The 72,089-nt window shown below is 39.2% G+C and overlaps 1 pseudogene; it reads right to left on the reverse strand.

The window, feature by feature from the left end:
* Nucleotides 1-16,557: 16,557 nt before the first annotated feature.
* Nucleotides 16,558-46,751, reverse strand: LOC143386134 (E3 ubiquitin-protein ligase RNF213-like; annotated as a pseudogene).
* Nucleotides 46,752-72,089: the final 25,338 nt, after the last annotated feature.

A 72,089-nucleotide genomic window follows, 5' to 3' on the forward strand; every position in this document is an offset into this window, starting at 1 on the left:
TATTATTAAAAAAATGGAATTCTTTTCACAAATGTTGAGTAAATTATTCAATACCGTCAGAAAATAAAATACAGTTGACTATATATATATATATATATATATATATATATATATATATATGTAAATCTCATGCATTTTTCTCAATTAAAATTTTTTATATATGCATAACATATATTAAGCAATTATTTTATTATAAGACTCTTGTTTTGCTCAAAGCTACCTCAGAAATATTAATGACTGTTTTTCATGGTATGGTTTAAACCTTCTCCAAATATAATATCCTGTTATCAACAAAATGTATACTCTTATCAAGAGAAAATAAGTAATAATATATTGAGAATATTTTCTCTGAGATTTTGTTAATCAAAAATGTTAGAAAAATATTTCTTCCTTTGACCAGAAATGGTAGAAAATAGTAGACTTTACAGAGTGAATTTCAATAGTAGTGGTCTAAATGAGAATCAAGAATGTGCATAACCTGTCATCAACATCTCCTATAAATACAAAATTCAAAAGATGAATTGAACTCCTTTGAATTATGACAACCACGGACTGACTCTTGAGAATTAAATGATTTTCCAAAGAGATAGAAAATAAAGTTAAGAAGAATGAGCCATCCTGAAGCAATAATGAGAAACTCCTCCATCAAGTGTTCTTAGAGTGGGTAAACATGAGAAAGATAAAAGGAGCAGAATCAGTGTGCCTGTCTGGGCATACGTGTGTGGAAGGGATGCAGAAGTGAGAAGGGGCATGGAAACCCATTTATTTTATTTGTCAGTGGAAGTGCAGAAAAGACAAATATCAAAATTAATTTCTATTGTACAACAATAGGAAATTTTTCTAATACGTCAGTTTTTCACATAATGTACACTAATCTTTATTTACTTAAACCACTTTAAAATTTACTTTAAGAAAAACTTTTAGAACTAACTTTAGAACAATACTGTGAATATAAACTGAATATGTTTTAACATATAAAAAATGTCGTACTTCCAATAAACACATTGGAATTTTATTTTAAATATTAAATTGGGTATTGCTGCCTGCCAAGATTCTGAAACTGAAAATGTGCTTTTTGGTATAGCACCAACATACAATAATATAATTTATCTGGGACTAGTTTATATTAGATCTAGTAAGGAGAGTAGATAGAGTGAAATAGGAAAGAATAATAGCTTGGTAAGTTTTCCATTGTGGTAAGTGATACTAATCTTCATTACAATAGCCACTAGCATCAGTTGATGAACAATGATTCTCCAAGGCAGAGAAAGTTAAGAAGAAAGAGAAAAGGTGTAAACTATATAGTAATAAAATATAGCAGGAAACCAGGAATTCCAGTTTTGGAGTTAAGAAAGAGGCTTGCCTATCAAGAAAAATACTGAACTTGAAAGAAACACATAGGTTGTAATTAAATAAAATATGTGAATCTACTACTTGTATAACATTATTTGTGCAGGAACATGTTAAAACAAATGTATATAAATCTTTAAATAATGTTTAAAAATTATATGTCATATCTTGTGGAAGAAATAAGTAATACCTCATTATGATTCTGTTTTAAATTTCCCTAATGATTAGTGATACTGGGTACTTTTTGTATACTATTAGTCATTTATTAGTTATTTTATTAGTTCCTGGGGGAAACTTTAGAATATTCCAAGTGTGGAAAGCAGGATGTCTGTTACCAGGAGTTTGCTCACCAGAGAAACACTGTCTTGAACATTTCCCCAGCCAGAATTCTTGCAGTCATTTGCAAGTCTTCTTTGGATAAATGTCTATTCAGATCTTTGCCCATTTTAAATTGAATTATTTTATCTTCTGCTGCTGAATTCTATGAGTTTCTTACATATTCTGTATATTAATCCCTTGTTTGATGGTTAGTTAACAAATATTTTCTCTTACTCTATACATTATAGTTTCTTCACACTATTGCTTGTTGCCTTTTCTCTTTACTTTGATATAATCCTATTTGTCTGATTTCCCCTTGTTTCCTGTGCATTTACCCAAAACAAAAAGATTTTTGTATATAACAATTTCATGAAGTGTTTCCCCCCATTTTCTTCTAGTGATTTTTAAAGTTGTGGGTTTTATATATCTGTCTTAGATTAAGTCTGATTTGATATTTGTAAATAGTGGGAGATACAGGTCAGTTTGTTATTCTGTATAAAAATATCCAGTCTACCCAGAAATCTCACTAGTACTGTTTATGTGTTCAAAGGAAAGGACATCAACATATTGAAGAAATAGATGTCTGTAGTCTCATGTTTATTGCAGAACTATTCACAATAGCCAAGTGTCCATCAATATATGAACAGAAAAAAAAATGTGACTATGTATGCAACAGAATTTTAAGCAGTCATAAAACAAATAGAATCACATAATTTTTGGAAACATAGATGAGCCTTAAATACATTATATTAAGTGAAAAAGCCAAAAATAAGCACATAAAGATTACTACCAAATGTTCTCATCCATTTGTGAAAGCTAAATAAATTGATCTTCTACAAGTACAAAGCACTTGTGATTACCAGAGTGATTACCAGAGAGGTGGAAGGGTGTTAGGAAAAGGGAGATAAAAGTTGTTGAATGAATATACAAATACACTTTAATACAGAACAATAGAGTGACTATAGTTATATTGATGAGTGTGACTATATCCACATATGTGTATATAATGTTCCTGTATATGAAGTTTTTTTTGGGGGGGGTGGGTGGGTATTAGGATCAAAGCCAGATCATTCTCTCTCTGACCTATACCCCTAACCCATTTATTTTTCCATATAGGGTCTGCCTAAGTTGTCCAGGTGGCCCTCTAATTTATGTTCCTCCTCCCTCAGCTTCCTGAGCAGCTGTGATTACAGGCATGCACCATAATGCCTGGCAAGAATATTTTATCATATATTCTGAAATAAATTGAAAAAATTAATTTTCAATGTTCCCAAACAGATTATTAATGTTTGCCTTAAATTGATCATTAAATATTTTATGTACCTCTATTAAAATGTCATACTGTATTCCAAAAATATGTACATATACTGTCAACCAAAATAATTGTAAATAAAACAAATGGTAAGTTGAATATATTTAGATGAGTGGAACTAAATGAAAATATAACTTTAGTAAATATAAAATATGTTTTTATTCATTTTTAATTGCATAGTGAATTTACTGTATTCAACACCCTAGTGCAGAAATACAATACAATTACCAAAACAACTTTATGTTCATGCTCCATCTCCAGTCACTAAAACTTTCCCAAATATGAACACAACTTTCCTCATGATACTATGCATTAGTTGTTATACTTTTTAAAACTTATATAAATTGCATTATAAATTATACAATAGTTTGTCTCTTGATGCAAATATCTTAAGAAAAATAATCAGGGATTCTTTATAAAAATACACAATAGGAGGAACCCTTACAGTAAGAGACACTTAAGTACATAATTCTTACATTAAAATCTTTGAAAGCAAATTATCACTAAAGAACCTGTCCCATTCTGCTGGGCAAATGTTAAGTAAAGAGTACAAACACAGTAGATGATTTAGGTCTCATTGTAGGCTCATATCTTCCTTATTCAAATGATACTTGAGACCCAACTCATTGTCTAGTCATGGTATGAAAGAAGTCATTTGCTTTACATTCTTTCATAAATTGTCTGAAAATGTCTTTCATTTGGATAAGCGCTGTTTACCATGGATGCTTCTTTCCTTTGTTTTATCTATTTTAGCTTATCTTTCCTTTATTAATTGTGCACATTTGTATGAATTTCTAACCTTAAAATAATAATAATGAAAGTAACAACAAGTTCACATTGCATGTTCTCCAAGATAATTTCTAGAATGAAATCATCTACCTTTACTCATTAGAGGTATGAGTTGATAGTTTTACAACTATAGAAATGTTATATTGATATTATGAATTTTTGCTCATTTACCTGAGAAAACCCATTTTCTGTGAATCATAGAATTTTACTGAATTTAGATAGTCAGCAAAATTCTTTTTTAAAGTATTTTTTAGTTGTTGATAGATTCTTTATTTTATTTATTTATATGTGGTGCTAAGAATCGAACCCATTGTTTCACACATGCCAGACAAGTGCTCTACCACTACCCCAGCCCTCAGCAAAGTTCTGATGAGCTGAATTAATTTCCATTAATCTCTATTTATGCGCAGCTTTGCCTCAATTTTTGAATAGAATTCACTTAGATAATGTCTCATGTATTTATAAATAGAATAGAAATTATATATATATATAATTTCTATTATATATATAATATATACATATATATATAATTTAAGAAGTTCAAAATATGTCTAATTTTGAACTTAGAATCTTAAAAAACTAGCCCCTAGCCATTTTTTCTATGACATTGAAATTACCAATATTTAATTTAATTTTTGGACTATATTACACATTAGCCAAATGTGTGTGTATGTGTATATATATTTCTGAGGCACAATAAAATGGTATTTATATCTACAGCAATTTGTTTTTCTTTCATTTCTGAAAATTGAAACGATTTACTTACATATCCTTTTTAAGATAAGTTAATATTGGAGATAAACACACAGAATTAGTGACTAGAAGCTAGTACTAAATTTTTTGAACTATTATTCCAAAATTGACTTTTTTACTTCATTGTGAAAACTTAAAATGTGACCTCTAATATTTAATTGACACACAATGCTCCATCAAATCCTATTTATGATTTTCACATTTATGTAATTGAGTATAGGGTACAAGGAGACAAACAAGGACAATTTCTAAATTTTTAATTTCATTGGAGGCTGTCATCCAGTAATATTCAAAATTTATGTCCTCAGTGAATAAGTCAACTAGATCATGTATAAGAATATCAAGTTCCAAAAACCCCAACATTTTTAAAATACAATTTTTTAAAGAAGCCATCCTCATTTCCCCCAATGTCTGCTCTTCAAGACTATTCTTAGAAGCCAGACACTCTTGCCTCACCAGTCTTCCCCAGAAAATGCATTCTGGTCTAAGTGGGAAAATTAATAGGTTCAATTACTCTGGCCTAAAGAGTGCAGAGTCTATTAGTGGGCAATTGCAGTCACTTATTTCCAAAGGAAACCTGCCCATTGCTGCTGAGAATAATAGCTAACAAAGCTTTTCAATTATGGGTTGGAGTTTAAAATGAAGGAAAATAGGTCAGTACAAGGGATGAAATGAGAAAGGGAGAGTCCAGTGGTAGTAGGAAACTTGGGGAGTGTCGAGTTGGTAACAGCAGAGCCAAAGAGGGAAAGAGAGACCAGAAAGAGAAAGAAGATGCATTGAAAAACCTCATTATATAAATTACACTAACTCTGTGCCTTACTCATTTTGCAGCCTCAATTCCTGCTGCTGAAACAGAAAATTTGTATTGATTCCAGGCCATGTAAATATAGTTAATCTTTAGAATGATTAATGAGATTGAAACCCACCATGCTTCCGATTACAGTTCTAAGCAACAAAGATTTGCTAAGAAAAATCAAGATTTTCATGTTCTCTTTTTCTTTTCTTTTTTTTTTTTGAGAAATACTTTGTATAATATTATTCAGAATTGGAATACATACTTTATATTATAGAGACCCCAAAATAAAATTTTAAAATGTAATAAATCATGGATTTGAAAAATCAGCTGACTGATCCTGATCATGCATAGTTTATACAAATACTCATTCTTTTCATATTTTGTTACATTTATAGTGAAGAAAGACGATTTGGGGGAATAAAGAAATTTACACTGTTTGCTTTTGCCCACAAAGTCCTATTGTGTCAATAGTGATTGTGTTAAAGTTCCCAGTAAGCTATTCCCATTACTGTTCTAATTATGACTTACAAATTATGAAAACAAATATTCCTACCAAAATTATACAGGATGTCTTTTTATAAAAATTATAAGCATGCATTTCTCCACAGATCACACATTGTAAAAGCTAATAAACAGTATTAGCAATAAGAAGATTGGCTCATTTAATAAATTTGAAAAACAGAGAGCAACAACTGTTGATAACATGTCACATAGCAGATGAATTTTCAGTATTTAAGTATAATAATTTATTGAAAATGTATTAATTATTTACTAGAAACAAGGACCCAAATTCTGTATGAATCATGGAAGTTATAAAGATGAAAAGATTGCCATCTTCAATTATAGGATTAATCATTATATTAAGCTTTAATAATGTTTTTTAATGTTTAATTTATTTGTCTTATCAAATGAGTGACTCAGAATTTTTAAAATTATTATTTTGCATATTTTCTCTTAGTTTATGCAACAAGATACACATGAGTTAAATTTCCACTTAAGTACTTGTCAAACATAAGAAATATCCCTTGTGAAAAGTACTTGTTTATAGTGAAAATATTTTCTCCCATATGTCTGAAACATATTTAAATATAAATAGTTAGGAGACAGCCATTTCTGAATAGTGTTTCTGAAGTATAAGTCTTTGAAAAACATCAAAGTGGTGTTCCAGAAAGAGCAACTACATTTAGATCCCAAGGTAGAGAGAAATTTAGTTGGATAAACTTCCTTCAGGATTGAAGCAAACAGAAATAATTGAAAAACATAAATCCCCACTGGATGTGGTGACACATGCCTATAATCCCAGCAAATAAGGAGACTGATGCATGAGGATTGTAAATTCAAGGCCAGCCACAAAAATTAGCATGACTATTACAAAATGGAAAAAAAAAGCTCTGGGAATGGCTATCAATGGTAAAACTCCTGGGGTTGAATTTCCAGTACAAAAAAAAAAAAAAAAAAAAGGAAAGGAAAAATCAGAAACAACAAGACAAAACTCAAAATTCCATAACAGGGTTTTAGCATCCACACAATAAGTTTTCTATATTATTTTAATGATGGAAAAGCTGCTATGGCATCCTGACTCAGTTTATAAACACATTCTTGTTTCACAATATATTGTTGGTTCTAATAAAAATTGTATTTTAATGACCACTCTTAACGTTTTAAAGATATATTATTAATTAAGAAAATTTTATAAAAAAATAGAACAGTATAAAGGTATCTTCTGAAGTACTTTATTTTTACACTTTAATTTTCTTGGGAAGATGACATCCAACTAAATTATTTAAATTCAGCAAAATCTGATGAAATGTAAGGTCTCTAGAGAATGATTAAAATCATTTAATCTTTGAAATTGAATTAGTGGTAGAGATTGTTGTTTACATGATGATTAAAAGTAGCCTAACTTCACTAATAAAAATAGAAATAGAGACATTTGAAGGAGATAAATATTGCCTCTTAGAAATATATTTCCCTTGATCGGTGATAAACACATTATGTTTATATAATTTAATTCACTTATTGCTCCCATAATCTGTTAAATTGTTGGAGAAGGTATGCTGGTCAATTATTTCATGGAGCTGAAATAATTCAAAGGTAAAGTAGAATGACTTGAGAAGCGAGAGGACTGAGGAGTGACAGCTCTTTTTTCATTTCCTTTTAGAGATGCATGTACTTATAATGACTGCAAATTCTCTCTTCCTTACTGGAAGGGCAGGTTCCCGTGGGAAAGGCCTCCATAGTATGGAATCTAACTCTATATTACTGTAAAAATGTTGAGGTAACAGCAAGCTTGAAAATGTTGCAAGCCCTAAGCAACATTAATAATCATAGCCAACAAAATCAAAAACAGAAAACTAAATAAAATGCACATTTGTCTTTAAATGTTGGAGTTGTGACTTGTTTTCTAAATATGTAATGAGACTCATAAAAGAACATAGTTAATATATCATTGCAAATCAACATAAACACGGGGAAAACAACTAGTTGAGAAAATATCTGTGAAGCTCATAAAAATAATGGTTTCTTTAAATTCAAGAATTGCTTCAAAATTGAGAAAGAAAAACACCTTTTTTCTTGAATTTCTAGTACTGGGGAAAGGGCAAAAATCAAATAAACAGGCATTTCACAGAAAAAACTCATACATAGGCACTCACAGAGAGACAACAAATAAATGTTCTATCATAGTCATTGGAAAATTAAAATAAGTCATTCAAATAATATAAATAAAGTTAAGATCAACTAACTCTCATATCTAACTCTTCATTACAATTTACTTGTCCCTCAAATCCTGATCCTAAATGAGAAGTACCAAAATAAAATAACATCTCAACAATTCTAATGAAAAAAATGACAATCAAAAAAATCTAAACTGGTGCCACAGAAAATAGGTTAAGTGAACAACACTTTATAAATAAACATATATTATATATTGGTATAACACAAGGGAGGTGTTACATCTTTTCTCCTTCTCTTAAGGAGAAAAATGTCTGGGCAGTAGTTGGTAAGAGAGAGTGGAGGAGAATCATTCTTCAGAAGATTTTTGCTCTTTTGCACTATTTCTTCACCATTCTTTTCTTCTTCTTTTTTTTTTTTTTTTGGATAATGGGATGTACCAAGTCTAATGAGTTGAGCACTGAGAATTACCCTAAATGAAAACTGCATTAAACTCCTTTGAAACTAGTAAACTTGGAAATGTGGAAATCAAGTATTGACATGGTTGACTAAGTACAGTAGAAGCTGCCACCTCTTCAGTCTCCTCTCTTGGTGAACACACTCACAGTAAAGTATTTAGGATTATTTGAACAGAGTGGTACACAATTCACGTTTTTATGTGACATTTTTAACTAGAAACTCTTAATTTGTAGCTATACCTTTTTCTGAACCCATGGTGTCCAAATATCACTATTTCTTATTTGGTGTATTTTGCGTACAAATATTGGAAATAAGAAAAAAAAAACCATTCTTGCAGAAACATATGAACTCTAAGTTTATTATTTATATTCATAAATATATACATATATACATATATATATATATATATATATATATATATACACACACTTATATATATTTACATATATATACACACACAGAATGGTCACAAATTACTTACCTAATTTTAAATCTGCTTGTCTTTTTCACAGCTCTAAAATTCTCAAAACTCCCATACAATTCCTACTTTTTTTTCCTAGAAAAATTCTGTTAATCCAACCAAATTTAGAATGTACTCTCTGAACATCCTTCCTCATCTCTGAAGGAGGTGAGAATTGATTCCCATATTTTCCTAGAATACTCCTGCTCCTCTAAGTAAATTTAGAATAGATTTCTCTCCTAAAATCCTTTCCATCTAAGAATGTGGCTAGATAAATTTCCTTCTGTCCCTACAGAGTCATATATATGAAATTATTTTAGACATTAACGTATTGTAGTCTTATTGTCCAGCCCTAGCCTTCCTCAATCCACACATGTATGCATGCATGCCTGTGCACAAAGTCTCTGAGCTCCTTGAGGGATGGATATGGCACATTTATGTATTACTGTGCTGCTTATAGGTTCTAAAGCAGAAGATGCTAAGGATTGATTAGTCTGAAGCAATTATCAAATGATAAAAAGGTATAATAATGGAAGTGGTAGAGCAGCCAGAGGTTTTTCATCATCATCATCATTATTATTATTACTATATATATTCTTTTGTGGTGTGTGTACTGATTTATTGGTTAGTTTTGTTGTTGTTTTCATATAGTCCAACATCTCAATAAATTTTCCAGCTCTTCTATGTACTTGCTGAATACCCATTAACTTACTAAGCCTATCTAATGATAATAAACACTCAGGTAATTAGAATAATTTAAAAATAAAAGAAAGTATATATATAGAATAAATAAATATTTATACTTATTTGTATGTTTACAAATATATAAAAGAAATATATATGTATGCATATGTGTAGATAGATATATAGTATATGTAAAATATTCTACTTACATCTTATTTCACCCTCACTTCCTTTTTCACATTTACCAAACCTCATGAAGTTATCTTACACCATGTGTTTTAATCCACCAAAAAGAAAACATTTCAGTATATACTACAGTATAAATATTCTCTGGTTTCTAATGCACAATTAAATTTTCCTTATTATATAATTACTCCTCTAAATCTTTTGATATTCTGAATCTCCAAAGAAAAGCAAAATTAAAATATTTACTGAAGTAGGTAAAAGACACTTTTCAACTTGAGTCAGTGTACACAACAGATTTCATTCCATGAATAAGAATTTTAAGTATGGCACTGTGAATCACCTTGACCCAAGGTAATGTTATGGACTATGATTTTTGGGTCAATGATATACTGATTTCAGAAATGACACAAGTCTAGTTTTATTACAACATCTTTTAACCTGTACCTTGTATGTAACAATGACACATTTTAAGTTTAAGGTGTACCTCCTGCTGTCAAGGCTGATCTTTCCAACAATAGCAAGTGAGGATTTCTCCTACCTTGGGGGGAAAAATGTGCTTTTTCAATTCACTGTATTGAAGAAAAATTTTTTCCCATGGATTTTCTCTCAATGTAGGTATACACACAGACACACACACACACATACATATATTCATATAATAGAGACATGTATGTTCAGATGTTATATATTTATGGATGGAATACATGATTGAAATAATATAATGAGTCATAATTAGTTTTAAGCATTTTTATTATCTACAGATTTTTAAGACTAAGTTTCTATTTTGATTTCAAAACAGCATTTTAAATGTAGTTAGGATTTTTGGAGTACCAGCATTTTCAGTTTCCATCACACATCATTCTTTATACCACATGAGGTATTTTTAGATTTAGCTAGGTAGTATGTCTGAATAAAAAAAAATGTGTAGATAACACTGACTGCAGACTCTGTGCATTAATCAGGCATGGTTTCTTCCCACCTTACACAGTACCTTTTGTCACATACTTTTCCCTCTCAGTAAAGCTAAAATTCAGGTTACATGGAAATATTTGCAATTTGTTCAAGACCTAGAACTTTGAGACAGAAGCAGAAATCCCTTTCATTTTTCCTCTTCAGCCATCTTGAATGTTGATTCTTGTACTCTTGAGTTCACCTCTCCACTTCTGTGCTTATCTATTTAACTGGTTGATCGATCATTGAGAAAAGGATAAGTATCAGAGTTTCCAGCTCTTGTTCCTTTCACAGAACTGTGGGACAAGAACTGACATCTAATTTTACCTTCTGCATGGATTATTGCCAACAGCCACATTCTTAAGATGGGGTATGTTATTATAAATCCCTTGGCTGCTTTCCTCTCTGAACCTATTTTCTCAATTTTATGTAGTATCTTCTTGTTAATTCACAGTGGCCCTTTGCCATTCCTCAATATACCTTACAAGGGACTTTCTATTTTTATTTCTCTGACCTGAAAATGCTCTCTCCAAACCTCCTATGAATCTCACCATCAAATACATTCACAAGATGCTAATTAAAAACAAACAAACAAAAATCAACTATAAACATCAGAAAGATAACAAGAGTAGAGGGAAGGAACAGGGGAGGGAGAAGGAAAGGAAAGCAGACTACTGGGGACTAAATTAGAGCAAATCATATTCAATGCTTTTTACAATTATGTCAAAATAAATTCTAACATTATGCATGACTAAAATAAACCAAGTAAAATGAATAAAAAAACTTTCCATGACTAACTCCATTATGTATTTCAGATCTTTACAAAAACAGCACATCTTCAAGTTGACTTTTTCTAATTGTCCTCTTCTTGTAGCAATCCTACCATAACATAGAATACAACCCCTAAACCAGAAGGTGGGATATGTAGGGAAGATTTAATGCTGCAGATTGAATCTAAAGGTCTTTAAAAAAGAGACTAATCTTTGGTAAGTTCATAAATACATTGTGTAAGGGACAATTCTATTCTGAGAAATTAAAAAAAATATAAGTTAAAATTTTTCATGAAAAATTTATTTTACTATCATTAAATTGAAGTTCTTTCAGTCATAATCACTGATATTATGTTACGTTTGTTGTGACAGCAGAATTTTTATTACAATAAATAGAATTATAATTAAGAGAAAATACTTTATATTCCAATTTTAATATTAATAATATCTGTACAACAATCATGTCATTTATCCCTCTCCTTTATCAGTTGTCGCATCTATTAATTGATTAGGTTAACTAGATTATTTAACATATTTCTTGAAGATCTAATATTAATGAGCTCTTTTATAAGCATAAAATTCTCTCTTAAATTTGCTTTCCTTTTTCTATAAAATGTGAATATGAATTATTGTCAATGTCCATCAGCCAAAGACCACCAGAAATACATTTAGCACAGTTAAACTTATTACTTCTTATAAGACTGCAATCTCAGGAAACCTTCAGTTTCTTCAAAAATAGGAACTTTTAGGGTACACTATTTATATGGTCAAAGCAAAGAACTGTATTAACAGAATAAATATGGAGAATTGAAACAGTAATTTATCATTAAATCTAATGAGTTCATTTGGTATTACTTTTAGATTCTTGTCTAAAAGTAAGTGAACTCATGAATTAAATTATGCTATCGGTTTGTGTGTTATGTATAGAGTAAGATACTCTTGGATATAATTCTATCAGTAGGATATGTTCTTTGTGCCTTACAGCTATAATGCAGATCTATTTGAAGTTTCCCTTTATAAAATCTCTACCATAAAAGACGCTTATTAATTTGTTTTTGTAAAACTTTATCTAGATTTGTATGAAATACTTAATGATAAAATAAGAGTTTGGCATATGGTCCAAATACAGCATTTGACCCACGGTGGCTACATCATAAATATCCATAAGAAACATAGGTATTAATAATTATGTAAAACATTGTCATAGAAACAAAATAGGATCACAGAGCTAAACTGGATTGTGATACTAAAATAGAATGGAAAATGTATTCTAAAACATAAAAAACTACTGGTACAGTATTATGAATTACAAAACTCTTATGTATGTTTTAGAGGTCCTTTTTCCATCTTTACATGAAAACATATAATAAATGTGGAGAGACATTCCTGAAATTCCAGGGACTTGGAAAGCTGAAGAGGAAGAATCACAAGTTTGAGCCCAGCCTGGAAAAGTTAATGAGATACTCTCTAAAAATAGAAAGAAAAGAAAAGAAAGAAAGAAAAGAAAAGAAAGAAAGAAAGAAAGAAAGAAGGAAATAATGAAAGAAGAAAAGAAAAGAAAAGAAAGAAAGAAAGAAAGAAAGGAGGGAGGGAGGGAGGGAGGGAGGAAGGAAGACTGAGAATGTAGCATTTTATGTATCTACTATAGAACATGAGAGGGTTTAAAACCCAGTACTGGAAAAAGAGAAAAAAATGAATAAATAACAACATGTAATTTGAAGAAACAAACATGATTTTTATTATTTAATTTTGTATAATGATATATTAGAATTAACATCATCAATATTGTATACCAATGTATATATTACTCTGCTTTATTCATTGATTTGAGTATGTATATGATTGCAAAGGACAAAAAATCAGTTTTAACCAGCACTAACCTAAAATCAATATATAGAGCCCAAATATGCAAAATCTGCTAGTTCCTGAGGGAATCAAAGGAAAGTTTAATAAAATGGGGGATCTGAGAGTTCAGGAGTCTTCTTTCTTAATATGCCAACTCTGTTTTTGTTCCTATTTACCCATTATTCTGTTATAGGCCTCAAGGATATATGCCTATGAGAAAAAGATGTTTTAGGATTGATTTCTCTTGAGGATCGGCCTGTGATAGACATACTGAAACTATTTCTCATTTCCCCATTACAAATATACTTAGCTATCTTTGAATTGGACATCTCTGTCTTCCTTTTACAAGATTATTTGCTAATTATAAACATAATACAAATTTATTGTATTGAAAAATTCATGAAATAATTCACATTTAAATTATTATCCCTAACTTTTAGGGATAATAATTTAAATGTTATTAGAATATTTGCCTATATTATTTATTTTTATGTAAATAAAGATATGTTTATAAAAAAAAACTGTTTTCTCTCTTTCACATTACTGAAATGTTGGTGTTTACATTTCAACCAACTTTCAATTCTCATACAATAAAACTTCTCTTACTCTAGAAATAAGATAATCAATTAATAACTACCTTATGGAAAATATTATAGAATTCATATCCATTTACATTACAAATGCTTTAAGGATGTTTTCATCTTTTCAAAATTGGGTCCCTGTATCTTGGCTCCATTCCTGGAATATAAGAAAAGCTTGATCACTGAATGCTTTTTAATGCATTATTTTAATTCAAAGTTATATTTATTTTAGAATACAGCATAATACATATTCAACTACCATATGATAGAAATATATAACTTCATTTTGTTCAGAATCAAATTCCTTACTTTTTGTGGTCTTGACTAAAGATTATTTTTAAAAAATAAACCTTGTGAATCTTGTAGTTTATGAGAACAACAGGCAAATATTAAGCAGTAATAATGAGTATAAAACAAGTTTATTTATTTTCTAGAAATACTAAGCATAGTTTGATAGTAATTTCAAATACTACAATCAAGTATTCCTTAATTATTTCATTGACTTTATAACTATAATACCTGATAATGATGTTAAATTATATGTGATCATCCTATAAAAATAATTTCCTCTTTTTAATCATAGACCATAGCCAAAATGCTCATTATATATGAAGATGAAAATGTGAGATCACAGATAAATTCTTTCTCAAAAATGACAATGCTCTTTAGCCCCCAAGTAAAACATCATTTTTACATAAAACTTAATATAAGGCAAAATATGATTTTGTTTAACTACAGTAAATTATAACTCTACATCCTTCAAAAATATATTTTTAAAGTGCATGTATAATTTTATTTAATGATACATATTGCAGGTGTTGCATATAATTAGGGTTATTAATTTTGGTTAACAGCTCCTTGCAATAAACAGGATAGTTACATTAAAAATCCATAGATAAATATTCTACAGTGGCTCTAATCCCCATTTATGGAGGTGATTATAACATAATAAGATGTTCCTTCTTTAAGAATACCCAATATTAATTGAATGAATTGGTTTAAATCTATGGTAATGCTCAATAAATTTAACAATCTCTTGACAATTGAATCTTGTTTGAATTAATTTTATTAAATTTACCTGAAATTTTAGTTTAGATCTGCAGTAGAGATTACTTAAGGGTCCAAATTAATAAGGTCTTCATAATCTGTATACACATAACTTCAGTGTTATTGATGGCCTATAGTTTTAATTGTTAAAGATATTATTAATTTCATCTATTATGTAAATGGTTTCCAGGGAAATGCTCTTAGTTCAAAAAATAATATATCTGTATTGAAATATTCAAGAATGATGCATACTTGAAGGCCATAAAATATACTATGTTTAACTAATTTTAAAAGATTTGAAAATTTACTTTTATATAGTAGGTGTTTCTACATTGAAGTTTATATGTTTTCTCTGATAGGTGGAAGCTAACCCACAATTAGGGGGTAGTAAAGGAAGAATAGGAGTGCAGTAGATTAGACAATGGGGAATTTTGTTATGGGAAGGGGAATAAGAGAAGTAAAGACATTGGAATTAATCTGACATAGGTTTCCACGTACATATATGAAAACAACACAGTGAATTTCACCACCAAATACCTAATAATGGAACTCTAATTAGACTATGATATACTCCATGCTTGTATAATTGTATCAAAATGGATTCTGCTGTCATATACAAGTGAAAAGAAACAATAAAAAATAAACCATAAAATTGGGAAGTTCTTTACTTACCATTTTATTAAAGAGGGTAACTTAAAAACATTTTCACTTATACCCCATGCCAACTGTGTCTCCTAGAATGGTGGGATTTAAGTAAGTATGCCTACCATCTAACACAGTTTGATATGTATCTTGGGTCTATGACTTGATATCAGAATTTCACAAGTGTTTTAAACAATCCTGTAATATGATCCCAACCTTTATCAGTCTGACCTTATCTCCCCATACTCCAGTATAAATCCAGACCTAAGTCAGCCCAACTTCCCAGAAGTCAGCTTTTTTCTCCTGTCCAAACTTTGGATTCATTCTCTTTATCTTGCACTTTTTCTCCAGCAATCCACTACCATCAAGGTATAATTAATCCTTTATCTCTTTTGTGAAATATCATTTAAATGCATTGCTCTCTTCTGCCTCTACATTCCTTATCTGGGTATTTTCTAGATCATTCATTGTGCCACTTTTGTGCATGTGTCCATTATTTTCCCTCTTTTAGAATGTCAGAAGTTTAAGAAAAAAAATGCATTACCTATGATTGATTTACATGATGATACTAAGTAGATGTTGAAATTAACTGAATTTTTTCATTGTTATGCACAAGCAGATAAGTGCATGATATTTGAAGTATATCAATTTTCTAATATTACTGTTTTACTCTCCCTTATGTTTTCATACCCTATTCATGATCTTAAAGTCTACTCATAAGTTTAATAAAATATCTAGTAATAGAGTGTTCCATGAAAAATAAATGGAACTGTCTTGAAAATTTTTAAAAATTGAAGTCACTGGTAAGTATTCACATATCAGGAGGCTGAGCAATGACCCTCTCATAGTAATCAGAGTTCCTTACTAGTGGTTACCACACTCTGGCATGCCACACTACATTCCCAGGGCAGGGGCCAAGGGTAATGGGCAGGTATGACACCTCACCAAACTTCCTTGAGGAATGAGTACTCAGTGTCAAACTGCTGCAGTGACAAGATCACAAGTTTCAGGGCCAAGCCCTTCACTTCTACCCATAGGGCCTAGCAGTCATGGCTCATCAGCAGTCTGGAGAAGGCCAGCCCAGGAGGTGTCTTTTAAAGAGAACCAACTATGATCCATGCCCCCACCTGGCTGCGCAGCTTTCACCTATGACACTAAGGGCATCTGAACATGGGCATGAAACATGGGAACACAAGTCATCAGCTGGAATTCAAGTAAGGGCACAGAGCACCAGGTCAGAACCAAGGGCCAGTGGGCACTCAGACAGGAAGAAGCCCAACCCAGAGCAGTTTTTATATACAAGGAGTGGCTGAGGCAAGCAGGACCTCCAGGGCTAATAGATGGCAGAAAGAAGACTTGCCCTGACTAAAAGAAGCCTTTATCTCCTTCTGAGATTCCAATGTCTCTCTTCCAGCTTTGGACCCTACCTGAGAGCCTTTTGACCCTTTAGGGCCCAGAACAATGCCATTACATCTTGTAATCTGACTTCATGCTATCAAATGGAGTTAGCCACTGACAACTCTCTTTCCCCTCAGTAGTTTTCCATTCTCTGCCATGGACCATATCCCATGGTGAAAACCCAGACATTCCCAGGCACATAGGATCTCAGCTATCCAGACCCCATTTTTTTGGTACCAGGGAACAATGCAGGGGTTAAACCACTGAGCAATAACCCAGCCCTTCCTTTTAATTTTTATTTTGAGACAGGGTCTTGCTAAGTTACTTAGGGCCTCCATAAGTTGTGAGGATGGATTTGAACTCTCAATCCTCTTGCATCAACCTCCTAATCCACTGGGATTACAGGTATGTGCCACTCTGCCTGGCTCCAGACCCCTTCTCTGGACCTGGCCTTACTGACAAGCTTGTCATTCCTACATCCAACCACACAGCAGACATCCAAACCTATCCAAAACAGATGTTACCACTGGCTCCCAAACACATTGCCACTTCTTGGGGTCTCCATGATGATTGCACAAAGCTGCAATGAGCTCAGGAAGGCTGTCCTCCACCTCCTGCCACCCCTCCATGGAATTGATGATTAGCCCAGCCACACTGCCTGCTAACCATTTGCAGTTTGCACCATGCCAGAAGCTTCCTGACATATCCCTCCTCTCAATGTCACTCTCTTACACCACTGTCTTTTCATCACCCAGCCATTAGGGCATGTCTACATACACTTTCCTTTATAGCTCCTCTCTGTGCAGTCAAGATCAAGCTCAAGGCTGTCCACAAGCCCCTCCACATGTCTCTCCACCTGTCCCATCTCCACAACCCGGCACTCACAGCCTGAATTTCAAGCTCTGTCAGCGGTCCCTTCCTAGACTCCTGCACAGATGCAGATTCAGACTCAACACCTGTGCATCAAGGAGGCCTCTGCCTCTGACATCTACCCAGCCAGCCCTCATGGCAAGCCCAGGAGATGTCTTTTAAGGAGAACCAACTATGATTTATTCCCCCACATGGCTGCACAGCTTTCACCTATGAGACTAAGGGCATCTGAATGGGAGGCATCCTCATCCTTTACTCTTAGGCTGTCCAAGGATGAGAAGCAGGCCAATCACTTATATCCCAGGTGGGCCCAGTATTCTGGGAACTGAACGTTGTGCTCTGTACTGCTCTCAGAATAGAGCTCTGCTCACAAACATGTGAGAGAGGCCAAAATGGACTTATCCTTATTGTGCCTAACATGGAGGGACATACGGGTTTCCCAAACTGAATAGTGCCTTAAACAGAGTTGAGACCTTCTGGCACTGGAGATAGAGGGCTCATGGGTGAAAGAGAAAAAGAAAAGGCTGTGGGGGTAGTCACCTCTGTGAAGATGGCATGGTTCTCCAGGTCCACATTGTGAAGATGGGCCTGGAGGAAATCTGCAAAAGAGTGGTGCTCTGCTTGTTCCAGTATTTGTGTTACAGCGCCTGCACCACAAATGAGCCCAGAGTGGAGATGCTAAGCTGCACCACAGCATCTGGTGTGGCACAATACAGTAGAATCAGCTTGGTCTCCTCAGACACCCTGTGGTACATCTCCTCCATCAGGTCCCCAGGGCCCTGCCTCTTCACAGCCTGCAGTACCATGGAGGCATAGGCGTCGGAATGGAAGCTGATAAAAACATCAGCAGGGCTGTACTTGTGCCCAGCAAGGAATTGATGGGCCTTCACATCAGCAAACTGCTCTGCCTACTGCATGAGTTCCTGCATGATGTTCTTTTGCCACCCCCTGCAGCACTGAGCTGAGGTCCAGGTAGTGCCGGTTCATGAGGGGCATGGGGAACTGATCGTACACCATATTTTTCTCCTCAATGACAAGCAGGTGGAAGTCAGGGTGGACCCGACACTTGACATGATGAGTGGCAAGCCCAAGGTCCACATACTTCTGATCCCCGAGGTAGATGTAGTACTGGTTGAGTGCATTGTACAGGCTCTCATAGAGGTGTTGCAGGTTCAGCAGCACCACCATCTTTCCTGTCTTCATGCAGATCTTCACCTGGTTGATGTTTCTTCAGATCTGGGTGTACTCCTGATCCCAGGAAAAACTGGAACCAAAGATGATCTCAGGCTACTGGTCCTCACTGAAGAATGACTGCTGCAGGATCTGCAGGGTCATGTAGTTTTGGGTCAGTATGAGCAAGTAGCGAGATTCAGCTTCTTCCAGTTCCCCAACTCTGCTTGATGAGTTCCAGGGTGCTGACTGACCTCTCCCACGCACACGGCCACAGGTAAATTGGCCATGAAGATGTCCAAAGCAGAGATGTCACCTTTGCCCCTGAAGTTCTGAAGGACTGCCTGTGCTATATCCTGTGGAGAAGGCTTCTTGTTAGATGCTCTGGCAGTGGAAAAGACCATCTTGATGAGGCTATAATAGTTGTGAAGCCTAAAAAAATTCCTTGTTATGCCTGCTGCACACTGTTTCATAGGCTTTGGCAAAAGGAGCAAAGTACCCTTGGACCCTGTCCTGCACCAGACTGTCTGAAGAGCAGATCCTTCTGGCACTCTCTATGAGCTCCTTCTCACTGGGGCTGCCGTGGGACACAAATTACCCTGGTTCATCTTGGCAGGGTCAAGGGCCCAGTTGGAAATACCTATGAAGCCAACTTTTTGGTGGGGGTTAGGGTCACCTTCAGTGCACCCATCTTCCAGCAATGGGTGCACAGCCTTCAGGGGCATTTTCGGGGAATCTTCTGCCAAGCCAACCTCATTCAACACCACCACAGACACATACTGCTGCAGGTCCTTCCCCTGCTGAAAGTGAGCACACTGCTTGAAGGTGTTCATGATGCCCTGTGGGGTGCAGTGGAGGGTACACTGGAATGACACCAGGTGGATCTGCTTCAGGCTGTGGAATAGAGTGGAGTGTGAGGCCTGGCCCTGTATGGTATCTGCCATGATGGTCTTGGCAAGAGATTTGGAGGTGCCAGGCTTTCCCACCAGGAAGAGGGGTATCTTTAGCTCAGTGCAGATGATAATCATGAAGAAGTTCTCCTTCAGAGCCAGGTTCCTGGCTATGGTTTTTCTCAGAGGCATCTCACTCAGGAAAAGACCCTGTGCATGCCTGATCTCATCCAGGATGACCCTTCTGTCATCATATGGTTGTGGAAAATACCTGCAAATGGCTCTGCAGTAGGATTCCTTCTCCTTTATGGATTCATGGTAACAGACCCCCACATCCAGCACCAGAGAAGAGAAGATGGGGTCTCTCCTGAAGTTATTTTTGCTGACACTGATCTCACAGATAAAGGTGTTCAGCTTCACCAATAGCATTTTGCTGCAGCCATGAAACCAAGTGAACACCTTCAAATAGCACTCCACATCCCAGAGGCTGACAAAACTGCACTTACTTTCAGTGTTGCTCATGAACCTCTGAGAGGCAGAGAGCACTTCTGTGATCACATGAGTCTCATCCTCACTGATCCTGATGTAGTCCAACAGTCTCTGCACCATCTGCTGGATGTAGAGCTTTTCAGCAGTGCTATTTAGCTGCCCAAAATTTCACACTAGAGGAATCAGCCTCAGGGGCAGGGTGTGAACATGGTACACCAGCTTTCTGAGGGGAATTGAGCACAGCCTGTCTGCTGTCTTCTCTGAACTGACCCTGTATCCCAAACCAACTGACTCCAAATGGCAGATGATCTATTGGGAGTGCTTCCTGTAAGAATTGCAGGCAGCTATGATGTATGTGCAAGCCTGAGTCCTCCTCCAGGGACTGGCCATCCACAGTATAGTCACACAAGACTTCCTTAATACAGCTTATGGCTTCTGTTGTGTTGGCTTTGTCAAAAAACAAGATGGTGTCTAACTGCTGTTGGTTCTTATTGGATAAGGAAGTTTTCTCAGCCTCTAAGTCTTTGGAGTGAATCAAAGCTGCAGTTGTTCCTCCATGGACCTTGACCGGTTTTATGGTCTTAGCCCAGGCATCAGCATGCTGCAGATCATTAAGGAGTTTAATGAGCCTGGTTTTCCCACAGCCGGTTTCTCCCATGATGATAACTGGGATCCCACACCAGAACCACATTTAAATGGCCAGAATCTTGAGCATGTTGTCCATTGTAAGATCATATGCTTCATCAGGGATAAGGGTCTGAGGAATTCCTAGTAGCTGGCAGGAGTCTCAAGAGTTTCTCATGTCTGAGTAGGTTATCAAAGTCAACATTGAAGGAAACCCCCTGAAGTAACAACCCCCTGTACAGTTCTTCTGTCATGGCATCTTTCCTGATTATCTCCCCATTGAGATGGTTGATGGCATCAATGTTGCCATTCTCATTTGCCCAGAGATGGTGCCTATGAATGTCATGGTCTCGTGGTCACCATTGAAGAACACCTATGGGTGAGGCTCTGACTCCCACCTCCTCCAGAGAGTGAATGGGGCAAGTTCTTCTTCATCAACCCCATCCATGGTGACTGTGTGCTTCCCTTGGCTTTGGTCAGAAGTATGAAGTGTTGGTGTAGCAAAGTCTCTTGCCATGACAATCATAAAGGTAACCACAAAGTTCTTGAAGCCCTGTAGTATATCTCCAGTAAAGTCTGCATTGCAGAACACAGAGGCCTCACAGTCCTTGAGCTGAGAGTTGAGGAACCAAACAAAGTTCTGGAGCTCAGACCACGAGGGGTTTATGACCCCACAATATATTAGAAGGTGCTGGATGCACTCCACTGAGTCTTCTTGATATTGAAATGTGTCTAGGTTTTGTTTTGATGGAATCTTTTTAAATATTGGAAAGGTCTTTGGGAAGTAGCACTGCAGAACTCTCTCTCATCTATTCCAGGCTCTATGAAGCTCCTCTCAGGGCTCAGCTCCATAGCTGTCACTTCTTTGGAGGTTTACAGGTGACTCTGGGGAAGATGTCAAAAAAACTGAACTGAGGGACATGTGGATTCTGCAAAGAAGAGACATAAATAGAAGTTAGAATTTGTTTTCCTGAAAGACGCCCATATGTGTTAACCCTCCATGTGGTCTCCTGTGGATAGGCCTTTATGAAAACAGTCACTTGAATACACGTGGCTTTCTGCAGCCTCTTGTTCACAGAGGCTGGCATCTGCATGTTAGAGCATTACAGAACCTCAACTATGGCAGCTGCATTATGAACCAGAAAGCTATTTCCCATCCTGTGGCTTCATCTCTCCACCATGCATGAACACATGTGCAACAAAAGGCACATTTTCACAGTTGAACTATTTTTTTCAAGTTTTCATGCAGTCTCAGCTAACAGATTTCCATAAATGAAGTCTCAATGCCATCTTCACTAGCAGTAAGGGAGACAGTGGCCATCAACAGAGGAATTTCCCACACTCAGAATGCCTGCGATTCAACCCAGACATAGGACCAATCTGACATATCCAGACAAATCCAAGATGCTATCAATCAACATGAGAGTATCATCATTATAGATATCATTAAGATTTAAGTCCAAGCATGCATTTTCCCTTACATGTACTCATAGCTCCCCTAAGGTGAAAGTGGAAAACAATCAAGATGTGTCAACCCAGGCTACAGGCCACAGAATCAAATGCCTTGTGTAAATACCAGCTTTGTAGACCTTTTTGGCAGTACTGAGTTTCCTTCTGGAATTTCAATGATATATAAATGGAATGGGTTCTGAAGCCACATTTTCCCACTTATATCCATTAGGTATTGCAAAATGAGGATTTTGAAAAGAAAGACCCAAGTTCCAGTCTGTTCCTAAAGACATAGAAGCACGGGTTTGAAAATACACAATTGCCAACCATTCTTCCCAAACCCCAGCACCCTCCTGTCTTCTTCTTTGAGAGAAGGGTACTTACTACAGGCAAGTGAAGAAGGAAAGGACTCTTCATACAAGGAGAAGCAGATGGGGCCCTGGGAATGTGAGACTTCTGATGTAGCCATTCAGTTGCAATGTGGACACTTACCAAAGCAGTCACATCAAAGTGGAATATCATGGGTGTTTTCCAATACTGAGCATCCCAGAAAGAAAGCAGGGAGCCCAGGACCTGGCCCTCATCCACCTGAGAGTCAGTCACTGAACAATCTTTAAAGGCACCTTTTCACTGATGAATTTCTTTTTCAGTTTTTCATGCAGTCTCTTCACATAGAGAGATTTCCGTGTAATGTTAAAACAAGGAAATTAGATCCTAAGCCTCTGGATCCAAGAAGAAGAGATTCAGATATATTAGAAGTTACTTCTCTGCCAAGAGCAGTGGCACATGCGTATAATCCCAGGAGCTTGGGATGCCAAGATAGGATCATTATAAGTTCAAGGCCAGCCTCAGTAACCTAGTAAGGCCCCAAACAACTTAGTGAGACCATATCTCAAAATATAAAATAAAAAAGGCTGGGGTAGGGCACCTCTGGGGTTAATCCCCAGTTAAAAAATTTTTTAAAAGTTACTTCTCTGTATAAAATTTAAAACTGATACAACAGAACATCATATTAGAGAACAACTCCACCATGAAGCCAGAGTCCCGAGCTGTCACCCACCCAGCATCCTCACATTCTCCATGATGACAGTGATGGAAGTGTAATAAAGTAAAAGCATAGGCATGTTCCTTGGGGGAGGAGAGATCAGGTTGTGTCTGGAAAGGGCTCAGTGATGCTCACAGGTTGAAGTCAACAGAATGGAAGTCACCACCTCTTTCCAAGGAAACATAACAGTGACTAAAGGGAAGGTACAAAGGCACTCTTCTCCTGGAGCCAGAGCAGCTGTGCCTCTTCTGCTCACATCAACACTGTTATGCTCGAATTCAGGACCCCCAAAAAACCACCAGAGACCAAGATCGATATAAACAGCAAAGAGGTGTTTATTGCGAGCTAGCTCGGTCCTCTGCATGTACACAGCAACTGGTGACACTGAAAGGCCCCAAGCCCAGGGTTTGCAGCAGTTTTATACATTCTTTGGAGAAGGCAGGAACCCCCACATACATCATAGCATCTCTTAGCAAATCATCACACACCGCGGGAAAATCAAATAACAACTCTAAAACATGATTAGCACATTCACTGGCGGAAACAAATTGGGTAGGGGTGATTGGTAACTACAAAAGGGGGATTCATTTGAACTGATTGGTTTAAGCCAAGAGGGGTGTTCATGCTGAATTTCATGGTTTCCCAACACCATAAACTACTGGGAGGGTCATCTGGCACCCCAGGTATTTCCCTGTTTCATGCTGATTGGTGGCTGCTAGGAGGTTACTATGGGTCTCCACCTGGAGGTTACTATGGGTCTCAGCCTGACTGACTCAGGTAAACCTGGCACAGAAGATCTCTCCTGTTATTTGTGGATAAACCACTTAGCAGGGTGGGAATGTGCCTAGGAGCGCTCTGTGGGTCTTTCCAAGGACAAAGGTCATGTCCCTTCCTTGGACAGGCTTTGCTCTGAGATAGAGGCTGGTTTTTCAACACAACCTGGAAAAGATCAAAGGAGGTTATGCAGGAAAAAAGTGTAGAGAAGTCCACACAAGGAGAGGAGCAGGGCTCCCAGGAATTGCAACCTGGGTGGAGAAAAAATCTAGGGGATGCACTGATTGCAGGGAGTCAGACCCTCCTGAGACTCACTTTCCCACCTGCAGAGGGGTGTTATCTGAGGTGCCCACTACTACAGAAGCAGGGGTCACTTGGAAGCCCTGAGAAACTGCCTGCCCACCCCAGGGCTCTCATTATTCCTTCTCTCTCCAAGGCCACAATCCCCACACACATCTGGTCTCTGAACACAGCTGCCACTAACAAAGTCTGTACTGGGACCTGGTAGTGATGTGCCAAGTAGGCCTGGATGGCACAGAAGGGTGCTTGGGGGATGAGGTGGACTTTGTGCTGGCTGAAAGCTGAGGGCAGGGAACAGCATTCCTGTGATGTCACATACCATCACCAGCTGGTAGTCCTCTAAGGGACACTGTGTGCACAGGCTATGGAATAGGGCCTTTGCCTGGCAGGCCACCTTGTAGCTCAACTAGTCTGTGAATAACAGGCTGCAGACCTTTTGCCCTCAGGAAACTGGAGCCAGGCCATGGTGCAAGAGCAGGGCCACCTGCTCAAACATGGTCCCTGGGGTACAGAGTAGTACCTCATTGAAGGTGGGGCAGGTAATGGACTGAGGCCTGCATGTAGATGGCCAGGGCAGCCAACAGCACCTCAGAGGGGCCACACATGACCAGGTTGGGCTGGCCAGCCTGAAGGCCCTCATGGAGAGACCGCTCCATGGGTCACCCATCCTGGCCAGGTGAGCCAGACAATAGCCCAGGGCCTCCAGGTCCAGGTAGCCAGGCAGAAAGACTCTCATGCTTTCCAGGAACTGTTCCATGATAGCCCTCAGCTTGGTCACCAGACTGATCTTAGAGGATTGCAATGGTGGTAATTCTTCCATCACTGTCCTTACACAGTGTCTGGTGGCCTCCTTGAACCCCTCAATGGCCCTTATGATGTCAGCTGGGGTGCAGTTGTCTTTGATGAAGGACAGAATCATGAGGGCAGCTTTGCTGGGACTCTGCTTCCTGAGCTCCGTGCTCAGGTGGACCAGGCGCTCAGCCATGTAGAAGTTGAGGTAGAATTGCTCCCTGTAATTCCTGCTCACCATCTCCTTCCAGTCATCCAGGAAGTGCTCCATCTGCCTACAGAGGGCTTCCAGCAGCTGGGTGACATCCCCACTCTCTGTCAGCTGGCTTATCAACTCCAAGTGGAAGTCCATGCAGATGGAGATGCCATTCCTGGGGCAACAGTAGACTTCGGCAGTCCAGATTTGGAACAGCAAGTTTCTCACAGAATATAGGTTCAGGAAGGCTTGCACAAGCCACTGCACATGGCAGAATAACTGGGGGAAACAGAGGCATGAGGCAGATGTCACAGTGAGCTACTGCAGGGGGACATACCAATCTAGACACACAGGAGTTCTACTTCAAGCGGCTTGGGTTCACTCCTCCCATAGGGTCACTGGGAAACATGATGAGCCTAGGGAGAGGGCAGCCACCTTCAGGAAGAGATCAGGTAGCAGATAAGAATGTAGACTGTGGGCTGGGCTATGCTCAGTGGTAGAGCACTTGCTTAGTATGTGCTAGGCCCTGGCTTTCTATCCAGCAATGGGGAAAAAAATGTCAATTGTAAAGTGCAAATAAACTGTAAGAAAAGAACCTTTACATGAGATAGAGACTATTATATAAATCAATAACCTGTGTCAACATTTACTTCAGTTTTTTTTGTACTGGAGATTGAATGGAAACATACCACTGAGCTATGTTTCCAGCCCTTTTTATTTTGAGACAAGATCTCACTAAGTTGCTGAGTCTGGCCTTTAACTTGCAATCCTCATGTGTCAACCTCCTGAGTTGCTGGAGTTACAGGAATGTGCCATCACACCTGGCTTGGTTACTTTAGTTTTGATGAAGAGTGCCCATTAGAATCTTGAGGTGTTTGATTTTACAAATTTACAGAGTAAATGAAGCCATTCATACTTCTTCTTAAGGAGTATCTACCTGATCACGTCCTGTTAAATGCAGTGGATTGACCAACAGTAGTGAGATCTTTCTGATGCTGTTAAGGAGTAGCTGATGCCTCCAGGGTCTGTCCCACCTCAGATGTGGCTCCAGGCAAGGTGCACCCTGCAGACCCATGAGCTACACTCTCTGGAGCCACCCTGTCCACCAGAGGCCAACCCCTGCCTGTTTCCTTTTGCAGGAAGTGGGGCAGTGAGCATGCCCAGCCTGAGGAAACAGGGGCACCTGCTTACCTCAGAAAACCTCTTCACTTCCATTCTCTTGTGGTCTTTCTTGCCAGACATCAGCATCAGCTTATTTAAAAAATCCTTCAGGTCTTCCAATGTATAGGAGTGATCTGGCTCCAGGCCACTGTGACCCCCAGGGAGGATCAGGTGCAGGATGGCATCTGGGGAGATCTAGGATGCAGAACATGTTTAGAAGCAATTTTCTGGTGGCTGAAACCCAGACTCTGCAACAGGCCAGTGCACGCCACCAACACCATACTTAGAATCTGGGAGGGCTCACCTTCTGGTTGCCTGTGGATGCCCTGATCTCATTGATGCCTCTTCTGTTGATTGCTGTGGCCAGGGACAGGGAAGAGAGCTTGATGGACCCATGGCTTTCCTTCACTGTCTTCAGCCAATCCAAGTTTCTGGCAGAATCTCACTGTTGGGACAAATGCAGAGAACATGGACCAAAGTTTGAATGACTGTCTTCCTTCCTGTCCTCCTCATGCCTCTGCTCTTGCTGGGCAAACTCCAGCCACCCTCTTCCAGGGCTCTAGGCATAACTTCTTGCCCATTTCCTGAGGTTGCCTCAGGTACCCCTTTCTGGTACCCCAGGACACTGACCACTCATTGTGGCTGCAATGGTGCCAGGTTCCTAGCTGACACTGGAGTGCACATGACCTGTACTTATGGATGATTGGTTAGATGACTACAGGCTGTGCCCTCTGGTGACAGGCCACCATCCTCCTGGGTTCCCAGAACAAAGACCCTCTGAGGAGAAATGCCTGACTGAACAGGATCCCTAAGTTCTTAATGTCCTGCCATGGTCCCTGAGTATGACCAAAAAAACTTAGAAAAATTTTAAGAGAATATGAGCTTCTAGCAGGCAAACTGCAAACTGCTCTCTCTGTCCATCTCCCTACCCTTCAACCACATGCAGGACCAGCTGTCTCAAGGCCAGTGCAGGTCTCTGGGCATCTTTGCTCATTGGGTGAGTTACGTAGTGAAGGTTAACTCAGATTCTGGTGTAGACAATTTACTTAAATGTTCATATTTTTCTGATAAAAAATTAGTCAATATCAATTGTTAAAAATACCCAAAAGTAATAAAATAAAAGACAATTACTACCATTCAGAGAACCACTGTAACCCTCTTTTAAACTTCCTATTGTGCTGTTTTCACACTTGTATTGTAGGGTGGAGACTGCTCTTGATATGCAGTTCCATAACTCTCTTCCAACCCAAGGCAAAGAAAGCATTTCCATTCATGAAGAAAAGCTGGTTTTCAACATCAGTTTAAATGGCTGCCTGTGTGGCCTCAAAGCACAGAAGTTCCCCAGGGTTGCAAGATCACCATGTCTTGGAACAAGGAACAAGACTCACCAGCTTACTGGGAAGGTGAGGATCATTTTGCAGAGCCTTCCAGAGTTCTTTCAGCAGTTTCATGAACTCGCCGAAGCTTGCCTTCTTGTCCAGCTTATACAGCAGGAACGCATAGCCCTGCACAGCATCATGAAAGCAGACCACCCAGTCCACATCAATGTCATTTTCTTCAGCCAAGATGAAGGCAAGGTCCACAAACACCTGGAGCTCAATGATGCCTGGGACAGAAAGGGGACTTGCAGAGGACCACTCCAGGATGTTGCACAACTCATACCTGGGGCATGATCCTTAGTGAGGCAAGGCCATCAATAGACACTAAGTAAACATCTAGGGCCTACTCCCACTTCCTTCCTTCAGTTAGGACTCCAGGATATCTTGTCTTTTGCAGGATATGATGACACCACTGATCAACATCTAACCTCTACCAAATAATTCCCAGGCACTGTACTAGGCTTGTGTGCACCTTATTTCCTTTAATTCACAAACATCATCACTTAAACAAAAACAGGTTCAGTTGGTAAATAATATGTGTATAATTAGTTATTTTTTAGAAATTGAGATAATTCTTCTGAGTTAATTACCAAAGATTATACATCAAAGCAGACTCAGGAGTACAAGCAGCACAGATCTGGATGAGAGCTGGAGCCAGCAGAGCCTCAGTGCTAGCAGGAGGTATCCTGCCAGGCCTCTGTGGTGCATCAGTGCTGCTCCTGCTCCATCTGTTTGGCCTTTCTTACCTCCCCTCCACCACCCTCTATCTAATCTACACAACCACATAGGCTGTCCAGCCCTGGACTGGGAGAGAAATGCACAGATTCTGCAAGCTTGCTGCAGCAACATTCCCCTGTGTGCAAGAGCTTGCCTTGTCCTCTAGCAGAATGAGTTGGAAGGCAGAAAAGGAGTCAAGATACTGAAGAAAATGATGCCAGCATCCAAAGATGGAGAGAGCAGCAAAGAAAAGAGTTTTAATCAGAACTCTGAAAAGCTGTCCTGAGGCAAACTACTGGAAGCAGACACTGCACTCCAACTAACACACACATGTGATTGAGGGGGGATGTCCTCAAGTTCAGGAGCAAAACTTGGCAAACACCTGAAGATTAGCTACCCCTGTACCTCCCAGAATCTCATGCAGTCAGCTGACCAGCTCCTTCTGCAGGGCCAGCTTCTCCAGACACTGGCAGTGGGGCTCACTGATGTCTTGTAGCAGCTTCTTGGCCTAGATGAGCTGCAAGCTGATCTGATCCAGTCTCTAATGGCAGGTGGCCTCAAAGTCATCAGTCTGCAAGATGAAGCTCTGCTGAGGGCTATTGTAGAGATTACCCATGCCTGCCTTCCCACAAGCCTGGACAAGAAGATGCTACAGCAAGAGTGTGACACACTCTTGCACCAAAAATAGTATGACCTCCATGGCCCTCTTTGATATGCTACGGAAGCTACTGTCCACAGTACCTAAGTGCCATGATGAAGCCTTCAAGGACTTTGAAACCTGTTCTGCACAGCAGCCCTGCCAGATTCGGGTTTCTCTGTTTATGAGAGTTACAGACTTGCTGAAAGTTTCAAGATTAGGTATGGACTATTCCACACTCTGCTAAATTTTAAGCACTATCGTGCCTGTCTCTACTAAACATAGGCCACACACATCTTAAAAATGTGAGGCTAAGAAACAGGAGGGAGAAACTCAGGCCTGACCTATGAAGGGAGCAATGTACCATTTGGTACTTCCGGTTGGAACTAGGAAAGGTACCTGGACAATTGACAAAATATTTCCTTCTGTGCTTTTATGACCTAGTGAAATAAGATTCCTCTGGAAAGAGGATGGTTTCTCTCTCCTGAATTTTTGGTTCTCATATCGACCCAAGAAAACTCACTAGTTAAGGAACAGTCACACTATCTCAAACAAAGGTAAAAATGCAGGCCATGGAATGTTCTAGCCTCAGTGCAGCCCAAACAGAGCCTTTCAAGGGGTTGCCACACTGCTGATCCCAGAATCCCTGGGGCTTCCAAGGAGTCTGAGGTTGGCCCCCACCTCAGAGGAGTCCCCAGCAAATAACTAAAAAAGCTTATTAAAGTGTAAAGAACACTGAAATCACCAGTCAAACCAAAATTCTTTTTGACCTTGCAGATAACCTTGGCGGAGCTGATTGCCTGGTGAATGCTATGGTACTCCTTGATCTGCTCAACATGCTCTGATATCTAGCCCCTCGGGGCCTGAGGGTGTACTTCACACATGATCTGGTGATCCAAAGTCAGGTCATTGTATTTATTTACAAAGTCTTTGAAGATGACATCAATTTCTGCCAAGGTGACATCTCTTAACTTCAGATCCTGATATAGTTTTATGAACCTTTGATAACAAGGTGAGTATAAGTACTCATTGGCCTCTGTAAGTGCAAGAGGTCACCTTTCACATTTCCTTTTGGGATCATTCAATGACTCTGCAGCTTCTTCCCAGAAGATCTGGAAGATGTGGCTGTCTGTCAGTGAGTCTATCCTTTCAGCCATTTCCTGGACCTCAGGGCCTAGGTTGTAATGTGTCATCTGTTTACAGGATGAGGACTCCAGCTGGCTCACACTCATGGTTTCATTCAGTCTTTTGCAATTCAGGTCTTCTAGGTGTCTTGCTTTAATCTCTGCAAAATCCACTTTGGAAACCACAAGGAAGCATGGAAGTTAAACTGCTAGTCATGATAGCTTCTTATTTTACTTTATAAGTACTTCTAATCACTGCCTTAAGGAAACTAAGTGAACACCATTGCTGGGATTTTTGTCACAGGAAGAATTCATTCCTTCTCCCCTCTACCCTGCTGTGGGCTCATTCATCAGTTTTCATGATAAATAACAGACTGTAAGCTCTTTTGTGAAAAGGACAGTTGGAAACACATATCCATCTCCTTTCCTCCCAAACCCAACTCCAGTGACAGATTAGAAATTGCTTTTTAAAAGATCATAACCAGCAGGAATGAGGAGAGTAGAAAAGGAGCCCAATAGGAACACACACTGGGAAGTGGAAAGATGACCACGCCAGTGGCAAGTGATACTCCAGGGGCCTAAAAACACAGACCCTGAGGCCACAGTACACATAAGCTCAGCCAGGCCAAGCACAAGCACCTGGTAATAAAGGACACTAGTTTCTAAGGTCACCCTAGACTGAGGGAGGCAGAAAGTGAACAGGAAGTGTGTTCAAAGTCTGTTAAAGAAGCAGTTGGTGAGAGTTCACTCCACCATGGAGGCTGCCCTCTGCCTTTCAAGGGACACGAAGGACCACCTGAAGGGCTCTCAGGCCTGGAGGCCACTTCTAGACATATACCTGTCTTGGGTAGTTACAAAGGACAGGGTGTATTCAATTTAAGGATGAAGAGGACCACACAGCCACCAGGGCAGGAAACTGGAGTAGAGGAGCTCACCCTCCTACTCACCCTCTTAGATCCAGAAACCTGGCAGCAGGCAGGGGGCTGCAAAAGTGACCAGCCTTAAAGAGAAGCCCTCGAGAGCCAGATCAATTCAAGGGTAGCCACAGAGCCTCAGGGGCCAGGGACCAGAAGCCCTTAGCCTATCAATCCATTTGTGGTGACTGTCTTTATACACACAAACAAAAATCTCCAACCAGAATAGAAAAAGCTTTAGCATGGGGAACATACCAAAAACCCAAAATAGGGCTTATGTAGCTCAGTGGTAGAATGTTTGCCTACCATGTGTGAGTCATGGGGTTTGATGCTCAGTGCATCATAAAAAAGGAAAAGCCTAGATTTCATCCTCAGTGTGCAGTAAAGAAAAGAAAGGAGGAAAAGCCAATGGAAAGAAGCAAATTGGATGAAGTGGAAAACTATGCAAGGAAAAGAAAAATCTTTAAAAATACCAATAATCCTCAAAATATAAGATACTTTACACATGATCCATGACAACAACATAGTATATAAATGGATCTTTAAAGCAAAATGGGAGGGGATGCAATTGTGGCTCAGTGGTAGAAAGCTCATCTAGCAAGTGAGGCACTTGATTTGAAGCTCAGAAATACATAAAGATAAATAAATAAAGGTATTGTGTTCATTTACAACTAAAAAAATAGAAAAAAGGTGCTGGTGTGGTGGCATATGCCTGTAATTCCAGTAGCTTGAGAGGCTGAGGCAGGAGAATCACAAGTATAAACTCAGCTTCAACAAAAGCGAGATGCTAAGCAACTCAGTGAGACTCTGTCTCTAAATAAAATACAAGGAGCAGATGACAGTGACTTCAGCCTTCCTGCCACACAGAAGGAGGTGGAGCAGACAATAGCGATTCCAGCCCACTCCACAGTAGGAAGAGAGTGACCATGCTATGGCCCCATCTACTGATGCATGGGGTGGCTTTCCCCTGGCTTCCATTTAGTGACAACAGGCAGGACCAACAAGACCATCTTCCAGGTTCCTACAGGCAAGGTATTGGTAATATGCAGGGTCACTACATGATTATAAGTTGGAAACTATAATACCTCAAATCCACACTGCCAGAGAGGAAGACACATGGATGACATGAAGAAACAAGGGAGGAAAGTGCTTGAAACACACCAAGCTGATACAATAATAGATTCCATTGACATTCCATTCCAAACGTACATAATTAAAATGATCTGCAGAACAAAGAATAAATTAAAAGAGCAAATACAGGCAACAATTGACTGTTCAACCAAAGAGATATGAGAGGAAATACAGGTAACAAAAGGTTACTTCAAGAAAAACATAGAGACTGTGAAAAAAAAAAAAAAAAACAAAACAGAAATCCTTAAAATGAAGGAAACAATAAACCAAATACAAAAATTAATAGAAATCACCAACAGTAGACTAGATACTTGGAAAACAGAACCTTAGGCAATAAAGACAAAATACATAATCTTGAAAATAAAGTTGACCACACAGTGAAGAGGGTGAGAAACTATAAACAGAACCTTCACGAATTATGGGAAAACATGAAAAGACCAAATATAAGAATTACTTGAATAGGGGAACACACTGAGATACAAACCAAATGAATGCACAATCTCTTCAATGAAGTAATAATAGGAAATCTCCCAAGCATGAAGAATGAATTGGAAAATTAAAAACAAAAGGCTTTTAGAAAAGCAAATATACAAAATTACAACAAATCCACAACAAAGCACATTATAATGAAAATGCCTAGCATATAGAAAAAGGATAGAATTTTTAAAACCACAAGATTAAATTTTCAGATTACATATAGGGATAGACCAATTTGGATCTTAGTAGATTTCTCAGCTGAGACCTTCAAAGCTAAGAGATCCTGGAACAACATATATCAAGCTCTGAAAGAAAATGGATGCCAACCAAGAATCTTGTACCCATCAAAATTAAGCCTCAGATTTGATGACAGAATAAAAATCTTCCATGATAAAAATTAAAAGAATTTACAATGAAAAAAATCTGCACCACAGAATATTCTTGACAAAATGTTACATGAGGAGGAAATAAAAATAACAATGAAAATCAGTAAAAGGAGGAACTACACTAAAGGAAAATCCACTCAAAGGAGAAACCAAGTCAAGTTAAAAACCAAAAATAAACCAAAATGACTGGGAATACAAACAATGTCTCAATAATAATCCTGAGTGTGAATGGTCTAAACTCATTATTCAAAAGATATAGATTTACAGATTGGATTTTTAAAAAATCCCCAAATATGCTGCTTTCAAGAGACTCATCTCATAGCAAGACATTCACATAGTGAAGGTGAAAGTGAAAGGATGGAGGAACAAACATACCACTCACATAGGCCATGTAAACAAGCAGGAGTTTCCATCTACTAATGGATAAAATGGACATCAAACCAAAGTTAGTAAGAAGACGTAAAGAAGGACATTTGATACAACTTAAGGGAACCATACATCAACAAAACATAACAATCATAAAATATGTATGCCCCAAACATTGGAGGTTCTATGTATATCAAAAAAACCCTTCTCAATTTCAAGAAGAAATTGATCACAACACAATCATACTGCATGACTTTAGCACACCTGTCTCACCAACAAAAACTAAACAAAGAAACTACAGAACTCATTAATATAATTAATGATTTATACGTAACAGACATATATCAAGTATTTCACCTATCATCAAGTAAATACATCTTCATTTCAGGAATACATGGATCCTTCTCTAAAATAGACGATATATTAGGCCACAAAGCAACTATCAGCAAATTCAAAAAAATAGAGATACTACCCTGTATTCTATCATAGCATAAGGAAATGAAAGTAGAAATCAATGATAAAATAAAAAATAAAAGCTTCTCCAATACCTGGAGACTAAATAATATGATATTAAAAGAGAAATGAGTAGCAGAAGACATCAAGGAGCATTTAAAAGAATTCTTAGAGGTAAATGAGAATATCAACACATCATATCAAAATCTCTGGGACACTATAAAGGCAGTGCTAAGAGGAAAGTTGATTGCAGTAAGCTCATTCGTTAAAAGAATAAAAAGTCAAATAAATGACCTCATATTACATCACAAGCCATTAAAAAGAAGAACAAATCAACACCAAAAGTAGTAGAAGACATGAAATAATTAAAATCAGATCAGAAAACAATAAAATTAAAACAAAAGAGACAATTCAGAAAGTTGACAAAATAAAATGTTGTTTTTTTGAAAATATAAATAAAATTTATAAACCATTAGCCAGGCTAACAAAAAGAAGGAGTGAGAAAATTCAAATTACTAAAATTCATGATGAAAAAGGAAATATCATGATGGATATTACTAAAATACAGAAGATTATTAGAAACTGTTTTGAAATTTATACTCCAATAAAATAGAAGATCTCGATGACATCAACAAATTTCTAGAAACATATGATCTATTCTATCTGAATCAGGAGGAGTTACACAATTTAAATCAATTTCAATCAAGGAAATAGAAGACATCATCAACAGCCTACCAACAAAGAAAAGCCCAGGACCAGATGAATTTTCAGTTGAGCTCTACAATACTTTCTAAGAAGAACTAATACTAGTACTCTTCAAATTATTCAGAAAGGGAGGAATCCCTTCCAAACTCATTCTAGGAGGCTATCATCACCCTAATACCAAAACCATACAAAGACACATTAAGGAAAGAAAACTTCAGACCAATATCTCTAATGAACAGACACAAAAATTCTCAATAAAATCCTGGCCAATCACATACAAAAACATATTAAAAAGAGTACACCATGATCAAATGGGGTTCACCCCAGGGATGTAAGGTTGTTTCAACATTATGGAATCAGTAAATGTAATACATCACATCAATAGACTTAAAGACAAGAATCATATGATCATCTCAATAGATGCAGAAAAATCATTTGACAAAATAGAGCACACCTTCATGTTCAAAACACTAGAAAAACTGGGAATATTAGGATCAGACCTCAACATTGTAAAAGCTATGTATGTTAATCTCAAGGCCAGCATCATTTTAAATGAAAAAAAATTCAAAGCATTACCTCTAAAAACTGGAACAGGACAGGGATGCCCTCTTTTACCACATCTATTCAACATAGTCCTCAAAATTCTAGCCAGAACAATCAGAAAAACAGGAAATTAAAGGGATATGCACAAGAAAAGAAGAACGTAAACTATCACTATTTGCTGACAACATGATTCTATATATAGAAGATACAAAAATTCCACCAGAAAACTTCTAGAGCTAATAAATTAATTCAGCAAAGTTTCAGAATATTAAATCAATACCCATAAATCAAATGCATTTCTATACATAAGTGATTAATCCACTTAAAAAGAAATTAGAAAAACTACCCCATTCAAAATAGCCTCAAAAATATAAAATACTTGGGAATTGACCTAACAAAAGAGGTGAAAGACCTGAAAACTACAGAACAATAAAGAAGGAAATTGTAAAAGACCTTAGAAGATGGATAGATCTCCCATGCTCTTGGATAGGTAGAGTTAATATAATCAAAAGGGCATACTACTCAAATTGTTACACAGTTTTAATGAACTTTCTATTAAAATCCCAATAAAATTCTTCATAGAACTAAAAAAATAATCATAAAATTCATTTGAAAAAATAAGAGACCCAGAATAGCCAAAGCAATCCTTAGCAAGAAAAGTGAAACAGGGGGCATCACTATACCAGACCTTAAACTATACTGCAGAACAATAATAACAAAACAGTTTAGTATTGGCACCAAAATAGATATGTACACCAATGGTACAGAATAGAAGATACAGAGACCAACCCACACAAATACAGGTTTTTCATACTAGACAAAGGTGCCAAACACATACACTGGAGAAAGGATAGCCTCTTCAACAAATGGTGCTGGGAATGCTGGAAATCCTCTGTAGCAAATGAAATTAAACTTCTATTTCTTACCATGCACAAAACTCAACTCATAGTGGATAAAGGACCTAGAAATTATACCAGAGACACTGTACCTAACAGAATAAAAATTAGGTCCAAATCTTCATCATGTCAGATTAGGCCCTGAATTTCTTAACAAGACCCTTAAGGTATGAGAAATGAAATCAAGAATCAATAAATGAAATGGATTCAAACTCAAAATCTTGTTCTCAGCAAAAGAAACAATCAGTGAGGTATGGGAGCAAAATTTTCCCACATATGTCAGATAAAGTGCTAATTTTCAGGATATAGAAAGAATTAAAAAAAACCTCAATACCAAAAAAAGAAAAAAAAACTAAACAACCCAGTCAATAAATGGGATAAGGAACTGAACAGACACTTCTCAGAAGAAGATATACAATAAATCAACAAATATATATATACTGTTCAACATCTTTAGTAATTAGAAAAATGCAAATCAAAACTACTCTAAGATTTCATCTTACCCCAATCAGAATGACAGTTATCAAGAATACAAGCAATAATGAGTATTGGTGAGGAGGTGGGGAAAAAGGTACACTCATACATTGCTGGTGGGACTGCAAATTGGTGTGTCAATTTTGGAAAGCAGTAAGGAGATTTCTTTGAAAATTTGGAATGTAACCACCATTTGACCCAGCTATTCTATTCCTCAATCTATACCAAAGGACTTAGAATCAGCATAGTATAGTGACGTAGCCACACAGATGTTTACAGCAGCTGAAGTCACAATAGCTAAACTGTGGAACCAACCTAGAGGTCCATCAAAAGATGAGTGAATAAAGAAGCTGTGGTATACATGTATACACAAACACACACATACAAACACACACATACACACACACACAATGAAATATTACTCAGCATTAAAAGAGAGTAAAATTGTAACATTTGTAGGTAAATGGATGGAGTTTAAGAATATAATGCTAAGCAAAGTAAGCCAATCCCAAAAAACTAAAGGTGAAATGTTTTCTCCCTTTAGGGGATTCTGATCTATGATGGGGGGAGGATGGGAAGAATGAAAGATCTTTGGATTGGGCAAGGGGAGGTTGGGTAGGGGTTATGAGGGTAGAAAAGATGGTGGAATGAGATGGACATCATTACCCTAGGTACATATATGATTGCACAAATGATGCGTCTCTACACAATGTACAACCAGAGAATTGAAATGTTGTGTTCCAGTTGTGTATGATAAATTGAAATAAATTCTGCTATCATGTACAACTAAGTACAATAAATAAAAAATAAATATAATAATAAAAAAGAAATTACTCAGTCCACCAAAAAAAGATATAATCCATGCTTATACAATTACATCAAAGTGAATTCTACTGCCATTTGTAACTAAAAAGAACCAACAAAATGCAATCTCAAAAAATTCAGCATACTACAGTGATTCAACCACATCAATGTTTATAGCAGCTCAATTCACAATAGATAAGCAATGGAGCCAACCTCAGTGCCCTTGGACAAAGGAATAAAGAAAATGTGGTAATTGTACAGAATGGACTGTTACAATTACTTTGTTATTATGAAAAATTATTTTATGGTTTTTTTTTTGGTTAATGGATGGAAATGGAGATTATCATAAGTTAAATAAGCCACAGCCCAAAAGTTAAAGGTTGAATATTATGTCTGACATGTGGATACTAATTCAAAATAAGGGGGGGGGGGCGGCATTAAAAATAATCAAAGTAAGATCAGAAGAGTAGATGAAAGTGAATGAATATAAGGGGGGGAGGAAAGGGATAGGAAAAGTCAGTGTAATGAATGCAACTTAACTTTCCTATATACCTGTGTGAATATACCATGAATGTACACACTGAATCTCATCATCCTGTATATCCACACAATACTAATTTTAAAAGACTCTTAAGTAAATAGCAAAATGATCAGTAGAGGGAAAGGAACAGGGAGTGGAAGGAAATTAAGGTAAAGAAAAATACTGGGGACTGAATTAGAACAAATTATTTTCCATGCTTTTATAATTATGCCAGCATATTCTATTTCTATGTATAACTAAAAAGAACCAATAAAAAAGAAATATTTTATTACTTTTATTTTTTATTTCTTTATTTCTAAATAAATAAAATATAAAATAGGGCTGGGGATGTGGCTCGGTGTTTCAGTGCACTTGAGTTCAGAGTTCAGAGGGTTTTGGTATCAATACTTGTTACAAAAAAGGAGAAGGAGAAGGAAAAGAAAAAAAAAAGAAAAAAGGAGTGCCTTCAAATTAACTATATGTGAGAGCTGATATGAAGAGTTCAATACCCAGGCTGCACAAGAAATTTGAGGAGAAGGCTCAGAAAGCATAGCCTAAACAGGAGAAATGTTATGAGAATCAGACAACCATTTCAGGAGGCCCAGCAGATGCTGATGTGAACCCAGCAAGAAGGAAACCACAATAAACCAATTCATGAGAACTCCCTAGAGCTCAAAGACTAGACCTCCAGCTGACAGAGATCTGCCATGCCCAGTCCTGGAGATGGAAAACAGATCAACAGTCAAGTACAGTTGAGAAGAATGGACCCATGAGCAGAGACCTTCCAGAGAACCCTGAGCCAGGGTGCCATGCAAACTTCTGGCACCTCTTCCTCAGGGATGTGGCCTGAAGGCCAGCCAGTCCTCTTCCCTTGGCAACTCTGTGCAGACAGCCACGTTCTCTACTCCTCTCCTCCACCACCACACAAACGAACCACCCCCTTTGGGGGCTCAAGGCCTCTGACCCTCCCTCAGCCACTCTTTGTACTCCAGAGGTATCTGCCAGGGACCACATGTAACACCAGTTCAGGCCCCTCTTTAGAGAGGCCTCTCCTGAGCTCCTGAGGGCTGCACAACTTGTGCTTTTACAGAACCCACAAAACCTGGGTCTGTCAATTCCTGCCCCCCTTGAGGCTCACAGAACCACCCTGGGGCCTCCATATGGGCAAACTGATGAGGTGACCAAGCAGATGCCATTCCTGCAGTAAGGAACCAACCAGAGTGGAAGACCCATTCAGACAGCAGGAAGAGCATGGTCATCAGCCACAGTAAGCGTCAAGATGAAGAAACACAAGGAGCTGGGGAGACATACCAACAACAAGGCTCCAGGCAGGGTAACTAGAACACAGGGCACAGGGGAGAGCAGGGCAGTAGAGCACTGAGGGGTCTCAAGAGAAACTGAAACAAAGGCCCTTGCACAATTTCATTGAACAGCACAGCACCTTTCAGGACAATCTGGATGCCTCAGCGGGGCATGCATTTCCCTTGTGCTAGGCCTCAGGCATTCCACCAACTCCAAAAGTGGCCCTAGTCCCATACTGACCCATCCTGGTGTCATCCAGGGCTGTACAGAGGTGGTCAATAAATGAACTGCAGGAACAACCCTGAGGCTGAATAAGCAGCAGGGCCCTGAACTGTGCTCTGATTCTCATGGCAGCCGCCCAGATGACCACCTGACCTGACAAGAGGCTCCCACATGCCCTAGCATATTTCTGTTTTGGTCAATTTTAGTACTGCAAATTTTGTTTTTATAGCCCAAGGAGAGAATTTGAGACCACAGATCTGGGACCCAAAACAACAAATGAGGACATTTCCTTCTGCAGAAAAGTAAATCCTAAATAATTGACAAACTTCCAAAGAACCATCTATTGGAAACTGGCACCAACCTGGGATGGATAAAATAGTACCACCTGAAGAAAGCAGACACCTTATCAACAATCATTCTTAGTGCCTATAATCCCAGTCGCTCAGAAGTCCAAGGCAGGAGGATCCTAAGTTCAAAGCCAGCCTCAGAAACTTAGTATGGCTCTAAGCAACTCAGTAAGACCTTGTCTCTAAATCAAATAAAAAAATGGCTGGGAATGTGGCCAATGGTTAAGCACCCCAGGGTTCAACCCTGGCATAAAAAAATAGAGTTTATGGGTGGTATTTTAAATAATAAAGGCTGAAAGGAATAAGGTGAAAACATAGACTTAACCATCTCTATTCCTATGTCACAGTTCTGAAGTGGAAAAATTTTAAAAAGAGAGTCACCCCAAGATGTCACTCTGCATCACCCAGAGCAGAAACTCAGTACCCACAGTGGAGAAGCTCCAGAGCAACATGGAGCTCTCCACTCAGCAGCAGGAATGCTGCCCTAGACACAGCTGAGAGAAATGAGTGTGAAGGCCAAGGGGAATGTATCTTCAGAGGCAGAAATCAAGTCAGGTTCCCTCTGGGGCACGAGGGTGAGGATGACTGCAGGCTGAGGGGCACAGGGACCTGAGCAGTGCAGCAGGACTCGGGCTCCGCTGCCATGTTGTGTTGCGACATGAAGAGAAAGGTTCTGGTGGGGAAGATGAGGCATAGATATGTGCTTTTTTAGGGGGAAACAGGCCCTAGTTTTCTGTGAACAATAGAATTAAGGACAAGGAATGGGTCATGTTTTTCATGAGGCTAAGAGTGAAGTGTGTAGTCTGCACAAAACAGAACCCAGCATCTAGGAGGTGCCAAATAAATACATGACAGCTGACTTGACCACTCTGTCTCATCCAGGCTTCCCCAAATACCCCAAGTTCCCTTCCAAATCAGGCTGCGTGGAATCTCAGACCTCTCCTGGGTATAACATTTGGTCCATAAATCCCACTCACCACTGGAGGTCTAAGTCCAACGATTCTGCAAATGAACTCAGAAGATGAGGCAGGGATCTCATAAAACCTCAGGTGTTTTGTGATCCTGCAGACAGCTTCATGGAACTTCAAGCCCACAGTCAAGAGGATTCTCATGAGGTCTTCTGAAGAATATTACCACCACCAGGAGTCCAGAGAGATCATTGAAGTCATTGGGAAATGAGAAAACAATACCAATTATCAATTACCAGTCCCTTCTCCTTTTTGAGATGTACAAGTATACCTCACAGCTCCTCAGGAGGCTGAGGCAGGAGAATGGCCCAATTCAAGTTTAGCCTCAGCAAATTAGAAAGACCTTATCTCAAAATAGGAAACAAAAAGGGCTGGAGTGTGGCTCAGTGGTGAGAGCCTCTGGTTCAATCCCCAGTACTGCAAATAAATTAATTATTTAAAATAAAGTAAATGAGCACAAGTAAGGCATTTACTTGATCTTCTCCAGGCTACCATTACAATGAGCCTTAAAGCTGTGACTGTGATAATAAGGGAACACAGTCATTTTGACTTAACTTAGCAGTTGAAACTCTATAAAAACCAAGTTAAAATATTTTCAAATACATTCCCTTCTTCCAAAAAATAGCAAAGAGTGACTCTTTCTAATAATTTAAACATAACTTAAGAAAAAAATCAGAGAGATATAGGAGAGAGGGAGGGAGGGTGCTAGAAGAAGAGTGTGCACTGTGTATGGAATTTTTTCCACCTGGTGTGAACGGGTATTACATTTACTAACTGACAGCCTGGTGATACAAGAAAAAACCCTGCAAAGTCCCAAAGACTTGTCATGCAGGGAGACCCTGTGCTGTTCCCCACGTCCAGACATCCCAGGGGCTCAGAGGAGGGAAACCAGCAGTGCTGAGGAGACTCCATAAACACCTGGGCCCCTGGTGAACATTCCTGTTCTGTGTTTCCTGTGCTGTTTCTCCAGGTGGCAAAGGTCATGCACAGGTGCGGGAGTAAATGATTCTGCAAGGCAACCTTTGATTTTTGTTTTAAACTCATGCAACTTACAAAAACCATAGAAGCAAACATTTTTAAAAAATGCAGGACACATACATTTTCATTCTGAAAATGATCATTTAAAAATAAAGAAAACACAAAGGCCAAAATGTTGGATGGGAATTAAGCAAAATCTCAGCACCCAAGAGCTATGATTGGCTTTTTTGTTTGTTTGTTTTTAGTCCTGGAGACTGCACCCAGGCCTTTCACATGCTAGGCAAGCGCTCAACCCCTGAGCTGCATCCAAAGCCCAATTCATTTTCTTTAAGAAAAAGAAGAAATTAAAACCTGGATGGCTGGATTTACAACTGCAGAGTACACTAGGGCACTTGCTGGTGTGCCACCTTTCCCCTTTGACAGGAGGTGGCTCACACAACATAGGAGCCTTGCAGCAATTGGCTGATCTACTTACATGACATTATAGATGTTCATGAGGTAAATGAGCATTTTGAAAACCTACCCAACATGCTAAGGCAAGAAAGAGAAAAGGAAATATGAAACTATCAACCAGAAAACTGGTGTTCATGCTTAGAAGAGAGTAGGGCATGGGGACTTGTCTTGTTCTTTCTGCACATTAAACTTCAAGGGCTCAAGAGCCAATCTTCATTTTCCACTGGTAAAATTTGTACCATTTTCATTTTTTTGGTTGGTGTTCTTTTTATTGTCTTTTGTTTGGGGGGGGCTGGAGATCAATCCCAGGGCTTTGCCACTGAGCTGCATCCCAGCCCTTATACCATTTTCTTTACCCCAAAAAGCATCAAGGGAAAAACAGCAACTATGACACATGTGATGTTCACAGAGCCTTCTAAGACTCATAATTAACAGGTGGCTATGTTCCTTTGTGCTCTGTATACTAGACCAGAATCAACTCTGGGAAGTCAATCTTTAACCCTAAGAAATAATGACTTCTTATTTCAGCAATTCTTAGCACTTCCCCCAATCTGCACTTCAGGACAGAAGACCCACAAGCATTCAATGTTCAGTGTGTTACCTGCTTTTGCTAAGCAAGGACCTGACAATCTACTTCCAACCACAAACCTCCAAGACATCTTCTGAATCTTAGAGATCTTCTGAAGCCATTGCAGCCTGTTGTGAGGCCCTAGAAAACAGTCCAGGACCCAAGCAGGCATAAGACTCAAGTATTATGTCTAGTTTTCCATATATGGAACGAGGCTTCCCAGAGATAGCAGACTTAACCAGGATCGAAAGACATACTCATCCACACACAGCAACTGCTTCCTGCTCTCTGTGAAGTCAAGAAACTGGTTCTTGAAGGAAGAAACTGGGACAGAGACCAGGGCAGCAGTGAGAGCACTGAACAGACTCAAGACAAGGAAAAGCAAGGCTGGGAAGGTCCAGAATTCTAAGATTTTAAAGTAGATATCAATGCATCATGGAAACAAACATATGGAGTGAATCAAATGAAAACTGAACAAAATAGCCAAATGCATGGCACACCTGTGATCCCAGCAACTCAGAAGGCTGAGACAGGGGGATCAAAAGTTCAAGGCCGCCCTCAGCAATTTAGTGAGGCCCTGTCTCAAAAAAAAAAAGACCTTAAAAATGGACTAAGGATGTGGCTCCATGTTTGAGCACCCCTGGTTTCAATCCCTGACACTAAAAAAATGAATTTAAAAAAAAAAACATTTCCATTTTGAAACCTTCATTTCAAAAGGTTCCAAAACTAGATGAGAGATGGGAACAATTGAGCTCACTACCTTTATCTCTAATGATGGCACTGAATCCCAGTGGATGGAGTGGGCAAGGGGACAGGTTATTCCACACATGAAAATTATCTGTGTGTGAATACAGTGATGTTTTCATGTTTAATTCAGGGTTATTTTAAGTTTTATACTTAAATTGAATTTTAAAAAGTTTTTTTATGGTGTTGGGGAGACAACCCAGGGCCTTGCCCATGCTAGGCAGACCTTTGTCACTGAGCACAGCCCAGCTCCCTTTGATTTTGTTTTTATGTAGTTGTCCTTTCCAAGTCTTCTCTGAAGAATCTTTCCTCACTCTAAGATGACCTTATTTAGAAGCATGCTGTTAACACATCAAGGCATGTAAGGATTTTTCAGAGAGCCTTCTGCTCAGCTGTGGTTAGGGACATGCACTCTTGAACAGCAGCACCTTCAGGGTACTGAGAGTGGTTCAGCTCAGAATGCAGCCTGTCTTGTTGCATGTGCTCACGGGAATACCTGAGAAGGGTATGTGTCCTGGCATGCAGGGTGCCAGAGCCCCTGGGTGCCATCTGGGCCTCCAGCTTTCTCCCCAACATCTGTACCATATTCATTCTCCTGCCAATTGTTTTACAGTCACTGAAGAGGAGGCACAGAGCTCCACAGAGCTATAGATCTGGATCTGCTGGCTCCTTCTCTCAGGCTCCTGTGTGGGATTGGATTGAATTCTCTACCCCGAGGTTTAGTCCTACTTGGTCCCTTTGTTCTCTAGTCCTCTGTGACTCTTGCTCTGACTTTTATCTTTTTGGTGGTGCTGGGGATGGAACCCATTGCCTCGGCCAAGCTAGATAAGTGCTCTGTCACTAAGCCCCAGCCCCAGCCCTGGCCTTATTCTGGCTTTTTAAATTGGTGGAATGCATATTGCTTAGTATTTAGTTTGGAGTTTTGCATCTGGGAGTCCCATTTCTCCTGCTGAAGCACAGTTCTCAGTGGGGGCAGTGGTGTTCAAGCCCACCTTCCATCCCACCCAGGGGTGCCTAGCAATACCTGGATACACTTGTGCCTTTAAGACCTGAGGTGGGGGCAAGACATTGTCTCTGTACCCTTGCCCACCCAAGACATCCATTCCAGGAGGCCTGAGCTTCCCACCCACGGGCCACTGCAATGCCTTCACAATCAGAGAGTAGAGAGTGTTGGAGTCCTCTGCTTTTTTCTGGCCAGTTCTATGGCCTGAGCTTTATGGCTAGCAGAAGGAGAAGCTTGCTCCAGTCCTACCAAATGCACTCATCACCCACCACTTCAGCTAAAAGGCAATGTCAGAGATCAGAAACTGTGATTTGTGATACTCAGGGCTTAGTCTTGGGATATACAGAGTTGCTAAGTGTCTGTCACACAAATGAGTAAACACACATTAATATAGTCATAAGAGGAAGACTACATAGCACTTTGGCCATGCCAGTGATCCCAGTTGTTTCAGAGACAGGAAGATCATGAGTTAAGCCCAGACCAGGCAACTTAGCAAGACCCATCTCAAAAATTAAATATTTTTTTCTTGGTGGGGAGTGGTTCTGGGGATTGAACTCAGGGACACTCATCTACTGAGCCACATTCCCAGCCCTATTTTTTATTATATTATAGACAGGGTCTCACTGAGTTGCCTAGTGCCTTGTTTTTGCTGAGGCTGGCTTTGAACTCTGGCCTCAACCTCTGAGTACCTGGGATTACAGGCATGTGCAAACATGCCCAGTTTCAAAAATTTAAAATTTAAAGAACTGGTGATGTAGCTTCATGACAAAGTGCTGACATATCATTCCAATATGCATTTACATTAATGCAGCTTTACAACTTACTCATTTAGCAATTCTTCCTGAAACTGAGAGAAGGAGGTTCCCTTGAGGACAGCTTAGACGTTCTCAGACTGGCTCACAGAGTCTTTTCTTGGAGGGACCAGCTGCATATAGTAATTCAGGGAGGATGAAAAGCCAGCCAAATACCCTTGCAACAATCCATCTGGAAGGGAACCAAGACCTACTGTGAGCTGTGGATTTCTATGTCCAAACTGCCTTGTGGTCTGATGTCCCAGGAGGGAAGGGACAGCCACTTGCACCCAGCAGAGGGAGCATAATACACACCTGGACTGAGTACCAGACCAGGAGGCACAATGTGGCAATGGGGACAAGTTCCTGGCCCCCAACCCAGTGCAACAGGATACCACAAATGCCAACAGACACCCACTAGAGTCATTTCTACCCACACCATACAGCTGAGGTATTGAGGTGCTTGGTTTCTGACTAAGGAATTCACATAGGGCCTAGGGTTTGAGCCAGGCAGTCTGACAATGGTGGACCTAAACACAAAACAAATGTTTTTGTTTTTAAACTGGAATTAAACCCAGAAACCTTCTACCACTAAGCTATATCTCCAACCTTTTTTTTATTTTGAGATAGGGCCTCCCTAAGTTGCTGAAGCTCAAACTTATAATCTTTCTGTCTCAGTCTCCTGAGTCGCTGGAATTACAGGCATGTGTCACCATGCCCAGCTACAAAGTCACTTTTTAAAAGGAATGGCACATGATGTGTGTTCCATGGGCACAGAAATTGATGCTTCTTCCTTCTCTCACACCCATACACAGCTGTTGGTAGATATCCTTACCACTGTCTCTCTTTCATACAGGGCACAGCAACTGCCTGGGTCTTTAAAGCTTAGGAAACCCACAGGTGCTAAGAGTTCAGGAGAGACCACCTGATGTTACCCAAGCTCAAACCAAACAGAAGCAGATCCTCCAAGCACAGCAGCTCAGAAGAGGATTCCCCTACCACATAAAAGGCCATGGCTGACACAGCAGGGGCAGTGTGCTTCCACCAGCACAGGTGGGCCAGCAAGAACAGCATCCATGTGGGTTCTGCAGCTGACCTAGGTGACACCTGCAGGCAGGCCTGGGCCCCAGTGCTAAGGCATGCTGAGTGTGAAGAGGAAGTTCCTCCCAGGAGCACTTCTATCATGTACTTTATATTATTCATTTATTTTTCCAGATGGGGTTCCACTAAGTTGCCCAGGCTGGCCTTAAGCTCTTGGGCTCAAGCAACTCTCCTGCCTCAGCCTCCCAAGTAGCTGGGATGACAGAGCTGCCATGGTGCCTGGTCCTGTGAAGCTTTTTGAAGTCAGGGTATTCAGGAGAACACAGAATTTAACAACACTAGCAATGACATACATGCCAGCAAAGTGACAGGAGCAAGTGGTGACATGACTGTGGTTTTATTTTTCCCCAGTGTGCACTTAGCCTTTCTCTATCACTTATCTCTATAATCAGATAGAAATCATGATAAATGTCTACAAAATCTCTGACAAAAAAAAAAAAAAAACATGGGATACCTCTCAGATGTTACCAGGATGTGGTGGAGGTCACCGTGCAGGGCATCTGGTGAGCAGGGACTGTGGCAGAGAATGGAGCACTGTGAGGTCAGGTCACACTCCGGTAAGCAGAGTTTGGTATCTTCCCCAAGGAAGAGACTGATCAGTCCCATTCTCAGTCTGCTTCACACAGGGCAGCCTTCATGCAGGACATCCCCACTTTTTTCTTCTAGAAATGATCTTATCTGCTTTTTAAAATACTCCCACAAGTGTTTCTTCATCTGACGCAGGGAGAAAAGAAGAGGCATGACCATGGAGTGCATGCCCTGGAGGCTGGAAGGCCCCTTGGGCAGGGGATCAATGTCCTGAGGACAGAGAGCTCTAGGGAAGGCCCCATCTGCCCTACCTCCCCACCTTCTCAGCATATTAGCTTTTGAAGCAGCAGGAGCACATCGATGCTCAGTCCCAAACCGTGTAGTGAGGGGGTCTGGGAGGCCCCAAGATGCTCATGATAGCTCAATGTCAAACTGAGAGAGTGCCAGCTCTGTCTCCAAGTCACAGTGTGGCTGAAGGGGAAAGGATGGGCTCCACCTTTTCTTTCAACTCTGCTTAAGCCCAGAAAGAATGCAAGATTGGTGCTGGGAATGAGGCTCATGGGTGCAATCAGGGAGAGATAAGGAGAGAATTTCCAAGATGTGGTGCAGAAATGAAGGGATGGAAAGGCCCTCCTGATCCCTCTACACCTGCCCTACTTAGTCACAGGGTCTCTATATGCCTCTAATAGGTCAGGGGACCCTGACCACCCACACCAGAGCTACTGATGATTGGGGGAAAACTGATACCTCTTTCTCTCTGAGGCCCAGGCTATGCCAGGGCTGAGATTTCCCTTCATAAATCATAGGCACCTGAAACTGGGCAAAGAAGTTCCTCAGGTTGATGAAGTTCCAGGTCTGGGGATGTTGAAGATGTGGCTCAGCATGAGGTTGGCTGCCATCTTCTTCCCCTTCACCACCTCCTTCTTTATCTTATTAGTGAAGAGGTTGTGGAATTTTTCCAGTGTTCCAGGTGGCCTCATGCAAATTATGTCATCATATTGATGCCAGTCTATGGGTGATAGCAAGAAAAATGTCACACTTAAGATTAGGCCTCTGAAGAAGGCTGATTCAGATACTAAAATAAAATACTGTTCCAAGTGTGGCAGCTTAGTGTGCATTTGCAAACACTCCCTAAAATGTCATTATGTTGTAGTAGGATTTAAAATATTGAACCATGCAGTGATCTTTCCTTAGAAGGAAGAGGTTTAACCCTGAAGCAAAATTATTGAGAGTTGCCTATATCAATTTAGAGCTTTTTGTACTCCAGCAAATGTAGAATTATTTTTTTCAGATTATGTGGCTCCTAAATTAATGACATCAGGGTAATTTAAAATTGCACATTCTTTCTCCATATTATATTGGTTCAGTCTGGATTTCTGCTTCTGTGTCTTCCTTTCACACAGAGCCATTCAAGGCTCAGTACCCCCAATACAATTCTGTGGCAAGGCTTTGAGCTCAGTGAAGCTAGGTACAGAGGACTCAGAACAAATGGACAAGCAAATTAATATTTAAAAGACAGTAAGCTCATCTAACTGCAGGCTCCCTGTTGACTTACAAGTTGATCAGCAAGTCCCAGAAATTAGAGGCTAACTGAGCTCATGCAGAAAGGCTGTGATTCTTTGCTTTTCCAAGCCTGTGCACAGAGCTGAGATTCAGATGTGGCTGGAGTGAAAACAAATTCAAATTTCCAAAAGGAGAAAGAGAATTAAAAACAGCAACAACAGAAGCTCCTCAAACAATGACCTTGGTGGTGACAGCAACTCTGCCTTAGCAGCCTGGAGTGCTTAATATATTTAAATGGTTCATCTTCCTGCAGTGGATTTTTAATAACTCTGCCAAGTGAGAAGCTGTGCTTCATATTTATTCATGTTCTTGTTCCACATCAATGTATCTACACATCCTGATGTGCTTGTCTGGTAAACTTTATGGCCTCGGTGCATGCAGCCCCAAGAGCCTTGTTATTATCTTCATCAATAACCTGGTGCTCCTGCTCCCGCTAATCCCTCATGCCTTCCTGTGCCCTGCAACAGCTAATAAGTGCTTTTCCATGATCACTGATTCATACACATGGGCACCTGTTCCATTCAATCAATTTGCCCTGCTAAAGTAACATGACAAAGAGACAAATATGATTTTGACTGGATCTTGTCAAGTAACAAGGAAACCAATCTGGAAAATTCCCCTTAGGGGCCAATTTATACAGACAACCAATTTTTACAACTGGGATTAATCTCTTTTTTCTTCCTTCCTTAGCCATAATACTTGGAAATAAATACAAATCATATTGAGTATTATGTTAACACATTATTGCTTTAAAATGGTCTAATATTCATGCAAATACCTATAATTCGAGTGAGTTGTGAGAAACTGCCAGTATTATATATTTCCAAAAGTTTAAAAATACACATTTATCCCCAATACTAACTTTTATTGCCTAAGTTTGATTATGCAACATTAACCTTTTATATTAGGATAATATATATTTTAATTCTGCAATTATTTTAATACTTAGATTTCAAATGTAATTATGTCATTGGTGTCATTGTGTGCACCAACATATGTACAAGTAGCCTGCCTGTCCCAGTACTTAGACCTGAAGGACTGAAGGACTCTGTTCTCCTAGGTACAGGCATTGCGTGAGCCCATTAGAAACCCTTCAGTCCAAATCTTAACACTGAAAGCATGCTATTTTTAAAGGAAATGCCGTAGTGTAATATATTAGCATTTCTTCATAAAATCATTACATGAAACATACACAAAGTGGGATGTCAGAATCAAACTTAATAACTTAATGACTGTAGCAGTTTTAGGTTGGGAGTGTATTTCAAAATTCATGAAAAACCTCAAGCAATGCTACTTCAGTACCATGGTCCCATTCTCCTGTGTTTGGGGCTGTGTGTGCCCATGCAATACAGAGATACCTAGGTACCACCCTGCCACTGGCATTGTGAAGGTTTGCCCACATTCCAATGTTGAAATAATATTTGTAACTGTTGCAATACAAAATAAATTAATCAAAATGCAGGATGTATAATCTAGATATGACAACATTCCTGGTTATAACTTTTAAAATTATGTACTAAATATTTATTATTTCTCCCAACAAATTACAGCCATCTTTGCAGAATGCATAGAAAGTAATACTTTTCTAAACTAAGTATTTGTTCTATTAGTTTCCTTTTTTTGATGGAGTTTTTAGTAGCACATGGCATTTCCGGCTTTAATGAGGATTCAGCATATTTAAAATAAAATTTTATTTTTAACTATTTTACAAAACTCTCTTTCCAGATCACATAGTGTTTGAAGTTTCAAGCATATCCAAATATCTATCATATATAATTTAGGCTGGTAGCTGTGCTTATTATACATGAACTCTGTCTCCAGACTTTGCATTAACTGTACTCCCTGCCTCAAATACTTTTTTGGTTTCTGAGACTTTCTTATCTCCTCTCCTCAAGAAACTGGGTTAAATATCCTTTATGAGAATTACACTGCTCTGTGACTATATTTCAGGCTTGCTTTTTCACTATATCTAGTCTCTTTGAGGACAAGACATTAGTATGTTCATGATTATTATCTTTGCTACTTAGCGTGAAGCTTGGCACATCATAGGTATTAAATAAGTATTTGTGGAAGAAATGGATAAAATTACCAGAAAAAAAATGTTACTTAGTTTCATATTTCTTCCAAATTTAAAAGCCATTATAAATCCTATATGTACAAATATCCACTTGTTATCTTGATGAATGCTATACTTCTCTATATAAGTGAAAAGTTTCTATTATTTGGTTATATTTTGAATTTGGGACTAGCAAAATTGGTTCTTTAGTGAGAGATCTCTAGTTTCCCTTGAAGAAAATAATGGTAGATCATCTATTCAAACAACATGTAATTAGTATCCCATGTTACTCATTAATATAAATTCCTGAAATAGCTGAACTTAGTTTTTTAATAATTTAGAGTTTTGTGTACACTAGTTGTAGAGCTTTGAACATGAGTGGGAAGTATGGTCCTGTGCTCCCTGCCCATGTAAGTAAACATACAATGTAAAGATTACATTAGTTAAATGTTTCTTCTGTTGTACTGCAATTTACCACCTACCACAAACTCTGGTTATTTTGGAACCCAATAATTATATGTTCAATAAATTCCTGGGAGAAGCAATACTAGAGTGCAGATCCTTAATCAGCATGTGCCCTGTGAGTGAGTGGTTAAACACATTCACAAACAATTTAATAGATGGAAGTTACTGTCTACATGTCATATGCTTTCTGAAAATTAGTAAAAATGTCCTAATGGGGGTTAGTTTTACATAATGTGTCAATCTTTTAGTTAAAGATATGTCTAAGATTAATCCATATACATTCATTAAATTTTTCAAATTTAATCTAGCAAAAGGAATTGAGAAAGATAGTGTTTGTGTGGCCTCTAAGAAGATCTTGATTCTAGAAGACATAAGGTAAAACCTCTAAAGGTCAATAATCATGAGGCTTAGTTCAGAGAATTATATTTTAGAATTTTACAGAAGTTCCTCTCCTGCCAGACTCCAGCCCAAAACTGGGAGAATAACCTCTTTTGTTCTCTCCACAGTTCCTTCTTTTAATGCCTCTAGTCAAAACATTTCCTACTAACACAAAAATATTTTCCTCCTTTAGCAAGGAGCTAAACCAAGGAACCATGTCATCCACTACTGCCACTAAATTGACTGAGCATTAGATGGTGAGTGCAGTATTCACCTGGCACCTGAGCTCCAGGTGGCCTTTGCGCACTGGTCCTCCGTGCTTCTCCAATATCCTGAGATCATGTGGTCCATCATCTCTTGGTTGTGTTCAGGTAGCCACTGTCCTTAGGTTCTCCAGTCCCTCTGTTCATGGCCCATCTTTAAAAGCCATTATAAATCCCATATGTGAAAATATCCAATTGTTATCTTGATGAATGCTATACTTCTTTATATAAGTGAAAAGTTTCTATTATTTGGTTATATTTTGAATTTGGGACTAGCAAAATTGGTTCTTTAGTGAGAGATCTCTAGTTTCCCAAGCCACACCTCTGTTTATGGTCCATCTTCCCAGCAACGCTGCTACCACCTTTGCAAACCAATGAAGAACTCAGGATCCAGGTTGGTACCAACTTGCCCCTAGGTGCACACTCCCACCTCCCAGAGTTCTCTGACAACAGGCTCCTGTGGCCCCATGTCATATGCTGCCTCTGGGCAGTGGCTGCAGAACCTGCCCAAATGGAAGCACTCAGGGCTGGGAAGAGCCACTTCCTATGCCCCTGATTTCCCTGCATGCTCTGGTCATTTCTGCTCACACCTTTACCCCACACTCTGCCCTCTGCCTTTTTTTCCATTTCTCTATTCTGTGTCCTTTATTTTGTATTCCCATTTTCTTGGGCTGCCAAATCCCAATATGCAAACATAGCTGCAACAAGGTGCCAGGCTGAGTGGCGGGGTGCAACAAGGGAAGGGTAATACACACACATACCTCACACCACACAGGCACACAATCAGCCTTACTCTTTCCCACAAACTTATGAATCACACAAATACAGACTCACAAAAACAGTTCATGCACACAGATACGAATACACACAATACCTAGGTATACAGTTGGACATCTCCAAAGAGATGCAAATTCATTCTCTTAAATGCATACTCCAGACACATGTCCTCATGCACACACAGCCATATTTGTTTACCCACACTCACAGTCCAGACATGCAAATTCTATCCTTAGTCTCCACAACTGTAAACATTCCCAACCTCTACAGGGACTTGGCTAGCTATGAATCCAGAGGCAGGCTAAGCTCCAGTCTGGCCCAAGGGAGAGTGAAAAGGCAGTGGGACAACAGAAACCTGTTATCTTCCTGTCATAGGAAGCAAGGTGTGAGGAGAACCTACATGCCAAAGAAGCAGTCCACACACTCTGACCTGGAACCCTCAGTGAGGGGCCTCCTGGCTCTTAGAGTTGTCCCCCAGGAGTAAGAATTTTGGGGTATGGAAGGAAGTCTTTATGGTCCCAAACTTAACCTCTCCCCTTTGTTGAAGTCAAGTCTCCCAGTCAGCTTAAGACCTTGTCTGCCTTCGATGTTCACTCACTATTTTTACTGAGCACCTACAGTGTGGGTTCTGCTCCAGGTGCTGGGGCTACTGTGAGATGCTACAAGCCAATCTTCATCCTGGCCCTGCACCCAGCCCCACCCATCTCTTCCAGAGCCTGACACCTAACAATCCCAGGATTTGGAGTGTTTCCTACTCATAAAGGCACTGAGCTAGGAACACCACCTCTGGTCAACAGCTGTGGTTTATAGATGAGGCCTCCAGTTACCAGGGAAGGCCGGTGCTACCCAAGGTCACACAGCCAGCCAATAATTCACAAGCTGATCCTAAGGCTTCCCAATCTTTGGGGAGGGGGGAACTTCTGGAAGGTCCCTGAGCCAGCCCCATCTGGGCTCTGGCAGGAGGGCAAATAAAAGCAACATATTAACAAGGTTACAATGGCTGGGGCAAATTGAGGACACAGTGCTGGGGATCTAAACAAGCAAGGAGCAATCTGAGAGTGCTCCCAGGAGGTGGTGAGGTGCCTGAAGTCTCATGCTGGCTTAAATCCCTTTGTCCTTCAGCCTCCTCAACCCCACCCTCTTTCTGGATGGGCCCCTCACCCAGCTTCAGCCTTGGCCTGACATTTCCCATGACGTTTGCTGCAGAGAAATGGAGTCATAAATCCAAAGATTAAATTTGTACATTGCCTTTCACTGCTAGGCAACATCATGGTCCCTCCACCCATCAGGAACCCCACGGGTATAGATTTGTGTGGGATTTCCCACTTATCTCAGGGCCTCTGCTTGCTGAGGGCCTGAGGGTTTTCCCCTCCACTTCTCTAAAGCACCCCAGTCACCAGGTTCCCAAATGGGTTCCTGGGCACACCAGGCCCTGAAGTTTGGCACATAGGGATTCTATGAGAGAGAATATTACCTACCCCACTCTAAAACCAAGGCCCTGAGATGACCTGCAGTCAAGAAGAAAAGAAAAAATTTCAGTACCATTTAACCCAAATGACCCCAAATTTGACCTTAAAACCCTTGTTTGACATCTACCAACTGTGGAGATTCAATTCTATGGACTGTGATTCATGAGGGCCAGTTAAGAGTGCTGAGGTATTGACTGGAGGGCCAGAGAGCACCCCTGGGAATGAGATAGGCTATATGAATGAGAATAAATCAGCTCTTAACACCCCTATGTCCCAGATCAGCCCAGGTCCATGTATCAGAGTGCTGAATGGGGCTCACTGTGTGCCAGGCCCAACTAGGCTGACCTGGGAACTCTGGTTTCTGTCCACTCAGCAGCTCCCCAAGGCTACTTAGGAAGGTCTACCAATAGACCTGACTCCGGTCCCCACTACTTGGGTCTGGCTACCATAAGGAGGGTCATCAGGGGCCATGGGCAGCCTCCATCAGAACAAGACACCAGACTGCCATCAAACAAGGCAGGTCAGTGCCACCATAATTTCAGTCTCTATCCTCCCACACCAGGGCAAGGATATGGACTCTACCCAGAGATAGGGAAGACTATTAGACTTATCCTGTAAGGCTGGAAGCTATGTGAAGAGGGTAGGCAAGGAGAGGCGCTGAAACAACCTCTGCAGAGATGGCCATCCTTAGATCTGAGAACTTGCTGGGGTATGTGTATGAGAGGAGAGCTGCATCTCTAGAGTCCAGCTACCTGGCTATGGCCAGTATAAGAGGCCAATGCAGGTTTGAATAAATAAATTACAGTATATTTTCTGGAAGGGATTCCATGCACACTAGTAAAGAATGATGAACAAGATTAGTTTCCGATGTGCAAAATGTTTAAAATATAGTGACAAAAGAAGAAACTTCAGCACAAAACACACAGTGTGGTGAGATCCAGCCAGAGCCACATACTCCAGAGATGGTGTAGAGAGACACAGATCTTGAAATATGGCTAGGCCAATACCTTGAAGTTTTTGAGAATCCCATGACCAGAATTCCCTGGAGAACCTTTAGATCTCCTGTTGCTCATCATGACTGAACCAGCGAGTGCCGTTTTAGACTGAATGGAATTCAGGACCATGGTGAAGAACAGAGATGCCAGTGAGTAGGATCCAGCAGGGAACTGGGCCTGGAGCAATGCAGTACAGGTGTGTGATCCAACATCTGTGGTGGGCCCCTGTAGTTCTGTCATTGGCTTCCAAATGATATGTGACTGACAAAGTGCAGCCAGCAGACCATAAAATGTAAAGGCATGTTGTTGTGGGGAGAGAATTAGGTGTGATGCTCAGTATCAAGTTGCTATGCTCCAGTGGGAAAGATATATGGGATAGCAGCCCAGTTTGTGTTTTTTCCTTCAGACCCTGACTCACCCCACATGACAGAGATCCCTCCAGCACTGTGTCTCTGTTGACTTTTTGTATTTCAAAAACAAACACCAATTTTCCAGGGAAGCTGCAAGAAATGCCATTAAAACTTGAGGGTGACCCAAAGGCTTCACAATTCCACCAGGGAGACATTCACACCCCAATGGCCACAGTTACCTACAAAGAGAAGATTTAGATCTGCAGCCTCCTGTTCATATTGGAAAATATGAACCCATGTTCTCCTGTTCACATAGATTCAGACCATGCTTTGATGTTCTCACTACAAAGGAAGCTAAAGCACAAAGCTATATGTCTAGTGCACAAATGTTAGAGGCAGATAGTCAAGAAGTCATAAGGCCAGCAAAGCTCCCACGTTTGTGGAATGTTTACCCTGTCCCCTACTTTTGGGATCTCTTGTGCCACACCCAGGTTTGTGAGCTGCTCAGAATTTCCAATTCCAGATATGTATTCACAGATTTTTTTCCTCTTCTCCTCTTATTGTGTCTTATTTGGGGTGATAGTAATGTCAAGGCATTGTGGTGGATGACAGTGGAAGACTTTTATGTGCCACAGGCTCGCATATATATTAGACACATTTTCCGTTTTGCCATTTGAAATATTGAATCTCTGACACTAACCCATTACCTCCTAGACTCTACTACTTATCCTAACATCAATAAAAATAATCCTAAAAGAATAGAAGTAGAGGCTTTGATAAGAGGCATGGTGTGTACTTGGACTTGCCTTTTGCTTCATCAGAGATACATATTATAAAAACTGTCACACATTTTTCTCGTTTTACTTCTCCATGAATTATCAAAATTAACAAATATGTAACTTCCTGACACCCTGTCTCTGTCACCTGGGTCACAATGTACAATTTTATGTACATATATATAATCCTACCGCCATCACAGGTATATTCTTGAGAGTACTCTCACTTTGGAAAATACGAATTTCATGAAGAAATCACTGCCCCCCAATACACTGAGGTAACTGAATATTCAAGCTGTGGTGAGCTTTATACTTCAACAAGTTTATACATGAAAAAATGTATAGGAAAACAAATATTTTGGGTATATGTGTGAAGGATATATATCCCTTTATGAATTTCAATTGGCATACGTACTATTACACTTTAATGTATTAAATATGTGTGTATATATATATATATAGATAGATTGGATTTGCAAACATGAATATGTGTGTCATATACTTATACTACCTTGATTCTTCCATGTCTTTCTGCGTGGATTTAGAATCAACTTTTCACAAGGTATTTCTCAGAAATATTCATTTTCTTGACATACATATTCATTTCTGAACACGCAAAATGAACTTCAGGGAATATTGAGTACTAAGCCTAATATTTCTACAGTAAGTGACCCAGTTTAACATCAATGAAAGTATATTTATATGGAACATAATGTGTATTTTGAAGTAAATTTTCAATCAAAATTGTTATATTCCTATTTATTCTGTATATATACATCATAGGATGTATCATTTCATCCACAATGTACAAATTGATATGCATGTGATTCACTTTCATTCACTCCCTGTATCAGAACCCATATATTTCTCCATGTTGCTTTACTTGCTTTTTCAAGAGATTTCTTTTACAACACATTACTTTTGAATTCCATCATCATTTTTGAAGCAAAACTCAAACCCAGTTTGTTATAATTAGTAACCCTAATATTACCACTACATGTATAACTACTTGGATTGAGTGTTTGTATGTGAAAAACAGATTTCATGTATTTTTTAAAATATCAATTCAATCCATTATTTAAAATAGTAACCTTTTATATTTTTTATTTACCGTATGGTCTACTCATGCATCATCTCTATATACGTAGACCCAGGGTACACCTATTTTTATCCCCAAACTCTAAATGATACTGTTTCAAAACATGCTCCCAGAAATGGTGGAAGAAATACGCATGTCACCTGCTCCATGTATTCCTTTCATCACATTATCTTCTGGACACAAAATGCAAAACTCACACTTATCTTATTCTTCTACCAAAGACTAATTTTAATGAGAGCATGGATTACTAAAATCATCTACATCTGCGTTGCCTATTGTTTTCAAATTTCAATCCTATGGTGATTATACACATTTTTCTTCCTAGGATAGTGTATTCAACCACCCCCCTGTTGAAAATATCCCTGATCTTATCACTCATTTTGTACTTTGCCAGATCAACTAACATCCGTATTGATATTTCCCCAAGTGCCTTGTTGTGACTGACTCTTCATGTGTGGTGACATTCCCATTTACACTCTAATAGAAATTCATTCGATGTCAAAAAGGGTCTATGATCCAAACCCTAACCTCACTCTTCTTCTTTACCCGACACTGAAATCCTGCCTACTATCTCTATTTCACTGGAAGTTCTCTTCTACATTCAGTAGTCCCAGGTACATGATCTTATGCCATTGTCTATGGATTTAGACGATTCATCTCTCCAGAACATAATTCAAAACTATGTATCCAAACCAAGGGCCCAACACTTTTGTGTGCTTGAGATCTTACCTAGTTTTCTATTTTCCTACTTACATTTCACCTTACATTCTTATAAATATCCCAGTTGCCCAATTCCTGTATTCATTCAGCAGAATGACTCCTAATCCAAATCGAACATGATATGACCCTTAAGCATACTCTGTTCCCTCAATCTATTTTCAAATAACAGCAGGTCCTGAGTTGATCTTGCCATACAGGTATGTAGGGAATCCTACAGCTGCTGAGAAGCTCAAAGGTAGATGCAGAAATAATCCCTGGAGCAAATGTAGGCAGCTAGGTAGGATATGTGAGGTCTAAAGTAATCTTCCATGGCCAACAACCCAGTCAGGATGAAGGGATGTGGCAGAATCAGCCTCTCTCTTCTCACTGCAGGGAAGATTGACTCAATTAGGCCTGTGTGGATTGAGATCCCGGGCTCCTAGGGTATATAGACATTTCTGTCTTGTGAAAATGTCCCAGGAAGTTGGGGCAGCCTCCATCTCATGGGACCCTTGGAAACAACTGTTAGGACAAAATGGTTGCCAAGGCAGTGACCTCATTCACTTCCCTGAAGGAAGTGACCTCACCTCAATTCCTTGGTGATGGAACTCTCTGAACTTGGGATCCAGGAGGCGAGGCACCCAGAGGCAGTTGCAGTCCCAGTGGGCTCACTTGTTTGTCTGTACCAAGGCCAGAGTCATTCTTTAATGGCACCTAGTGATGTGTGGATAGCCAAATGCCTTGAATAGTCTGAACAGGGGCCTTTCCTGAGATAGAAGTGTTGGCTCATTGCAGGTTCCTGACAGCTACAAAGAGATGGCCAAGGAGACCAGTGCTGAGACAGGACAGGCCACTGCTGGGGAACATATTTTCACCCACCAGTCAGAGGACAGAGTGGATAGATGCAGACCAAATACAGGGGTGGTTTGTGTGCCTTAGTGGGTGTGTGTTTCAATTTGTCATTTTTGTCTCCTGTTCTGAGAACATGAAGGCAAATCATTGTTTTTTTTGTTGTTGTTGTTGGTGGTGGTGGTTTGAAATGGACTGTTAACTAGTGAGTCTTTTTATGTCAGTGGACCCCACTGGGTTTGTGCTTAAAAAAGTAGAGAGAAGAATGCAGCCATGAATGTGTCCTGTCTGATGGAAATCTTTGCTGGAATCCTCATGGCCAATTTTGAATGAACTTCTGCTTGCCTTGCAGATGGGCAACACCTGCCAAGATCCTTGGTTCCTGCATTCTTCCTGAATTTTGTCCACTCTCTGAAGGGGTTCCTGGCTTTGTGTCCAAGATGTGTACCACCTTCAAGCTCTGTGACATGGTCATGGACTGCATTGCTGAAGGGAATGCCAAGCATCTCAAAAAACTCAAAAATTAGCATGACTGGTAAGGATCTCTCTGGAGAATCCCTGCTTGGATAGATAGCAACCCACGTTGCATGATTAGGAGCCATCAGTGCCACAGTGTTCAATTAAAAGAAAAGCTTTTCTCCAGGCTTCTTTCTTACCTATTGTTCTTTTCCACTGAATGTCAGGAAGGTGTTTGCCTTGGGGCACTCCTTTGGGGATCCTCAAGAAAACAGTTTCAAATGGAAATGATGAGGCCTAATTTGTGCCTTTTTAGGTAAAGTGCTTTGTAAAAGCTGTGTCTGAATCAGACTCTTGGCCCTGGGTGTGGCTGTGAATTACATTCTCAGCACCCCAAGAAACACAAGAAAAATCCTATGTGTCCATTCAAATCTAAAAGGATGAAAAAGAAGTGTAATATTGGATGAAGTCTCTTGCCTTCCTCTGGTCAGGCTCCTGACCCCTATGAAGTAAGAACAGGTATCCTCTGGGTCAAATGAGTTGTTGCAAGCCCTCCGGTAACTAGCACACAGGTATTTGGGTTTTTTCATGAGTCCAGTGCACATAAAGAATCTACCCCTGGCAGGCAGGAGGCCTCTAATAGGAGAAGCAGAGTAGTATTAACTACAGAACTATTTTATCTATCCTGTTTCTCAGGAAGGGTGTCCAGGCCACCATGACATTTGGCATATGATGGGCATGAGAGCTTACTTTACACGCCATCTTAGACTGCTCCCCCTATGGAAATCCCCAGCCAGAATGTTATGATGAGTGTCTGTATCGAAGAAGATGAGGGCCATGTGGGAGTGTTTTTGTTAGAATAGTGGTCTTTTGTGTGGTGGTTGGAAAAGATGACTGGGTCCAGCTCAGCTTGAACTCTGGTGTGATGCCATTAGAGACTGAGTTCTGGAACTGATCTCAGAGAACTATTGCCATGAATTGTGTTGGGATTTTACAAGGCCAGGCATTTGAGGAGCCTTTGGAAACTGAGATCTAGGCCAAGGGGGGCTTTCTCCAGAGCACTGGGAATCTCAGCCAGGAGTTTACATGATTTTGCTGTTAAAGCCTTTTGAGGTATAGTTGAGAGCCAAAACTCACATGAACCTCACATTTTAGACCCCAATGGGCCTGGATTCCTGGGACCTTTTGCCACTCCTTGAAAAGCCTTGCCTGCATGGGATCTTCAGAGCTTTTACCTAAAGGAGATTCCTCAACACTTAATGGCTCCTGAATGAATCAAAACCCACAGTGCCAACTTCTTCATTCTTGAAATATTGCTAGGCCAATACCTTGAAGTTTTTGAGAATCCCATTACCAGAATTTCCTGGAGAACCTTTAGATCTCCTGTTGCTCATCATGACTGAACCAGCGAGTGCCGTTTCTGACTGAGTGGAATTCATGACCATGGTGAAGAACAGAGATGTCAGTGAGTAGGATCCAGCAGGGAACTGGGCCTGGAGCAATGGAGTGCAGGTGTGTGATCCAACATCTGTGGTGGGCCCCTGTGGTTCTGTCATTGGCTTCCAAATGACATGTGACTGACAAGGTGCAGCCAGCACACCCTAAAATGTAAAGGCATGTTGTTGTGGGGAGAAGATTAGGCGTGATGCTCAGTATCAAGTTGCTATGCTCCAGTGGGAAAGATATATGGGATAGCAGCCCAGTTTGTGTTTTTTCCTTCAGACCCTGACTCACCCCACGTGACAGAGATGCCTCCAGAACTGTGTCTCTGTTGACTTTTTGTATTTCAAAAACAAACACCAATTTTCCAGGGAAGCTGCAAGAAATGCCATTTAAAATTGAGAGTGACCCAAAGGCTTCACAATGCAGCCAAGAGACATTCATACCCCAATGGCCACAGTTACCAACAAAGAGAAGATTCAGGTCTGCTGCCTCCTGTTCGTATTGAAAAATATGAACCCATGTTCTCCTGTTCACATAGATTCAGACCAATCTTTGATGGTCTCACTACAAAGGAAGCTAAAGCACCAAGCTATATGTCTAGGGCACAAATGTCAGAGGCAGATAGTCAAGAAGTCATAAGGCCAGCAAAGCTCCCATGTTTGTGGAATGTTTACCCTGTCCCCTACTTTTGGGATCTCTTGTGCCACACCCAAGTTTGTGAGCTGCTCAGAATTTCCAATTCCAGATATGTATTCACAGATTTTTTCCTCTTCTCCTCTTATTGTGTCTTATTTGGGGTGATAGTAATGTCAAGGCATTGTGGTGGATGACAGTGGAAGATTTTTGTGTGCCACATGCTCGCATGTATATTAGACTCATTTTCCATTTTGCCATTTGAAATATTGAATCTCTGACACTAACCCATTACCTCCTAGACTCTACTACTTATCCTAACAGATAAAAATAATCCTAAAGGAATAGATGTAGAGGCATTTGAAAGGAGGCATGGTGTGTACTTGGACTTGCCTTTTGCTTCATCAGAGATACATATTATAAAACCTTTCACATATTTTTCTCATTTTCCTTCTCCATGAATTATCAAAATTAACAAATATATAACTTCCTGACACCCAGTCTCTGCCGCCTGGGTCACAATGTACAATTTTATGTATATATATATAATCCTACTGCTATCACAGGTATATTCTTGAGAGTACTCTCACTTTGGAAAATACGAATTTCATGAAGAAATCACTGCCCCCCAATACACTGAGGTAACTGAATATTCAAGCTGTGGTGAGCTTTATACTTCAACAAGTTTATACATGAAAAAATGTATAGGAAAACGAATGTTTTGGGTATATGTGTGAAGGATATATATCCCTTTATGAATTTCAATTGGCATATGTACTATTACACTTTAATGTATTAAATATGTATATATATTTTGGATTTACAAACATGAATATATGTGTCATATACTTATACTACCTTGATTCTTCCATGTCTTTCTGTGTGGATTTATAATCAACTTTTCACAAGGTATTTCTCAGAAATATTCATTTTCTTGACATACATATTCATTTCTGAACACTCAAAATGAACTTCAGGGAGTATTGAGTACTAAGCCTAATATTTCAGCAGTGACTCAGTTTAACATCAATGAAAGTCCATTCATATGGAACATGATGTGTATTTTGAAGTAAATTTTCAATCAAAATTATTATATTCTTATTTATTCTGTATATATACATCTTAGGATGTATCATTTCATCCACAATTCACCAATTGATATGCATATGATTTACCTTCATTTACTCCCTGTATCAGAACCCATGTATTTTTCCATGTTGATTTACTTGCTTTTTCAAGAGATTTCTTTTATAACACATTACTTTTGATTTCCATCATCATTTTCGAAGCAAAACTCAAACACAGTTTGTTATAATTAGTAACCCTAATATTACCACTACATGTATAACTACTTGGATTGAGTGTTTGTATGTGAAAAACAGATTTCATGTATTTTTTAAAATATCAATTCAATACATTATTTAAAATAGTAACCTTTATATTTTTTATTCACCGTATGGTCTACTCATGCATCATCTCTATATACGTAGACCCAGGGTACACCTATTTTTATCCCCAAACTCTAAATGATACTGTTTCAAAACATGCTCCCAGAAATGGTGGAAGAAATACGCATGTCACCTGCTCCATGTATTCCTTTCATCACAATATCTTCTGGACACAAAATGCAAAACTCACACTTATCTTATTCTTCTACCAAAGACTAATTTTAATGAGAGCATGGATTACTAAAATCATCTACATCTGCGTTGCCTATTGTTTTCAAATTTCAATCCTATGGTGATTATACACATTTTTCTTCCTAGGATAGTGTATTCAACCACCCCCCTGTTGAAAATATCCCTGATCTTATCACTCATTTTGTACTTTGCCAGATCAACTAACATCCGTATTGATATTTCCCCAAGTGCCTTGTTGTGACTGACTCTTCATGTGTGCTGACATTCCCATTTACACTCTGATAGAAATTTATTCGAAGGCTAAGAGGGCCTCTGGTCCAAATCCTAAACTCACCCTTCTTCTTTACCCTACACTGGAATCCTGCCTACTATCTCTATTTCACTGGAAGTTCTCTTCTACATTCAGTAGTCCCAGGTACATGATCTTATGCCATTGTCTATGGATTTAGAGGATTCATCTCTCCAGAACATAATTCAAAACTATGTATCCAAACCAAGGGCCCAACACTTTTGTGTGCTTGAGATCTTACCTAGTTTTCTATTTTCCTACTTACATTTCACCTTACATTCTTATAAATATCCCAGTTGCCCAATTCCTGTATTCATTCAGCAGAATGACTCCTAATCCAAATCGAACATGATATGACCCTTAACCATACTCTGTTCCCACTATCTATTTTCACATAACAGCATGTCCTGAGTTGATCTTGCCATACAGGTATGTAGGGAATCCTACAGCTGCTGAGAAGCTCAAAGGTAGATGCAGAAATAATCCCTGGAGCAAATGTAGGCAGCTAGGTAGGACCTGTGAGTTCTAAAGTCAACTTCCATGGCCAACAACCCAGTCAGGATGAAGGGATGTGGCAGAATCAGCCTCTCTCTTCTCAATGCAGGGAATATGGACACAATGAGGCCTCTGTGGATTGCTGATCCTGGGCTCCTAGGGTATATAGACCTTTCTGTCTTGTGAAAATGTCATAGGAAGTTGGGGCAGCCTCCCTCTCATGGGACCCTTGGAAACAACTGTTAGCACAAAATGGTTGCCAAGGCAGTGACCTCATTCACTTCCCTGAAAGAAGTGACCTCACCTCACTTTCTTGGTGATGGAAATCTCTGAACTTGGGATCCAGGAGGCGAGGCACCCAGAGGCAGTTGCAGTCCCAGTGGGCTCACTTGTTTGTCTGTACCAAGGCCAGAGTCATTCTTTAATGGCACCTAGTGATGTGTGGATAGCCAAATGCCTTGAATAGTCTGAACAGGGGCCTTTCCTGAGATAGAAGTGTTGGCTCATTGCAGGCTCCTGACAACTACACAGAGATGGCCAAGGAGACCAGAGCTGATACAGGACAGGCCACTGCTGGGGAACATATTTTCACCCACCAGTCAGAGGACAGAGTGGATAGATGCAGACCAAATACAGGGGTGGTTTGTGTGCCTTAGTGGGTGTGTGTTTCAATTTGTCATTTTGTCTCATGTTCTGAGAACATGAAGGCAAATCGTTTTTTTTGTTTTGTTTTGTTTTTTTTTGTTTTGTTGTTGTTGTTGGTTTGTAATGGACTGTTAACTAGTGAGTCTTTCTATGTCTGTGGATCCCACTAGGTTTTTGGTTAAAGAGAGTAGAGAAAAGAATGCAGCCGTGAATGTGTCCTGTTTAGCGGAAATCTTTGCAGGTCTCCTCATGGCCAATTTTGAATGGACTTCTGCTTGCCTTGCAGATGGGCAATACCTGCCAAGATCCTTGGTTCCTGCATTCTTCCTGAATTTTGTCCACTCTGTGAAGGTTTCCTGGCTTTGTGTCCAAGATGTGTACCACCTTCAAGCTCTGTGACATGGCCATGGACTGCATTGCTGAAGGGAATGCCAAGCATCTCAAAAAACTCAAAAATTAGCATGACTGGTAAGGATCTCTCTGGAGAATCCCTGCTTGGATAGATAGCAACCCAAGTTGCATGATTAGGAGTTGTCAGTGCCACAGTGTTCAATTAAAGAAAAGTTTTTCTCCAGGCTTTTTTCTTACCTATTGTTCTGTTCCACTGAATGTCAGGAAGGTGTTTGCCTTGGGGAACTCCTTTGGGAATCCTCAAGAAAACAGTTTCAAATGGAAATAATGAGGCCTAATTTGTGCCTTTTTAGGTAAAGTGCTTTGTAAAAGCTGTGTCTGAATCAGACTCTTGGCCCTGGGTGTGGCTGTGAATTACATTCACAGCACTCCAGAAATCACAAGAAAAATCCCATGTGTCCATCCAACTCTAAAAGGATGAAAAAGAAGTTTAATATTGGATGAAGTCTCTTGCCTTCCTCTGGTCAGGCTCCTGACCCCTATGAAGTAAGAACAGGTATCCTCTGGGTCAAATGAGTTGTTGCAAGCCCTCCAGTAACTAGCACACAGGTATTTGGTTTTTTTCATGAGTCCAGTGCACATAAAGAATCTACCCCTGGCAGGCAGGAGGCCTCTAATAGGAGAAGCAGAGTAGTATTAACTACAGAACTATTTTATCTATCCTGTTTCTCAGGAAGGGTGTCCAGGCCACCATGACATTTGGCATATGATGGGCATGAGAGCTTACTTTACACACCATCTTAGACTGCTCCCCCTATGGAAATCCCCAGCCAGAATGTTATGATGAGTGTCTGTATCGAAGAAGATGAGGGCCATGTGGGAGTGTTTTTGTTAGAATAGTGGTCTTTTGTGTGGTGGTTGGAAAAGATGACTGGGTCCAGCTCAGCTTGAACTCTGGTGTGATGCCATTAGAGACTGAGTTCTGGAACTGATCTCAGAGAACTATTGCCATGAATTGTGTTGGGATTTTACAAGGCCAGGCATTTGAGGAGCCTTTGGAAACTGAGATCTAGGCCAAGGGGGGCTTTCTCCAGAGCACTGGGAATCTCAGCCAGGAGTTTACATGATTTTGCTGTTAAAGCCTTTTGAGGTATAGTTGAGAGCCAAAACTCACATGAACCTCACATTTTAGACCCCAATGGGCCTGGATTCCTGGGACCTTTTGCCACTCCTTGAAAAGCCTTGCCTGCATGGGATCTTCAGAGCTTTTACTGAAAGGAGATTCCTCAACACTTAATGGCTCCTGAATGAATCAAAACCCACAGTGCCAACTTCTTCATTCTTGAAATATTGCTAGGCCAATACCTTGAAGTTTTTGAGAATCCCATGACCAGAATTTCCTGGAGAACCTTTAGATCTCCTGTTGCTCATCATGACTGAACCAGCAAGTGCCATTTTTGACTGAGTGGAATTCATGACCATGGTGAAGAACAGAGATACCAGTGAGTAGGATCCAGCAGGGAACTGGGCCTGGAGCAATGGAGTGCAGGTGTGTGATCCAACATCTGTGGTGGGCCCCTGTGGTTCTGACATTGTCTTCCAAATGACATGTGATTGACAAGGAGCAGCCAGCAGACGCTAGAATGAAATAAATTCAGCTCCAGACATTAGAATTTATAAGTTTCCACTGAGATTTATAGAGAATTGTTATTTGGTCAGAAGGAGCCAGAATTTATGAGGCACATGTACGGTTTTTAGAGAGGATTGTTATCTGGTAAGGAATAGCCAGGCATAGGTGAATTCAAAACACAGGTAGAGATTGCAAGCAAGTTCAAAACATCAAAATATTGTCAGCCAAAGAGAAATTTTAGTTTTATTACACAAAACAGAAATAAACTTTTTACCTCTAAAAGCTCTAAGAGAAGATTTTATTTATTTTTATTTTCTCTTATCTAATGGCTTCTGGCATTCCTTTGTTTGTGACCATAAATGCTTCTCTTCTGTGTTTATGGGGTTTCCAAAACAATATATATATATATATATATATATATATATATATATATATATATATATATATATATATATATATATATAGATAAGCCCTTTTTATAGGGAAGATTTTTCAAACATAGCAAGTAACTACCCTTTAACCTACAGGTTCTGACAACCATATTATAGGATAGGAAAGACGCTCCAACATAGTTGTTCTTCGAACCATTGTTTGCAATGATTGACAAAAGTCAATTCATTGCACAGAATGAGTGAGGTGAGACTCTGCTCTGCAGTACAGAACAGGAGGTAAAAGAGCCTCCAAAGTGAGTTTAAGACAGGGCTTTACATGACATAGCTGACAAAATCCTAAAAACAAAAGAAAACATTAATTCAGAGAGAACCATACCCACATAATCTCATTTGACAGAATCTTATTCATAAGAGGAACAGAGGACAGATGTAAATCTAAGGGATTTAACTATATTTTCTTTTTCTAAATTGCTATTAATGTCTCCCAGGATTACAGAGTTCTGGATATCCTCAGTTACTACTTTATCATTACGTTCAACCTACAATGCATGAGGCACACTGAATTTACCCTCATACTCATATACTTATTACTTATTTTTTTCTATAGAAATGCATATGTATATGAATATATTTTTCCACATTTCCAAGATTCTACCCTGAAAATTTCTGTGATATCACTTCCCTGAAATGCATTTTCATTATTTCATGTCAGTTCTTCTAAGTATTTCATATCATGTGTTGGAAAAGTTGAGACAACACTAAGGCCATTCTTATTTGACTATTTATAAACTATAATTAAAGGTCAACCTCAATACTTCCACAGAACTTAAGTCTCATTAACCTTTCTCATTCATAGTGCTTTATTTTTTAAGTAGGTAGCAGAAATTTTATTTTGAAGAAGAGTAAGTGATTTAAAGCCATTCAGTGTACTTTAGAGGATCCCAAAAACCTATGGTTGTGGTTCTTAAACAACCTTACCACTGAAAGATCTGGATTACACTCCAGGTTGGACACTGATAATATGCTTCCATGGGGAATGGTTTCTTGCTTGTGAATATTGTCTTTCCCTTTCCACTATAGTCTTGGAAATGTGTGGATTGTGTGGAGTTTTAGAATCACTATTTTCAACACAGTTAGCATGGACCCATTTGATAATAGAAGAAATCTATATTCTGGGAAAAAAAGACCCTTCACCAAGGCCTAAAGAAGTGATAAAATAGTCTCTGGAAAAATAACAGTCATCCATTAGATTATTTTTTTAAAAATACTAAGAATAAGTTTAGTTAGTAATACATTACTGTACTAGGAAAAGTGATATAAATGCAATTTTAATTTTTAAAGTTGTTTCTGATTACTACAAAGAGACTATAAAAAGCTGGGTTCATGGGCTGGAGTTGTGTCTCAGTTGTAGACTACTTTGCTAGAAAATGTAAAGCACTGAGTTTGATTCTCAGCAATACATATAAAGATTTTTTGTTGTTTTATTTTTTAAATACATGACAGTGGAATGCATCACAACTCTTATTACACATATAAAAAAAACTTTTCATACCACTGTTTGTATATAAAGTATGTTCACATCAATTCCTGTCTTCATCTATGTACTTTATTTTTTAAGAGAGAGAGAGAGAGAGAGAGAGAGAGAGAGAGAGAGAGAATTTTATTATTTTTTATTTTTTAGTGTTTGGCAGACACAACATCTTTGTTTTTATGTGGTGCTGAGGATAGACCCCCAGCCGCACGCATGCCAGGCAAGTGCACTACCACTTGAGCCACATCCCCAGCCCCATATATGTACTTTAGATAATAATGTCTTTCACATTCCACAATCCTTGCTAATCTTTACACAACTCTCCTACACTGGCTACTTCACATAAACTTGCCTCAGGGATTTAATGCATTAATCAAATAGATTTTATTCAGCCTATGCAGTGCTGTTGGAATGGCTATTATAAAAATCTAAAATTGTCATGTGTGGTGGCATATGCCTGAAATTCTAGAAGCTATGGAAAATGCCACAGGAGAATTGTTAGTACAAAGATAGCCTCAGTAACATCACAAGGCTGCAATCAACTTAATGAGAGCCTGTCTCAAAATATAACATAAAAAAGAATGTGGATGTATCTCAGTGGTATGCACCTCTGGGTTGAATGCCCAGCACCAAACCATACAAAACCAAGCAAATATCTAATAATTTATAGGGATTCAAGGGTACACAGATATGTAAAAATGTTGGTGACAATATAAATTTAATAAATATATTTTTATAAAAGTGTTAAGGTTCTTTAAAAGACCAAAATAAAAATACCACATAACCACTAGTAATAATTTGGGGTAGAAGTGCAAAATCGTACATGCCTGTACTCTCAGTGGCTTAGGAAAATAAGAGGTAGAAAACTAGGGATTTATTAAGTTAAAGACCAGACTCAAGAACTTGGCAAGGTCCTAACAAACTCAGTAAAAACCCTCCCTCAAAAATAAATAAATAAATAAAAGTGTTGGAGACTGGGTATGTAGCACACTGGTAAAGTCCCCTGGGGTTAATCTCCAGTATTTAAATAAATTAAAAAATTTATAAATAATATTTCTTGGTAAAAAAATGCCATACAATCCAGTAATAATAACTTTGTGTATATATGTAAAAAATTTGGAATCCTTTTGCTAAATATATTGCCACATATCTATTTTTTATTGTACCATTATTCACAGTATCTAATAAAAGGAAACAAATAAAGTACCTTTTAGATAGAAAGTATATCAGAAAATTCCTTCCAGGAGCAAAAAATCCAATTAATCCATCCCTTCAGAAGCTACACACTTAAAATTCAAACTGGTCCCTAGAAGACAAGACTCAGAGAGTGGTGTTTTCTAAATACTCCAAAAAATTTGGAATCTCTGGGAACCTTGTTTCAGATATTCTAAAACTCAGAACTAGGTCATATGGGAGGTCAGAATGAGAACACAAGACATAGTAAATTCTTTAATGGGAAATCTTAACTCAGACACTGACATAACCAAAAGCAGAGTTGCAGATAAAAAATAGATTCTGTTTCACTGTTTTCTGGGTTATGGATTCAAATCAAATATATATTAGAAAAAAAGTTAAGGCTACTGGTTAAAATCTACATAAAACAGGTATTTAAAATGTACCAGGGTCTGGGTGTTATAGTGCAAGCCTGTAATCCAAGTTGCTGAAAAGTCTGAGGAAGAATTATCAAAATTTCAAAGCCAGCATTAGCAGAAGCGAGGTGCTAAGAAACACAGTGAGATCCTGTCTCTAAATAAAGTAAAAAGAAATCCTGGTGATTTGTCTTAGTAGTCAAGTGTTCGTGAGTTCAATCTCCAATATCCCCCATAAAAAATTCTAGGTGCTGGGGCTCAGTGGAGCTCACTTATGTCTGGCACATATGAGGCACTGGAATACAAGGTCTATCAACAACTTTATATATATAGTACCAAGATATTGACATGGACTTTGATCTAATTTGCGAGTACTTTAGCCCTTAAGATAGAAGTTGGTTGGGGCTGGGGATGTCACTCAAGCACTGGCAGGCTCACCTGGCATGCAGGCTCACCTGGCATGCGTGCAGCCCCGGTTCAATCCTCAGCACCACATACAAACAAAAATGTTGTGTCTGCCCAAAACTGAAAAATAAATATTAAAAGAAAATTCTCTCTCTCTCCCTATCTCTCTCTCTCTCTCTCACATACTGTCTTTAAAAAGAAAAGATTGAAGTTGTCCAGGCATGGTGGTGCATGCCTGTAATATCAGCTGTTTATAAGACTGATACATAAGGATCATGAATTCAAAACCAGTCTCATCAATGGTGAGGCACTAAGCAACTTAGTGAAATCCTGTCTCTAAGTAAAATACAAAATAGGGGTAGGGATGTGGCTCAGTGGTAGAGTGCCCCTGACTTCAATCCCTGGTCTCCCACCCACAAAAATGGGGCTGAGTAAATAGCTCAGCTTGTAGAGTGCTTGCCTTCTGAGCATGAGGCCCTGGGGTCAATCCCCAGTACAGAGAGAGAGAGAGAGAGAGAGAGAGAGAGAGAGAGAGAGATTGAAATTGCATGTAATTAAAATTCAAGTTAGTTCCACTTTTTTTTTTTCTGCCACACCAGAATAAAACAGTTTTCTGAAATATTTGGAATGTTTCTGTGGGTTATTTATTTATTTATTTTTTATTTACTTATTTTTATGTGGTGCTGAGGATCGAACCCAGGACCTTGCATGTGCTAGGTGAGTGCTCTATCACTGAGCCACAACCCCAGATTGTCTGATCACAAATAAATAAACAAACAAACAAATTAATAAATAAATAAACCCTCAATTGATGACTCATTAAAGTTTTTAAATATCCTTAATTGGTACACATAAAACCTCATTTAGGAGAGATTCGTTCTTTTTAATGTCATCTAATTTTATTCTGCTTTCTTTTCATGTGAAAATCTCAAAATGATAAATTAAAATCTCTTAAAAATGCCCTCCAGTTCTTGAAGAAAAACATTATAAATGATGCATACATTTGAAATAAAACATGGGAGAATGATTAATAATTTTGAAAGTGGAGTTTTGAGATGAACCAAAATTTCTCAGTATGCAAACTGAATCTGGGTGCTTGTCACATAAATTTTGAAGGAAAAAAAAATCTATTTAAGCAAGAAGAAATAGAACGCCCACCATGTGGTATGAGGAATGATACCAGAAAAAAAACAAACTCATTTTTGTGTGCCAACTTAGAAGTTTAATGATGGTTTTGGGCAGAACACAAAGCATAATGCATTTAGAATAGGCTTTGGAAAAGCATCCTGACTACCATAAGGGTTCACTTTCATTCTTTCTATGACCCATCCTTTTCTCTTCAAATTCAATCAGGAATCACCCCTGGGGCAAAGGACTTTGTTGAAGGTGTTGCCACAAGTGGGCTTCAAGGTCTTTTACATTTGAAATAAGCCTTAATGTTGCTCATTAACATCTTTCAGTTAGCCACCAGGTGTGTTTGAGTGAGGCCCATTATCCCCATTACATGGTCATTATACTATCTATTCTATTTTATATGTATTCTCTGTGA

Source organism: Callospermophilus lateralis, unplaced genomic scaffold (genome assembly GCF_048772815.1).
Source record: "Callospermophilus lateralis isolate mCalLat2 unplaced genomic scaffold, mCalLat2.hap1 Scaffold_113, whole genome shotgun sequence".
Classification (NCBI taxonomy): Eukaryota; Metazoa; Chordata; class Mammalia; order Rodentia; family Sciuridae; genus Callospermophilus; species Callospermophilus lateralis.